We start from the raw sequence: 72,089 nt of genomic DNA on the forward strand, positions 1-72,089 counted from the left end.
GAAGAGTTCAACAGGAAACACCATCCTGGGGAGGGTGTGGTTTCCTTCTAAGTCAAGTCCAAATCCAGTGACTGAACAGTGTGAGAAACAAAGTGTAGTGGTGGATGGGAAGAAGATTGATGTCATCGACACTTCTGCGATCGGTGACATATCACTTACAGAAACAAATTTGATTGGCAAAATATGGAAACAGTTTCAGAGAACAGATAAAGTAGAAATAGAGAGATGCATCAAGATGTCAGTCCCAGGACCCCATGTGTTCCTTCTGGTGATCAGACTGGATAAATACACAGAGGAGCAAAGAAAAGCTGTGGAGTACATCCAGGACAACTTTGGAAAAGGGGCCTCAGACTTCACTATGGTATTATTCACTGGTGCAGATCAGCTGGATAACACAACAGTAGAGGAGTTTCTGAAGGAGAGTAAGAGTCTTCAGACACTGGTCAATAGCTGTGGAAGGAGATATCATGTCTTTAACAACAGAGAGCGGAGAGACCGTACCCAGGTCAGAGAGCTGCTGAGGAAGATAGAGGAGATGGTGAAGTTCAACGGACACTACACCAATGAGATGTATTTGAAGGCTCAGAAAGAGATCAGGAACAGACAGTTGTTGGAGTTGGGTGAACAAGCAGCAAAAGAAGCTATAGTAGTTGGCTGCACAACCACAGTAGTAGGACTAGGTCTTATCTTAGCCCCAATAAAAGCTGTAGTTGGAGGGATAGTGATTGTAGGAGGAGCAGCAACAGCTATAGCAGGAGGGATAACTAAAAATGTAACCAAGAAGAAAACCAATAATTAACTGCAGGGTTCGTGTCTGTAAATAAGGCCTGAAGGACCAAAATGATTATTGCTTTTCCTTTGATTTATTATTTATTTGATATGGTTTAACCTTTACCCTCATGTGGTTATGTCATTGCATTCTGCATTTAACCAAATGACTAAATCATTCATTAAAGTTATTAAGTTAATTATTGTTTTACTTCACATAAATGAAGAAGTGTGACACAGTACATTTGTACAACATGGCTTCCATACCTGATGTGTTGAAGCTGTAATCATGGTTGTAATCTAGTTTAATGTGCTGCTTGCTAATCACATTTATTTATAGTCTTTTGTTAAGTACCTTTAACATGCTGTTAGGTAGTGATGGGCACTGATATGGAACATCAATATCGACGTCAGTTGTATTGTTTCTAACCTACCCAACCAGTTGTATTGTTTCTAACCTACCCAACCAGTTGTATTACAATATGAAGCTTGTTGATGGCCATCAGCAGGCAGTTTAGTAAGCTAATTTGAGAGCCTGTGTAAGGGTGTTGTGCCTGTAGGAACAGTCATGTATGATATGTTGAGAGCCTGTTTAAGGGTGTTGTGCCTGTAGGAACAGTCATGTAAGCTAAGTTGAGAGCCTGTGAGAAGGTATTGTGCCTGGTAGGAACAGTATGATATGTTGAGAGCCTGTGAGAAGGTATTGTGCCTGTAGGAACAGTCATGTATGATATGTTGAGAGCCCGTGAGAAGGTATTGTGCCTGTAGGAACAGTCATGTATGATATGTTGAGAGCCTGTGAGAAGGTATTGTGCCTGTAGGAACAGTCATGTAAGCTAAGTTGAGAGCCTGTGAGACGGTATTGTGCCTGTAGGAACAGTCATATATGATATGTTGAGAGCCTGTGAGAAGGTGTTGTGCCTGTAGGAACAGTCATGTATGCTCTTTAACATACAGGAAGGTTAACAGCAAGGATAAGGCCATATCAAGATATGCCTTGCTCATATTGATATCATATTGAATTATCGATATTGATGCCCATCTTTACTGTCTTTCATTACATAATAATATATTTAAAAATGTTGTAATACTTTTAGATTATTTACAAAATAGAGAAATGTAAGATTTTGTTGATTGATTGAAACCTTGATGTTGACTTGTATTTAATGATAAAACATGCCCAGGTTAAAGGGGAAGTGTGTTGATCTGTATTTAATGATAAAACATGCCCAGGTTAAAGTGGAAGTGTGTTGACCTGTATTTAGTGATAAAACATTCCCAGGTTAAAGGGGAAGTGTCTTGACCTGTATTTAATGATAAAACATGCCCAGGTTAAAGGGGAAGAGTGTTGACCTGTATTTAATGATAAAACATGCCCAGGTTAAAGGGGAGGTGTGTTGACCTGTATTTAATGATAAAACATGCCCAGGTTAAAGGGGAAGTGTGTTGGCCTGTATTTAATGATAAAACATGCCCAGGTTAAAGGGGAAGTGTGTTGACCTGTATTTAATGATAAAACATGCCCAGGTTAAAGGGGAAGTGTGTTGGCCTGTGCTTAATGATAAAACATGCCCAGGTTAAAGGGGAAGTGTGTTGACCTGTATTTAATGATAAAACATGCCCAGGTTAAAGGGGAAGTGTGTTGACCTGTACTTAATGATAAAACATGCCCAGGTTAAAGGGGAAGTGTGTTGACCTGTATTTAATGATACAACATGCCCAGGTTAAAACTTCTTATGGCTGCAAGCCCGAGGCCGCCCACAATATGACAACAGCCAGCTCAAGTGCAGGGTGCGAAATTCAAAATATATATTTTTTAAATATTTAACTTTCACACATTAACAAGTCCAATACAGCAAATGAAAGGTACACATCTTGTGAATCCAGCCAACATGTCCCATTTTTAAAATGTTTTACAGCGAAAACAGCACGTATATTTATGTTAGCTCACCACCAAATACAAAAAAAGGACAGACATTTTTCACAGCACAGGTAGCATGCACAAAGCCAACCTAACTAACCAAGAACCAACCAAACTAACCAACAAACAACTTCATCAGATGACAGTCTTATAACATGTTATACAATAAATCTATGTTTTGTTCGAAAAATGGGCATATTTCAGGTATAAATCATAGTTTACATTGCAGCTACAATCAGAAATTGCACCGAAAGCAGCCATAATAATTACAGACACCAACGTCAAATACCTAATTACTCATCATAAAACATTTCTGAAAAATACATAGTGTACAGCAAATGAAAGACAGGCATCTTGTGATTCCAGCCAATATTTCAGATTTATTAAGTGTTTTACAGCGAAAACACAATATAGCGTTATATTAGCTTACCACAATAGCCAGAAAGACAAGCCATTTCCCAGCAGTAAAAGTTAGCGATCGTAACAAACCAGTAAAATATATATAATTTTTGACTAACCTTGATATTCTTCATCAGATGACAGTCCTATAACATCAGGTTATACATACACTTATGTTTTGTTATTGTTGCATATTGTTGCATATTTAGAGCTGAAATCAGTGGTTATACATGTTGCTATCGTAGCTACTTTTTCCACAACGTCTAAACAGCAACGATATTTTTCGGACACTTTTTCTGACACACATATTCTGACCAAATAGCTATTCATAAACATAACTAAAAAATACATGTTGTATAGGAAATGATAGATCCATTAGTTCTTGAATGAAATCGCAGTGTTAGAATTCTAAAAAATAACTTCATTACGATATGCAGCTTCGGTATAGCTAGAGTACCCAAACGTTGGGCGTCGGCGACTAGTTCACATGTACGACAGATATATGAAATAGCATCATAAAATGTTTCTTACTTTTGCTGATCTTCCATCAGAATGTTGGACAAGGGGTCCTTTGTCGGGAACAATCGTTGTTTGGATTTAGAACGTCCATTTTCCCTCTTGAATTAGCAAGCACACTAGCCAAGTGGCGCGAATCTCTCCATGTCAACAAACGGAAGAGAACGGAACACGGCAAAACTCCCGAAAAAATTTCAATAATCTGATGAAACTATATTGAAAAAACATACTTTACGATGATATGGTCACATGTATCAAATAAAATCAAAGCCGGAGATATTAGTCGCCTATAACGGCAGCTAAACAGAAGGCAAATCCAGGTACCTCCTCGCGCTCTCCAGAAAACAAGAAATGGGGGACACGTCATACAAAGAGCTTGTATTCCACTTCAGACCAAGATAAACACTAAATTTCTTCTCTCACCGCCTCTTGACATCCAGGGGAAGGTCTATGAAGTGCACGTATACTAATACGTATCATGCCCATTTATAGGCAGGAAGTAGAACAGAGCCTCGATTTCAGACTTTCCACTTCCTGGTCAGGAAGTTTGTGCCAAATGAGTTCTGTTTGACTCACAGATATAATTCAAACGGTTTTAGAAACTAGAGAGTGTTTTCTATCCAATAGTAATAATAATATGCATATTGTACGAGCAAGAATTGAGTACGAGGCCGTTTGAAATGGGCACCTTTTATCTGGCTACTCAATACTGCCCCTTCAGCCCAAACAGGTTAAAGGGGAAATGTGCAGCTGCCTCATCCATTTTAAGACTTAGAAATTAATTAAACGTACCCATTTGTTCTTGAAGAATTTAACTTACAAATGTCTCAGGAGCTTAGTTCAACTGTCATACCCCATCAAATAACCAAAAATATAATCTTGTTTTAATCTAATGTTTGTGATCAAAGTAAATGTAAACACACACTAGCCCTTAAAACATCAACACTATAATGTTGACATCATGGATGGTCAGTCCTTTTTCATCCATAGCTCTGTCTATGAATGGGATAGTGGTTACATTTCTCCAGCTCCATCCCTCAGGTTTTTAATGAAACAGAGGCGGGGAGCCAACTTTATTGTTTTAACTGCTGATTGCCGCTTTAAGATACATCGATTATTATATATTTGTTTGTTTCATGCTTGTGCTGCATATGATGTTTCATGATTTGCCAACTTTTTGGATGTTTAAAGGAGATTTAATCATTGCAAGTGTGTGCTTAGATGCCAACCTTGGATGCTTAAAGGATATTTAGTCATTGTTAGAGTATAATTTACCCAGATTTCAACAATATATCATAAAGTGAAATCAAGAAAATGATCATTTCATATTTTGTTCAAAAAACATTATGCATACAACAGCCCAGGTGGTTTACTTAATTTTTCTAAGTATCTTCTCCCGCTCTCGCTCTCTCTCACACATTGGGGTTGTCGTGGTAATGTATTTCCTATGCACACCTTTCCTATGCACGACTTTCCTACGCACTTCTCAGTAGTTGGTATTCAGACATTCCTTAATAACGTGCATAACGAGTTTCAGGACTCACTGAATAGATTTAATTAAACTGCTGAAAACTTTCCCACTTGCTGGCCAACATATTTTGTCATGGAGTTTCATTTAATAGGGTTTTTAGTACATTTATCTTAAGCCATCCCTTTAAATACAGTGTACCTTTAATAATAATATTGTCAACATACTCAATAGAATACATAGAGAGAACGTGTTCAGAATACAGGGATCAATGAAAGAAATATATGCATATTGTCTCAGTTTCAGCACCAATTGGCTGAAAAAAACACTCTAATCCCAAGATTATTAGGCACATTTTTGGATAAGAAAGTATATACACTACCGGTCAAAAGTTTTAGAACGCCTACTCATTCAAGGGTTTTTCTATATTTTTACTATTTTCTACATTGTAGAATAATAGTCAAAACATCAAAACTATGAAATAACACATATGGAATTATGTAGCAACCTAAAAAAGTGTTTAACAAATCAAAATATATTTTACAGATTAGATTCTTCAAATAGCCAACCTTTACACACTCTTGGCATTCTCTCAACCAGTTTCACCTGGAATGCTTTTCCAACAGTCTTGAAGCAGTGCCCACATATGCTGAGCACTTGTTGTCTGCTTTTCCTTCACACTGCAGTCCAAATCATCCCAAACCATCTCAATTTGGTTGAGGTCGGTGATTGTGGAGGCCAGATCATCTGATGCAGCACTCCATCATTCTCCTTCTTGGTCAAATAGCCCTGGAGGTGTGTTGGGTCATTGTCCTGTTGAAAAACAAATGATAGTCCCACTAAACATAAACCTGATGGGAAGGCGTATCGCTGTAGAATGCTGTTGAAGCCATGCTGGTTAAGTGTGCCTTGAATTCTAAATAAATCACTGACAGTGTCACCAGCAAAGCACCCCCACACTATCACACCTCCTCCTCCATGCTTCACGGTGGGAACCACACATGCAGAAATCCACCATTCACCTAATCTACATCTCAAAAAGACACAGCGGTTGGAACCAAAAAACTCAAATTTTGACTCATCAGACCAAAGGACTGATTTCCACCGGTCTAATGTCCATTGCTCGTGTTTCTTGACCCAAGCAAGTCTCTTCTTGTTATTGGTGTCCTTTAGTAGGGGTTTCTTTGCAGCAATTCGACCATGAAGGCCTGATCCACGCAGTCTCCTCTGAACAGTTGATGTGTCTGTTACTTGAACTGTGTGAAACATTTATTTGGGCAGCAATTTCTGAGGCTGGTAACTCTACTGAACTTATCCTCTGCAGCAGTGGTAACTCTGGGTCTTCCATTCCTGTGGTGGTCCTCATGAGAGACAGTTTCATCACAGCACTTGATGGTTTTTGTGACTGCACTTGAAGAAACTTTCAATGTTCTTGAAATGTTCCGTGTTGACTGACCTTCATGTCTTAAAGTAATGATGGATTGTCATTTCTCTTTGCTTATTTGAGCTGTTCATTCCATAATATGGACTTTTACCAAATAGGGCTATATTCTGTGTACCACCCCTACCATGTCACAACACAACTGATTGGTTCAAACGCATTAAGAAGCAAATAAATTCCACTAATTAACGTTTAACAAGGCACACCTGTTAATTGAAATGCATTCCAGGCAAGTACCTCATGAAGCTGGTTGAGAGAATGTCAAGAATGTGCAAAGCTGTCATCAAGGCAAAGGGTGGCTACTTTGTTTAACACTTTTCTGGTTACTACATGATTGTCCTTTCATAGTTTTGATGTCTTCACTATTATTCTACAATGTAGAAAATAGTAAAGAATTACTAGGTGTGTTCAAACTTTTGACTGGTACTGTAAATTATGTAAGACTTTTGACTTGAGGATTTCCAAAAGCCTGTTATCAGAAGAGATGAAGCTTGTTCAGTCATAAGAGTTGAATGGTGCCCCCTGCTGTATGTTGATGATATTACATAATCTTTGAACCAGTCCCCAACCTTCCTTTAATTCAACTATTTTGCTTTCAAACGCTTTATCACCAGTGTTATTTCAGGATTATTTCCACCATATTGTTGATTTATTTGAACTATAATCATCTTCAAATCAAATTCAAGTCTTCAAAAGCCAAATGTGTTTTACCCGATCACGTAGTTCTTGTCCTCAAACCTATTGTGTTTATATTAATGTATATGAAATGTTATTTACTATCTACATGATTTTAAGGCAAATAAAACTTTGATTGAAATCATTATGAGTTATTAACTCATGATATTAAAGGCATTCGCAAGGTGTAATCTTGGATTCAAATGAAAAAAAAAGCTCTTACTCTGCCACGTTTTTGTTGAACAGCTGAGGAATGGGTCTGGAGATATCTGTCACACATTCATAAACAGGGTTATGGGTGTAAGGACTGACCATAACTTAACAACTATAGTTTTATCCATGTTTTGTTATTTTTAAACAAACAAGCTATAGTGTTTGTTTACAATTATTATTTTAACTAAGCTCATGAGGGAAAATTTAGACCAGAGTTGTGCGTGTGTAAATTGAACTTAATTTCCTTGTTATGCACGTTTCTCTCTATGCACATTCTGTCACGATCGTTGCTTAAATAACTGGACCAAGGTGCAGCGTGAGTAGAGTTCCACATTTTATTTCTCGTGAAACTTAAAAACAACAACAAAGATATAACGATCATGCAAAACGTAGCACACAAAGGCACTCACACAAAACAATATCCCACATCGCAGCTGGGAAATAGAACACACTAAGTATGATCCCCAATTAGAGGTAACGATTATCAGCTGCCTCTAATTGGGAACCACACACATACACCAACATAGAAATAAACTACCATGAAATCCCCCTTGTCACGCCCTGACCTCTTGCACCATAGAGAACCCTGAGTGCTCTCTATGGTCAGGACGTGACACATTCTGACCTTAAACTTGAGTATGGGTTAGGGTTAGTGTGTATATAAATTGATAAGAACTATTGATAAGACCTAGCAAGAAGTAAGAGAATGTATGCACTCACTACTGTAAATCATTCTGGATAAGAGTGTCTGCTAAATGACTAAAAATGTAAAAAAAAATATATATATATGTAAAATGTCAGCTAGGTAAATGAGTAGGTTCTAATCTGTTTGGATAAGGGGATTGTAAATACACACAGATTGTTTTAGATGGATTTTTTGTTCCGTTTGCTGGAGACAAATGTGAAACCAGTCATGGAACAAAACTGAAAACTCAAGGCTACCAACAAGTGCCCCTTTTCCACTGTAAAGTATGGAATGCTGTGACCTTATAGAATGCTGTGACCTTATGGAATGCTGTGACCTTATGGAATGCTGTGACCTTATGGAATGTTGTGACCTTATGGAATGCTGTGACCTTATGGAATGTTGTGACCTTAATGTCCAATGGGACATTAAAAACTGTAATATATTACATTTCACCGAGTTGTGGCTTAACGATGACATTAAGAACATACAGCTGGCGTGTTATATACTCTATCGGCAGGACAGAACAGCATCCTCTGGTAAGACATGGCGTGTGCCTATGTATTTATTGTGGAAGGACCACCAGAGGGCAGGCTGGGATCATGGATAGTAGTCCAACCAGGCATGTGAGTCAACGCCCACGGGGCGTGGGCCTATCTATTTATTGTGGAAGGACCACCAGAGGGCAGGCTGGGATCATGGATAGTAGTCCAACCAGGCATGTGAGTCAACGCCCACGGTGCGTGGGCCTATCTATTTATTGTGGAAGGACCACCAGAGGGCAGGCTGGGATCATGGATAGTAGTCCAACCAGGCATGTGAGTCAACGTGACCAGAGGCAATTAAGCACAGCTGACGGTACTAATGACTTACTCTCTTTTCCCTACAAGAGGGAGGAGGGAACCAGCGAAAAGGAGAGAAGAAGAAGATAAACTATATCTGGAGGATGGCCACCAAGAGACGGGAGCTATCCACGAAATCCCTCAGTAGAGAACTGTGTTCAATCAAAAAAACCTACTTCTGACTTGTTTATTCCACATTTCCGCTTTAGAGTGACACCAAATTACTTGGTCCGCTCACATTATGTAAAAAACAGCTATGGCACGATATCTAAGGAAGTCTCAAGTTTTTGCCCGCCTGAGGTAGAGTATCTCATGATAAGCTGTAGACCACACTATCTACTTAGAGAGTTTTCGTCTGTACTTTTCGTAGCTGTTTATATACCACCACAGACCGATGCTGGCACTAAAAAAGCACTCAGTGAAATGTATACCGCCATAAGCAAACAGGAAAATTCTCATCCAGAGGCGGTGCTCCTAGTGGTCGGGGGCTTTAATGCAGGGAAACTTAAATCAGTTTTACCTAATTTCTATCAGCATGTTAAATGTGCAACCAGAGGGGAAGAAACTCTGGACCACCTTTACTCCACACACAGAGACACGTACAAGGCTCTCCCTCGCCCTCCATTTGTCAAATCTCACCATAATTATATTCTCCTAATTCCTGCATACAAGCAAAAATTTAAGCAGGAAGCACCAGTGACTCAGTCTATAAAAAAAGTGGTCAGATGAAGCAGATGCTAAACTACAGGACTGTTTTGCTAGCACAGACTGGAATATGTTCCGGGATTCTTCTGATGGCATTGAGGAGTACACCACATCAGTCACTGGCTTTATCAATAAGTGCATCGAGAACGTTGTCCCCACAGTGACAGAGTGATCATGCTCTCCGCAGCCGATGTGAGTAAGACCTTTAATCAACAGGTCTACATTCACAAGGCCGCAGGGCCAGACGGATTACCAAGACGTATACTGCCAGCATGCGCTGACCAACTGGCAAGTGTCTTCACTGACATATTCAACCTCTCCCTGTCTGAGTCTGTAACACCAAGATGTTTCAAGCAGACCACCATAGTCCCTGTGCCCAAGAACACTAAGGTAACCTGCCTAAATGACTACCAACCTGTAGCACTCATGTCTGTAGCCATGAAGTGCTTTGAAAGGCTGATCATGGCTCACATCAACACCATTATCCCAGAAACCCTAGACCCACTCCAATTTGCATACCGCACCAACAGAGAGATCTCTATTGCACTCCACACTGCCCTTTCACACCTGGACAAAAGGAACACCTATGTGAGAATGCTATTCATTGACTACAACTCAGCTTTCACACCATTGTGCCCTCAAAGCTCATCACTAAGCTAAGGACCCTGGGCCTAAACACCTCCCTCTGGAACTGAATCCTGGACTTCCTGACGGCCTGCCGCCAGGTGGTAAGGGTAGGCAACAATACATCGCCACGCTGGTCCTCAAAACAGGGGCCCTCAGTCCCCTCCTGTACTCCCTGTTCACTCATGACTGCACGACCAGGCATGGCACCAACACCATCATTGAGTTTGCTGATGACACAACAGCGGTAGGCCTGATCACCGACAACGAGGAGACAGCCCATAGGGAGGAGTTCAGAGACCTGACCATGTGGTGCAAGGATAACAACCTCTCCCTCAACGTGATCAAGACAAAGGAGATGATTGTGGACTACAGGAAAAGGAGGACCGAGCACGCCCCCATTCTCATCGACAGGCTGTAGTGGAGCAGGTTGAGAGCTTCAAGTTCCTTGACATTCACATCACCAGCAAGCTAACATGGTCCAAGCACACCAAGACAGTCATGAAGAGGGCACGACAGAACCAATTCCCCCTCAGGAGACTGAAGAGATTTGGCATGGGCCCTCAGATCCTCAAAGGGTTTTACAGCAGCACCATCGAGAGCATCCTGACGGGTTGCATCACTGCCTGGTATGGCAACTGCTCAGCCTCCGACCGCAAGGCACTACAGAGGGTAGTGCGTATGGCCCAGTACATCACAAGGGCCAAGCTTCCTGCCATCCAGGACCTCTATACCAGGCGGTGTCAAATGAAGGCCCTAAAAATGATGTGACCTTATGGAATGCTTTGATCTTATGGAATGTTGTGACCTTATGGAATGCTGTGACCTTATGGAATGCTGTGACCTTATGGAATGTTGTGACCTTATGGAATGCTGTGACCTTATGGAATGCTGTGACCTTATGGAATGCTGTGACCTTATGGAATGTTATGACCTTATGGAATGCTGTGACCTTATGGAATGCTGTGACCTTATGGAATGCTGTGACCTTATGCATCATTTTAACTGTATGTCCTTTTAACTCGCAGTGATGAAAATTGATGATTCAAGCCAAATAGGTAGTCTACTGCAGCCTGGAGCATGTGGCCACTGGTTGAATATACGTTTCCACGTCATTTCAAGTAAAAAAATATATGTGATGACATTTAATCAACGTGGATAACCAAAAAGTCATCAACGTGATGGCATTCTTCACCCAACTTTTAACTTAAATTCAATGACATGGTGACATTTGTTGTTGATTTTATGTTGAATTCATGGTTAGTTGACAACTCGATCCAACGTAAATCAAAACTAGACGTTGAACTGAGGTACGTCTGTGCCCAGTGGGTGATGACGATGCAAAGCACTGCCAAATGACAGCTGTACCAAATGTAACCTTTGGAAACTCACAAAATGTTTCAATTACATAACTTTCTCTACTATTTCCACCATACACTAATCTTCCAACATCAGTATGGGTTGAAGAACTGAATGTGTCACTTGTTTTGATGACTACATTCTAATATTGTGTTGTTTTGATGGCTACATTCTAATATTGTGTTGTTTTGATGGCTACATTATAATATTGTGTTGTTTTGATGGCTACATTCTAATATTGTGTTGTTTTGATGACTACATTCTAATATTGTGTTGTTTTGATGGCTACATTCTAATACCGTGTTGTTTTGATGGCTACATTCTAATATTGTGTTGTTTTGATGGCTACATTCTAACATTGTGTTGTTTTGATGGCTACATTCTAATATTGTGTTGTTTTGATGGTTACATTCTAATATTGTGTTGATTTGATGGCTACATTCTAATAGTATGTTGTTTTGATGGCTACATTCTAACATTGTGTTGATTTGATGGCAACATTCTAATATTGTGTTGTTTTGATGGCTACATTCTAATATTGTGTTGTTTTGATGGCTACATTCTAATATTGTGATGTTTTGATGGCTAAATTCTAATATTGTGTTGATTTGATGGCTACATTCTAATAGTGTGTTGTTTTGATGGCTACATTCTAACATTGTGTTGATTTGATGGCTACATTCTAATATTGTGTTGATTTGATGGCTACATTCTAATAGTGTGTTGTGTTGATGGCTACATTCTAATATTGTGTTGTTTTGATGGCTACGTTCTAATATTGTGTTGTTTTGATGGCTACGTTCTAATATTGTGTTGTTTTGATGGCTACGTTCTAATATTGTGTTGTTTTGATGGCTACGTTCTAATATTGTGTTGTTTTGATGGCTACGTTCTAATATTGTGTTGTTTTGATGGCTACGTTCTAATATTGTGTTGTTTTGATGGCTACGTTCTAATATTGTGTTGTTTTGATGGCTACGTTCTAATATTGTGTTGTTTTGATGGCTACGTTCTAATATTGTGTTGTTTTGATGGCTACGTTCTAATATTGTGTTGTTTTGATGGCTACGTTCTAATATTGTGTTGTTTTGATGGCTACGTTCTAATATTGTGTTGTTTTGATGGCTACGTTCTAATATTGTGTTGTTTTGATGGCTACGTTCTAATATTGTGTTGTTTTGATGGCTACGTTCTAATATTGTGTTGTTTTGATGGCTACGTTCTAATATTGTGTTGTTTTGATGGCTACGTTCTAATATTGTGTTGTTTTGATGGCTACGTTCTAATATTGTGTTGTTTTGATGGCTACGTTCTAATATTGTGTTGTTTTGATGGCTACGTTCTAATATTGTGTTGTTTTGATGGCTACGTTCTAATATTGTGTTGTTTTGATGGCTACGTTCTAATATTGTGGTGTTTTGATGGCTACGTTCTAATATTGTGGTGTTTTGATGGCTACGTTCTAATATTGTGGTGTTTTGATGGCTACGTTCTAATATTGTGGTGTTTTGATGGCTACGTTCTAATATTGTGGTGTTTTGATGGCTACGTTCTAATATTGTGGTGTTTTGATGGCTACGTTCTAATATTGTGGTGTTTTGATGGCTACATTCTAATATTGTGGTGTTTTGATGGCTACATTCTAATATTGTGGTGTTTTGATGGCTACATTCTAATATTGTGGTGTTTTGATGGCTACATTCTAATATTGTGGTGTTTTGATGGCTACATTCTAATATTGTGGTGTTTTGATGGCTACATTCTAATATTGTGGTGTTTTGATGGCTACATTCTAATATTGTGGTGTTTTGATGGCTACATTCTAATATTGTGGTGTTTTGATGGCTACATTCTAATATTGTGGTGTTTTGATGGCTACATTCTAATATTGTGGTGTTTTGATGGCTACATTCTAATATTGTGGTGTTTTGATGGCTACATTCTAATATTGTGGTGTTTTGATGGCTACATTCTAATATTGTGGTGTTTTGATGGCTACATTCTAATATTGTGGTGTTTTGATGGCTACATTCTAATATTGTGTTGTTTTGATGGCTACATTCTAATATTGTGTTGTTTTGATGGCTACATTCTAATATTGTGTTGTTTTGATGGCTACATTCTAATATTGTGTTGTTTTGATGGCTACATTCTAATATTGTGTTGTTTTGATGGCTACATTCTAATATTGTGTTGTTTTGATGGCTACATTCTAATATTGTGTTGTTTTGATGGCTACATTCTAATATTGTGTTGTTTTGATGGCTACATTCTAATATTGTGTTGTTTTGATGGCTACATTCTAATATTGTGTTGTTTTGATGGCTACATTCTAATATTGTGTTGTGCTGATGGCTACGTTCTAATATTGTGTTGTGCTGATGGCTACGTTCTAATATTTTGTTGTGCTGATGGCTACATTCTAATAAAAATGCCCTAATCAAGTTGGTAGGCCACCCAGTGGGTGTGTTTTCTGGGAATTAATTAAATGTATTTAGAGTGCGCATGGGAGCCACACCTGTAAACCTTGTTATGCACATGCAGTAGATTAGTCTGAACACCAAATACTGAGAAGTGCTGAATTAAAACGCGTACATAAGTCTGAATCGGCCTCATGATGCAGTTATGAGTTTGAATCTTCAATAACGAATGGCTGTATCACTAATAAAATAAAATACATGTACCAACCCTAGATTGCGCCTTTAACCCTTGTTTAACACTAGTCAAAACTTCAGATTTAAACCTAACCATAACCCTATACACATTGCTAACCCTAATGCCTAACCCTTAAATTAAGACCAAAAAGCAAGTTTTCTATTTCAATAATTTTTTATGATAGAGCCAATTTAGACTTTGCAGCTGACCCATCTAGCGGAAATCTCTCAGTTCTGCCTCCAGGTCAAGATGAATGAAAATAAATGTTCATATTCAATGCAATAGTACTTGCAGGGGAAACCTGACACAAAGGATGGCATCTTCCTCAGGGAAGTCAGTAACCTACTAGAGTCCTGGTGTTGTCCCTATGACAACTACTACCTTAACACATATCCTAACATAACTGAGTTTTGGTGTTGTCCCTATGACAACTATTACCTTAAAACTTCTTGCAACTATAGGGGGTGCTGTTTCAAATTAGCATAATTGTCTCTACAGATTAAACTGCCTAGTACTCAATTCTTGCTCGTACAATATGCATATTATTGTTATTATTGGATAGAAAACACTCTAGTTTCTGAAGTCGTTTGAATTATGTCTCTGAGTGAAACAGAACTCATTCTACAGCACTTTTCCTCCCAGTGTGTGAGATTTAGACATCTTGGCCTCTGGTTCCAGATCAGTTTTAAAAATCTCTGTTAATCCTATGAGATACAAACACTGCCCACGCCTTCCTCTAGATGTCAGTAAGTGGTGACAATTTGAATGGAGTCGATTGCGCAATCATTGGCTCTATAAATTACAAAATACCGGAAGTAAGCCTTCCTTTGGACACTGCGCTCAACGCAAGAAGGATATCTGACTGGCCTTTTTCCAAGCATTGGTTTAGCCAGTAATATAGCGTCGGTCATCTTTTTACTTGTTATAGGTGTTAGAAACATCATAATGTAGTTAATTTAAACCGTTTTATAGCAATTTATATCGTTTAGTGCGATTTTTGAGGCATTGCTTTGTAATAGACTTTGAAGCTCCGGGCATGTTTCGGGGTCCCGGTCGTACGTTAGTGGGCATTTCGACGGACAAGTGGACATCTTTCGACCAAAAGAAGATTAGACCCAAGAAAGGATTCATTGTCCAAGATTCTGATGGGAGAACAGCTCATAGTAAGAACAATTTATGATGATAAATCGTGTTTCTGTCGATAAATGTTAAACGTTTATGCCGCCATCTTGTTTGCTATAGCTTCACTTGGCGCAACCTGTATTGAAAAGTAAGGATAATTTAAAAAATGTAATTCCGCGATTGTATTAAGAATTAAATTGTCTATCAATCGCTGTCCACCCTGTATTTTTTAGTCAAGTTTATGAGTATTTATGTATAAGACTAGATCACTGTCTAATATGGTGCACGACATTTTCTGACCAGCTGAGCTACTTTTGTCATTGTCTAACCATGATTTTGGTGGCTAAATATGCACATTTTCGAACAAACTGTATATATATGTTGTAATATGATGTTACAGGAGTGTCATCTGAAGAATTCTGAGAAGGTTAGTGAAAAAATTAATATATTTTGGCGATGATACGATATCGCTCTCTTTGGCTAGAATCAGTGCTCGGGTAACGTTTGCGTATGTGGTATGCTAATATAACGATTTATTGTGTTTTCGCCGTAAAACACTTAAATCTGAAATGTTGTCTGAATTCACAAGATCTGTGTCTGTCCATTGCTATGTGCTGTGTATTTTTAAGAAATGTTTTATGATGAGTAAATTGGTAATACAAGTTGCTCTCTGTAGTAATTCTAGGAGCTTTGGTGAGATTTGTGATGCTGGCTGCAATGGCAAACTATGATTTATACCTGAAATATGCACATTTTTCTAACAAAACCTATCCTATACCATAAATATGTTATCAGACTGTCATCTGATGAGGTTTTTTCTTGGTTAGTGGCTATCAATATCTTAGTTTAGCCGAATTGGTGATAGCTACTGGTGTTGAGAAAAAATGGTGGACAAAGAAAAATGGTGGTTTTTGCTAACGTGTTTAGCTAATAGATTTACATATTGTGTCTTCCCTGTAAAACATTTAAAAAATCTGAAATGGTGGCTTTATTCACAAGATCTGTATCTTTCATTAGGTGTCTTGGACTTGTGATTTAATGATATTTAGATGCTACTATTTAATTGTGACGCTATGCTAGCGATGCTAATCAGTGTGGGGGGGTGGGGGTGCTCCCGGATCCGGGGTAGAGGCTCGTTAGAGGTTTTAACACATATCCTAACATAACTGAGCTTTGGTGTTGTCCCTATGACAACTACTACCTTAACACATATCCTAACATAACTGAGCTTTGGTGTTGTCCCTATGACAACTACTACCTTAACACCTATCCTAACATAACTGAGCTTTGGTGTTGTCCCTATGACAACTACTACCTTAACACATATCCTAACATAACTGAGCTTTGGTATTGTCCCTATGACAACTACTACCTTAAAACATATCCTAACATAACTGAGTTTTGGTGTTGTCCCTATGACAACTATTACCTTAACACATATGATATATTTGTATAGCTGGTTATGCTGTTGTTGACATTGGTATTGTTATTGGCTTTTTTGTTGGTATTGTTGTTGGTATTGCTGTTGGTATTGCTATTGGTATAGGTGTCGGCATTGCTGTCGGCATTGCTGTCGGCATTGCTGTCGGCATTGCTTTGTATTGTATACCTGCTGAAAGGGATTTAGAGGGATTTTTTATTGTATACCTACTGAAAGGGATTTAGAGGGATTTCTATATTGTTTACCTGCTGAAAGGGATTTAGAGGGATTTTGTATTGTATACCTGCTGAAAGGGATTTAGAGGGATTTCTATATTGTATACCTGCTGAAAGGGATTTAGAGGGATTTCTACATTGTTTACTTACTTTTATGTATGTCTATTACAGTGCGCTCATGGCTATTTGAAAATTTGTCTGAGCTGTTTGTAAATTGACAGATAATCAATTAATAATATTTGTTGTTTCATGGTTGTGCTTTATGATGTTTCATGATTTGTCAACATTTAATGAACATTTGAAGGACAACCTTTGAGGACATTTAGTCATTGGTAGTGTTTGCTTAGTGTTGCATGTATGAATTCCCTAGAATTCAACAATAAATTGTCACGTTCCTGACCTGTTTTATGTTATTTTTGTATGTGTTTAGTTGGTCAGGGCGTGAGTTGGGGTGGGCATTCTATGTTTGGTGTTTCTATGTTTAGGTCGTTTGTAACTAGCCTTATATGGTTCTCAATCAGGGACAGGTGTTTTACGTTTTCCTCTGAGAACCATATATAGGTTGGCTGTTCACACTGTTTGTTTGTGGGTGATTGTCTTCCGTGTCTGTGTCTGCGCACCACACGGGACTGTTTAGTTTGTTCGTTCGTTTGATGTAGTCTGTTCCTGTTCGTGAGTTCTTCGTACATTTATGTAAGTTCCATGTTCAGGTCTGTCTACATCGGTTTTGTTGTTTTTGTAATTTTCCAAGTGTTTTTTGTGTTCGTCTTCGTCTTTAAATAAATTCAATATGTCATCATACCTCGCTGCATTTTGGTCTTCCGATCCTTCTCTCCTCTCCTCGTCCGAGGAGGAGGAAGAGCTAGACAGCCGTTACATAAATAATCAAATGAAATCCACAAAATCCTCTCCTCATGTTCTGTTCAAACACCACTATGATTACAACAGGATTTTGGTTTGTTTTTGCCAAAACATTTATTGAAAACAGGCAGTGATCTATTACACTCAGTTAACTATCATTGGAAACTGACAGATCTACACTCAGTGGTGACCCGCCATTCAGGGCAGGTGGGACAGAACATTTTTAGCACCAAAATAAAATGAATATATTTTTTTTTGGGGGGGGGGCTTGTTTGTTTTGCGTGCTCTTTTGGCATTAATACGTGTCACAAACCTGTTTGCACAAAAAAAAATATATATATAAATAATTGAGTAAATTAAGCCACATACTGACATGGTCTCTTTTTTGCTCTCTTGAGTGAGGCAGCTCCAAAATGCAGGTGTTTCAGTGCTTTCTGTGGTGGTGGGGCGAGACAGCAGAAAATAGGAGAATTGTGCCGTGATTGGCTCAGTGTTCTGTCACTCATGGGGACACTACGTCATCGCCAAGTTGAAGTACAAAATTTCAGCCCTTTGGGTCCTGCCATAGAGTTATATTACAAGTGACCTTCCAAGAAGACTCAAGGTCATTGGCCACAGATAAAATGATGTCAAATAACGTTGTACAGTAGCTTTGATTGGACTGATCATGTGAACATCTTACTTTCAAAGTCTTAGCTAGCAGTCATCATAATTGTCACGTTTACGTTTCCTCTGATTGAGAACCATATTTAGGTAGGCTGTTCACACTGTTTGTTTGTGGGTGATTTTTGCTATGTCTGTTTGTTACACCACACGGTACTGTCTCGTCTCGTTCATTCATTCATTCATTCATTAATTTCATTCATTCATTCATTTGTTCTTTCCTGTTCGTGCGTTCTTTGTTTTATGTAGTTCTCATGTTCAGGTCTGTTTAACGTTGTTTGTTGTTTTATAGTTTATTCAAGTGTATTTCGTGTCAGTGTTCGTCTGTTTAAATAAATCAACATGTATTCATCACCCGCTGCGCCTTGGTCCACTCTCTCACCAAAAGACAAACGTTACAATAATGAATCAAGTCAACAATCTACTGGCAAATCCTTTTAAATCCTTGCCAAATGAAGAAAAATAATGAAGAGAAATTATAGATAAAACGTATCGGTGCTCATCGGCCATTGGACATAAACATTACACAACAAGTGGGAAATCGCAAATTCAACAATGATTGGTTTGGAAGGAATCGTGACATTGACTTACCACAAGCATTGCAACTTGAAAGTCGGGGATACATTAGATCAGACTGGTAAAGCACGATTTGAACGGTCATGCAACTCGGATTTGTAATCTTTCTCTTTCTTTGATGACAAAATTTGCCCACGAAGGACCTCCGCGCCACCTTCCTGTTCAAGTGACAACATCACAACAAGGTGAGTCCAAAAATGTCTTATATGCTGCTGCATAAATTATCTAATTAATTATTGGATAAGTATACTGTAGCTAAGAAAGTAACACTACATTTAAGTCATTTACATTTAAGTCATTTAGCAGACGCTCTTATCCAGAGCGACTTACAAATTGGTGCATTCACCTTATGATATCCAGTGGAACAACCACTTTACAATAGTGCATCTAACTCTTTTAAGGGGGGGGGGGGGTTAGAAGGATTACTTTAACCTATCCTAGGTATTCCTTAAAGAGGTGGGGTTTCAGGTGTCTCCGGAAGGTGGTGATTGATTCCGCTGACCTGGCGTCATGAGGGAGTTTGTTCCACCATTGGGGTGCCAGAGCAGCGAACAGTTTTGACTGGGCTGAGCGGGAACTGTACTTCCTCAGAGGTAGGGAGGCGAGCAGGGCAGAGGTGGATGAACGCAGTGCCCTTGTTTGGGTGTAGGGCCTGATCAGAGCCTGAAGGTACGGAGGTGCCGTTCCCCTCACAGCTCCGTAGGCAAGCACCATGGTCTTGTAGCGGATGCGAGCTTCAACTGGAAGCCAGTGGAGAGAGCGGAGGAGCGGGGTGACGTGAGAGAACTTGGGAAGGTTGAACACCAGACGGGCCGCGGCGTTCTGGATGAGTTGTAGGGGTTTAATGGCACAGGCAGGGAGCCCAGCCAACAGCGAGTTGCAGTAATCCAGACGGGAGATGACATGTGCCTGGATTAGGACCTGCGCCGCTTCCTGTGTGAGGCAGGGTCGTACTCTGTGAATGTTGTAGAGCATGAACCTACAGGAACGGGTCACCGCCTTGATGTTAGTTGAGAACGACAGGGTGTTGTCCAGGATCACGCCAAGGTTCTTGGCGCTCTGGGAGGAGGACACAATGGAGTTGTCAACCGTGATGGCGAGATCATGGAATGGGCAGTCCTTCCCCGGGAGGAAGAGCAGCTCCGTCTTGCCGAGGTTCAGCTTGAGGTGGTGATCCGTCATCCACACTGATATGTCTGCCAGACATGCAGAGATGCGATTCGCCACCTTGTTATCAGAAGGGGGAAAGGAGAAGATTAATTGTGTGTCGTGGCAAAGAGCTTCCTAGGGTTAGAGGCAGATGCTTGGAATTTAGAGTGGTAGAAAGTGGCTTTAGCAGCAGAGACAGAAGAGGAAAATGTAGAGAGGAGGGAGTGAAAGGATGCCAGGTCCGCAGGGAGGCGAGTTTTCCTCCATTTCCGCTCGGCTGCCCGGAGCCCTGTTCTGTGAGCTCGCAATGAGTCGTCGAGCCACGGAGCAGGAGGGGAGGACCGAGCCGGCCTGGAGGATAGGGGACATAGAGAGTCAAAGGATGCAGAAAGGGAGGAGAGGAGGGTTGAGGAGGCAGAATCAGGAGATAGGTTGGAGAAGGTTTGAGCAGAGGGAAGAGATGATAGGATGGAAGAGGAGAGAGTAGCGGGGGAGAGAGAGTGAAGGTTGGGACGGCGCGATACCATCCGAGTAGGGGCAGTGTGGGAAGTGTTGGATGAGAGCGAGAGGGAAAAGGATACAAGGTAGTGGTCGGAGACTTGGAGGGGAGTTGCAATGAGATTAGTGGAAGAACAGCATCTAGTAAAGATGAGGTCAAGCGTATTGCCTGCCTTGTGAGTAGGGGGGAATGTGAGAGGGTGAGGTCAAAAGAGGAGAGGAGTGGAAAGAAGGAGGCAGAGAGGGATTGAGTCAAAGGTAGACGTGGGGAGGTTAAAGTCACCCAGAACTGTGAGAGGTGAGCCATCCTCAGGAAAGGAACTTATCAAGGCGTCAAGCTCATTGATGAACTCTCCAAGGGAACCTGGAGGGCGATAAATGATAAGGATGTTAAGCTTGAAAGGGCTGGTAACTGTGACAGCATGGAATTCAAAGGAGGCGATAGACAGATGGGTCAGGGGAGAAAGAGAGAATGACCACTTGGGAGAGATGAGGATCCCAGTGCCACCACCCCGCTGACCAGAAGCTCTCGGGGTGTGCGAGAACACGTGGGCAGACGAGGAAAGAGCAGTAGGAGTAGCAGTGTTATCTGTGGTAATCCATGTTTCCGTCAGTGCCAAGAAGTCGAGGGACTGGAGGGAAGCATAGGCTGAGATGAACTCTGCCTTGTTGGCCGCAGATCGGCAGTTCCAGAGGCTGCCGGAGACCTGGAACTCCACGTGGGTCGTGCGCGCTGGGACCACCAGGTTAGAGTGGCCGCGGCCACGCGGTGTGAAGCGTTTGTATGGTCTGTGCAGAGAGGAGAGAACAGGGATAGACAAACACATAGTTGACAGGCTACAGAGGAGGCTACGCTAATGCAAAGGATATTGGAATGACAAGTGGACTACACGTCTCGAATGTTCAGAAAGTTAAGCTGACGTTGCAAAAATCTTATTGACTAAAATGATTAAAATTATACAGTACTGCTGACTGGTGAAGTAGGCTAGCTAGCAGTGGCTGCGTTGTTGACTTTGTTTGAAATTGTAGCTGGCTAGGTAACCTCGATAACTGGCTAGGTAACCTTGATAACCTCGATAATTACTCTAAACTACACAATTATCTTAGATACAAAGACAGCAAAGACAACTATGTAGCTAGCTAACACTACACTAATCAAGTCGTTCCGTTGTAATGTAATAGTTTCTACAGTGCTGCTATTCGACAGAATAGCAACTTCGGTAGAAGTTGGCTAGCTGGCTTGCTAGCAGTGTTGACTACGTTAGAAGGACGAAAATAGCTGGCTAGCTAACCTCGATAAGTGTACCACTAAGTGCATGTTGTGTAGTAAACTGTTAGTAGCCCATTTACCTCACCCTAATAATTTGGTCTATTTCCACCTTTTAAAACTTCTTTGAGCGCATGAACCGCTAGCGGGACACCGACGACAACATCCGGTGAAATTGAAGAGTGCGAAGTTGAAAATACAAAAATAAAAATATTAAACATTCATGAAAATACAAGTGTCATACATAACTTAAAATCTTAACTTCTTGTTAGTCCAAACACGTTGTCAGATGTCAAAAAAAGCCTTTACGGCGAAAGCATACCATGCGATTATCTGAGGACAGCGCCCCACAACAAAATACGTTTTCAACCAGCACAGGCGTCACAAAATCACAAATAGCGATTAATTAAATAATTTACCTTTGAAGATCTTCCTCTGTTTGCAATTCCAAGGGTCCCAGCTACACAATGAATGGTTGTTTTGTTCGATAAAGTCCTTCTTTATATCCCAAAAATGTCAGTTTAGTTGGCGCGCTTGATTCAGTAATCCACTCCTTCAACATGCATACAAACAAATCCAAAAGGTTGCTGGTAAAGTTCATCCAAACAAGTCAACCGATGTTTCTAATTAATCCTACGGTATTCTAATATCTAAATAAACGATCATATTTAAATGTATTTGGCTAAGGTGTATGTAAACTTCCGACTTCAACTGTACATTAAACCACAGGTTTTGTTCTTGAGACTTTGGAATGGGGTGGGGTTTAGGGGTAGGTGGGGTGTATCTGAGGGAACAATGGGTGTAGGCCGGGGTCAGTGGTGTTGAGATAATGGGCATAATGCCAACCCAGAGATGCTGCTAGTGGGTCACCTATCTAGGAAAGATAAAGGGTAGGTGGAGTGGGTGTAGTGGTAGGTGGAGTGTATCTGAGGGAATAGTGTCATCCCATGTCTCTGACCCACCTGTCTCTGACCCACCTGTCTCTGACCCACCTGTCTCTGACCCTCCTGTCTCTGACCCTCCTGTCTCTGACCCACCTGTCTCTGACCCTCCTGTCTCTGACCCACCTGTCTCTGACCCTCCTGTCTCTGACCCACCTGTCTCTGACCCTCATGTCTCTGACCCTCATGTCTCTGACCCTCCTGTCTCTGACCCACCTGTCTCTGACCCTCCTGCCTCTGACCCACCTGTCTCTGACCCTCATGTCTCTGACCCTCATGCCTCATGTCTCTGAACCTCATGCCTCTGATCCTCATGTCTCATGTCTCTGATCCGCATGTCTCATGTCTCTGATCCTCATGTCTCATGTCTCTGATCCTCATGTCTCATGTCTCTGATCCTCATGTCTCATGTCTCATGTCTCTGATCCTCATGTCTCATGTCTCTGATCCTCATGTCTCTGATCCTCATGTCTCTGACCCTCATGTCTCTGATCCTCATGTCTCTGACCCTCATGTCTCTGATCCTCATGTCTCTGACCCTCATGTCTCTGACCCTCATGCCTCTGATCCTCATGTCTCTAATCCTCATGTCTCTAATCCTCATGTCTCTAATCCTCATGTCTCTGAACCTCATGTCTCTGAACCTCATGTCTCTGAACCTCATTTCCCATGTCTCTGATCCTCATGTCTCTGATCCTCATGTCTCATGTCTCTGATCCTCATGTCTCTGACCCTCATGTCTCTGATCCTCATGTCTCTGACCCTCATGTCTCTGATCCTCATGTCTCTGACCCTCATGTCTCTGACCCTCATGCCTCTGATCCTCATGTCTCTAATCCTCATGTCTCTAATCCTCATGTCTCTAATCCTCATGTCTCTGAACCTCATGTCTCTGAACCTCATGTCTCTGAACCTCATTTCCCATGTCTCTGATCCTCATGTCTCTGATCCTCATGTCGCATGTCTCTGATCCTCATGTTTCATGTCTCTGATCCTCATGTTTCATGTCTCTGATCCTCATGTTTCATGTCTCTGATCCTCATGTCTCATGTCTCTGATCCTCATGTCTCATGTCTCTGATCCTCATGTCTCTGATCCTCATGTCTCATGTCTCTGATCCTCATGTCTCATGTCTCTGATCCTCATGTCTCATGTCTCTGACCCTCATGCCTCTGACCCTCATGCCTCTGACCCTCATGCCTCTGACCCTCATGCCTCTGACCCTCATGTCTCTGACCCTCATGCCTCTGACCCTCATGCCTCTGACCCTCATGCCTCTGACCCTCATGCCTCTGACCCTCATGCCTCTGATCCTGACCACGTCGAGGGAACCTAACCCTGATCTGGGACATAGCCTTTCTTTGTCTGCGTGTGTGTGTGTGAGTCTGTCAGTATGTGTAAGTGTGTTTGTATGCATTTGAGTGTATGTTACTCAACATTCCAATCAGCCTTGTGGTTCACAGCGGCAGGGAAGAGAATAGAACTGAGATAAGGACAGGTATGCACACCTGCATAATTGCACGTACACACCCACATGTTTCTCTGAAACATCTCTGTTCTAGTAAAAGATCAGTTGAGAGTACCACATCCTGTTGTTTGAGACTCTGTGACTACGCTGAAAGCCATAACCAGCATACACACACACACCTGTTTCTCGGAAACGTCTCTGTTCAGGTAAAACAGCAGTAGAGGGTGTAGTCAATAGTTTGAAGCACCATTAAAAGACGACTGAATAGTTGGGATCTGAGATCATTGTTTTGTCTTCACCTCCAACTAACCAGAGTTTCATTGAGAACTGGAGTTGATGAACACCTGCATAATTGCACGTACACACACACCTGTTTCTCGGAAACTTCTCTGTTCAGGTAAAACAGGAGTAGAGGGTGTAGTCACTAGTTTGAAGCACCATTAAAAGACTGAAGAGTTGGATATGAGATCATTGTTTGTCTTCTTCTCCAACTAACCAGAGTTACATTGAGAAGTGGAGCTGATGAACTACAGAACAGCTTTTCTAAGAACATCCAGGAAGAAGAGAAGATGATGTCAGATGAGAACGGTAAGAACGTTTATTCACAAATTTATTCACAAATCTTTCTAAATTAAAATATGAACACATTTATAGCAGCAACACCATAAAGATGTAACAGCAATGTTTCTTTAGTTAACAGACAAGTCAGTTATGAACTAATTCTAATTTTCAGTGACAGCCTAGGAACAGTGGATTAACTGCCTTGTTCCGGGGCAGAACGACAGATTTTTATCTTGTCAGCTCAGAGATTCGATCTAGCAACCTTTCTGTTACTGGCCCAACGCTCTAACCACTAGGCTACCAATGGCACTGAAATAATAAGTGGTTCAAGGGAATTTGCAACAACACAACACTTTCACTGTTGAACGGCAAAAAAATAAAAGATTAGACAACCTGTTCTTACTAAATTGAAATGATAAGCCCACATTATGGCATAATTATAAACTGTGTGGTTCGAGCCCTGAACGCTGATTGGTTGAAAACCGTGTTCCACGGGTAGAACATTTCTTTTTACTGTTCTAACTGTGTTGATAACCATTTTATAATGGCAATAAGACACCTCAGGAATGTGTAGTATATGGCCAACATACCACGGCTAAGGGCTGTTCTTAGGCACGACGCAACACAGTTGTTTTCAATGTTAGTTTGAGTTTGCTGCAACCGTCTGCTGCTAAGACATTGTAGTCAGAGATTATTTTCATCACAGACATGCGTGTGCCCAAGCAACCATGGTAATGGCCTGTCCCACAGTAATGGCCGGCACCACTGCATCAATTTAAGTAACATAAAATAATCCCCATCAAAATCCGTAAGTTTTCTAGGGATACACTACATCACCAAAAGTATGTGGACACCCTTTCAAATTAGTGGATTTGTCTGTACCGGGTTGCAACACTCACTACCGAGTTCCAGACTGCCTCTTAAATAGCTCTAGCTCTGCTACCTTCTACTGCAGATGCAGAAGGCCAATATCGGGGGATGTGGTAAATTGAGACGCAGCCCACATGCAAAAAAAAACATATCTCTAGCTTAAACTGACGGATTTTGATGGGGATATTTTTTTTGTGTTACTTAGATTGACGCACGGGTGAATCAATAGACTCTTAAGGATTAATAGCCTACTGATTCTGTGAGCTCCAAGCCTCACACAACCACAGTATGTCGGATAAAGCAATTTCACAAAATAAATACTGTCATTTGTGTCTTAATAATTTCATAAAACAGTGCGCTTAAAGCATCAGCTCAGTGCAAATAGTTGATTTTATTAAAACACATAGGTTGTGTCTTTATATGGAAAAAATACAATCAAGAATTCAATTCCCACGAGTGTAGAGCGTTAAGGTCACCGGCATCATGAACTCTACCAAGTATCAGGTCATATTAGCCAGAAACCTGGTTGCCTCTGCCAAGAGGCTGAAATTAGTGTACGGGGTGAACAATAGTTATTATGTAATGTGATTCACAAAAAAACATTTGGAAAAGTTCCATTAAATAAGTAAAACTATACAGGATTTCAATCTGAGCCTGAATATATTACTTTATTTTATGTCTTCTTGCTCATTTACATTTAGAGGAAGAAGAGACATGGTTGGGTGAGTATGTCTTGATTACTTCATGGTCAGAAAGATTCTGAGAATTCACAGGGAAAGCCAACAAATGCACAGAAATCCAGATCATATTTCATTATTCTGTCATAATTAATAAACATGTCAAAGTATACTATGTAAGAAACAGATAATTGTTGGATAAGTTAGTCAAAGCAGACCCCAACTTGGTACATGGCGATGGAAACAGATCATGCTACAAAATGGGAATTAGAAAAATATGTATACGGAACAAAAATATAAAGAAGTGTTGATCCCGTGTTTCATGATCTGAACAAAAAGATCCAGACATTTTCCATGCGCACAATCTTTTTTATTTCTCTCATTTTGTGCATAAATTTGTTAACATTCTTGATAGTGAGCATTTCACCTTTGCCAAGACAATCCATCCACCTGACAGGTGTGGCATATCAAGAAGCTGATTAAACAGCATGATCATTACACAGGAGCACCTTCTGCTGGGGACAATAAAAGGCCACTCTATAATGTGCAGTTTTGTCAAACAACACAATGCCTCAGATGTCTCAAGTGGAGAAAGTGTGCAATTGGCATGCTGACTGCAGGAATGTCCACCAGAGCTGTTGCCAGAGAATTAAATGTTAATTTCTCTACAATAAGCCCCCTCTGTTGTTCTACATTTACATTTACATTTAAGTCATTTAGCAGACGCTCTTATCCAGAGCGACTTACAAGTTGGTGCATTCACCTTATGATATCCAGTGGAACAACCACTTTACAATAGTGCATCTAACTCTTTTAAGGGGGGGGGGGGTTAGAAGGATTACTTTATCCTATCCTAGGTATTCCTTAAAGAGGTGGTGTTTCAGGTGTTTCCGGAAGGTGGTGATTGACTCCGCTGACCTGGCGTCGTGGGGGAGTTTGTTCCACCATTGGGGTGCCAGAGCAGCGAACAGTTTTGACTGGGCTGAGCGGGAACTGTACTTCCTCAGAGGTAGGGAGGCGAGCAGGCCAGCGGTGGATGAACGCAGTGCCCTTGTTTGGGTGTAGGGCCTGATCAGAGCCTGAAGGTACGGAGGTGCCGTTCCCCTCACAGCTCCGTAGGCAAGCACCATGGTCTTGTAGCGGATGTGAGCTTCAACTGGAAGCCAGTGGAGAGAGCGGAGGAGCGGGGTGACGTGAGAGAACTTGGGAAGGTTGAACACCAGACGGGCTGCGGCGTTCTGGATGAGTTGTAGGGGTTTAATGGCACAGGCAGGGAGCCCAGCCAACAGCGAGTTGCAGTAGTCCAGACGGGAGATGACAAGTGCCTGGATTAGGACCTGCGCCGCTTCCTGTGTGAGGCAGGGTCGTACTCTGCGAATGTTGTAGAGCATGAACCTACAGGAACGGGTCACCGCCTTGATGTTAGTTGAGAACGACAGCGTGTTGTCCAGGATCACGCCAAGGTTCTTAGCACTCTGGGAGGAGGACACAATGGAGTTGTCAACCGTGATGGCGAGATCATGGAACGGGCAGTCCTTCCCCGGGAGGAGGAGCAGCTCCGTCTTGCCGAGGTTCAGCTTGAGGTGGTGATCCGTCATCCACACTGATATGTCTGCCAGACATGCAGAGATGAGATTCGCCACCTGGTTATCAGAAGGGGGAAAGGAGAAGATTAATTGTGTGTCGTCTGCATAGCAATGATAGGAGAGACCATGTGAGGATATGACAGAGCCAAGTGACTTGGTGTATAGCGAGAATAGGAGAGGACCTAGAACAGAACTGGGGGACACCAGTGGTGAGAGCACGTGGTGCGGAGACAGATTCTCGCCACGCCACCTGGTAGGAGCGACCTGTCAGGTAGGACGCAATCCAAGCGTGGGCCGCGCCGGAGATGCCCAACTCGGAGAGGGTGGAGAGGAGGATCTGATGGTTCACTGTATCAAAGGCAGCCGATAGGTCTAGAAGGATGAGAGCAGAGGAGAGAGAGTTAGCTTTAGCAGTGCGGAGCGCCTCCGTGACACAGAGAAGAGCAGTCTCAGTTGAATGACTTCTTGGATCAAGAAGGTCATTCTGAGAGAGATAGCAGGAGAGCTGGCCAAGAACGGCACGTTCAAGAGTTTTGGAGAGAAAAGAAAGAAGGGATACTGGTCTGTAGTTGTTGACATCGGAGGGATCGAGTGTAGGTTTTTTCAGCAGGGGTGCAACTCTCGCTCTCTTGAAGGCGGAAGGGACGTAGCCAGCGGTCAAGGATGAGTTGATGAGCGAGGTGAGGTAAGGGAGAAGGTCTCCGGACATGGCCTGGAGAAGAGAAGAGGGGATAGGGTCAAGCGGGTAGGTTGTTGGGCGGCCGGCCGTCACAAGACGCGAGATTTCATCTGGAGAGAGAGAGGAGAAAGAGGTCAAAGCACAGGGTAGGGCAGTGTGAGCAGAACCAGCGGTGTTGTTTGACTTAGCAAACGAGGATCGGATGTCGTCGACCTTCTTTTCAAAATGGTTGACGAAGTCATCCGCAGAGAGGGAGGAGGAGGGGGGAGGGGGGGGAGGATTCAGGAGGGAGGAGAAGGTGGCAAAGAGCTTCCTAGGGTTAGAGGCAGATGCTTGGAATTTAGAGTGGTAGAAAGTGGCTTTAGCAGCAGAGACAGAAGAGGAGAATGTAGAGAGGAGGGAGTGAAAGGATGCCAGGTCCGCAGGGAGGCGAGTTTTCCTCCATTTCCGCTCGGCTGCCCGGAGCCCTGTTCTGTGAGCTCGCAATGAGTCGTCGAGCCACGGAGCAGGAGGGGAGGACCGAGCCGGCCTGGAGGATAGGGGACATAGAGAGTTAAAGGATGCAGAAAGGGAGGAGAGGAGGGTTGAGGAGGCAGAATCAGGAGATAGGTTGGAGAAGGTTTGAGCAGAGGGAAGAGATGATAGGATGGAAGAGGAGAGAGTAGCGGGGGAGAGAGATCGAAGGTTGGGACGGCGCGATACCATCCGAGTAGGGGCAGTGTGGGAAGTGTTGGATGAGAGCGAGAGGGAAAAGGATACAAGGTAGTGGTCGGAGACTTGGAGGGGAGTTGCAATGAGATTAGTGGAAGAACAGCATCTAGTAAAGATGAGGTCAAGCGTATTGCCTGCCTTGTGAGTAGGGGGGAAGGTGAGAGGGTGAGGTCAAAAGAGGAGAGGAGTGGAAAGAAGGAGGCAGAGAGGAATGAGTCAAAGGTAGACGTGGGGAGGTTAAAGTCACCCAGAACTGTGAGAGGTGAGCCATCCTCAGGAAAGGAACTTATCAAGGCGTCAAGCTCATTGATGAACTCTCCAAGGGAACCTGGGGGGCGATAGATGATAAGGATGTTAAGCTTGAAAGGGCTGGTAACTGTGACAGCATGGAATTCAAAGGAGGCGATAGACAGATGGGTCAGGGGAGAAAGAGAGAATGTCCACTTGGGAGAGATGAGGATCCCAGTGCCACCACCCCGCTGTCCAGAAGCTCTCGGGGTGTGCGAGAACACGTGGGCAGACGAGGAGAGAGCAGTAGGAGTAGCAGTGTTATCTCTGGTAATCCATGTTTCCGTCAGTGCCAAGAAGTCGAGGGACTGGAGGGAAGCATAGGCTGAGATGAACTCTGCCTTGTTGGCCGCAGATCGGCAGTTCCAGAGGCTGCCGGAGACCTGGAACTCCACGTGGGTCGTGCGCGCTGGGACCACCAGGTTAGAGTGGCGGCGGCCACGCGGTGTGAAGCGTTCTAGAGAATTTGGCAGTACGTCCAATCGGCCTCTCAACCGCAGACCACGTGTATGGCCTTGTGTGGGAAAGTGGTTTGCTGATGTCCATTGTTGTGACATTCATCCGCCACCATCACCTCATATGACCTCATCACCTCACAACTGACAATTGTTGTTGTCTTTACCTTCCTGCCCTTTGTGCTTCCTTCCCTTTGTGCTTCCTTCCTGCCCTTTTATTTTTATTCACCAAATGATCCTGCAGCAATTCAATAAAACCCAACCTTTAAAAACTTCTTGATGCACCCATCCCGTTAGCGGGATCATTTTCGCCAACCACCGCTGAGTTGCAGAGTGCCAAATTCAAATTAAATCACAAAAAATATTCAATTTTCATGAAATCACAAGTGCAATATAGTAAAACACAGCTTAGCTTGTTGTTAATCCACCTGGCGTGTCAGATTTCAAAAAAGCTTTTCGGCGAAAGCTATCCAAGCATTTATGTAAGCACATCTCTCTCAGGATGCAAAATATTACAAACAGCTAGCAGCCAACTAGATTGGTCATACAATGACATACAATGACGCACCCAGCCATACAATGACGCAATGTGATCTTTCTCGCTCATTTTTCAAAATAAAAGCCTAAAACTATGTCTAAAGACTGTTCACACCATGGGGAAGCCGTAAGAAAAGGAATCTGGTTGATATCCCTTTAAATGGAGCGAAGGCAGGCTATGGAACATGGAGCTTTCAAAATAGAAGCACCTTCCTGGTTTGATTTTCCTCAGGTTTTCGCCTGCAATATCAGTTATGTTATACTCACAGACAATATTTGGACAGTTTTGGAAACATTAGAGTGTTTTCCATCCTAATCTGACAATTATTTGCATATTCTAGATTCTGGGCCTGAGAAATAGGCAGTTAAATTTGGGTACGTTTTTCATCCAAAAATCAAAATATTGCCCCATACACTCAAGAGCTTTTAGTTAAGGTGGGAGCTTGGAGTCCAGCAGCTACCTCTCTCTGATCTGTCTTGCGCCCAGAGAACACCATATGCTGTACTTTTAAAGGGAAGGGCAAAGAATGTGAACCCTTTTGTCTGTTGTTGTGACTTAGATGAAGATCAGATCTAATTTTATGACCAATTAATGCAGAAATCAAGGTAATTCCAAAGGGTTCACATACCTTTTCTTGCCACTGTATGTAGGAATGCTGTTCATTGACTATAGCTCATCCTTCAACACCATAGTACCCTCCAAGCTTATCATTAAACTCTGGCCTGGGTCTGAACCCCGCCCTGTGCAACTGGGTCCTGGACTTCCTGACGGGCCGCCCCCCAAGTGGTGAAGGTAGGAACCAACACCTCCAATACGCTGATCCTCAATATTGGGGTCCCACAAGGGTGCGTGCTCAGCCCCCTCCTGTACTGCCTGTTCAACCATAACTGCGTGGCCACGCACGCCTCCAACTCAATGATCAAGTTTGCAGACGGCACAACAGTAGTAGGCCTGAATACCAACAATGACGAGACAGCCTACAGGGAGGAGGTGTGGGCCCTGACGGAGTGGTGCCAGGAAAATAGCCTCTCCCTCAATGTAAAAACAATGAAGGAGCTGATCCTGGACCTCAGGAGACAGCAGAGGGAGCACCCCCCTATCCACATCGATGGGACCGCAGTGGAGAAAGTCAAAAGCTTCAAGTTCCTCTGCGTACACATCACTGACAATCTGAAATGGTCCACCCACACAGACAACAGCACCTCTTCAACTTCAGGAGGCTGAAGAAATTCGGCTTGGCCCCTAAGGACACCTATGGCAACTGTACCATCCACATCTACAGGGCTCTCCAGTAGGTAGTGCGGTCTGCCCAAAGCATCACCAGGGGCACACTGCCTGCCCTCCAGGACACCTACAGCACCCAATGTCAAAATTAAGGACATCAACCACATGAGCCACTGCCTGTTCACCCCGCTATCATCCAGAAGGTGAGGTCAGTACAGGTGCATCAAAGCAGGGACCGAGAGACTGAAAAACTGCTTCTATCTCAAAGCCATCAGACTGTTAAATGGCCATCCCTAGCCGGCTACCACTTGGTAACTCAACCATGCATCTTAGAGGCTGCTGCACTATATACATAGACATGGAAACACTGGCCACTTTAATAATAGAACACTAGTCACTTTAATCATGTTTAGTTAGAAGATTAAATACATGGTCCGTAGACACTTGTAACCGGAATACCCTCTGTTACCTAACATGTTTTTGTAAAATGATCCTATTTTTAGAAGGCAAAACTAACTTTAATTAAAAGAAAATATATATGTTCATCGATATATATCAAAAAATTCAAAGAAACATACAAAGAACACAAAGCATTAGGCAAAATAAAAATGCTAAATCCCCATTATCTAGGAGCACAGTCCTCATCCTTACAAATAAGACAATCTCCTCTTTGACACTTGGCACAGAAAAAAGGTTCTGGGTGATGGTTATGACCATCCTCATTAATTTTTGTACACTACTTGCAATTGTGACGCAAATGACACTTTTTGTGGACATGTATAAGTAAACATTCATCTGAACTGGGTAATTGAACATATACATGGAAACCATCCTTATGAAAATCGTGACACGCATGACCACCCCCCCCCCCCCCCCATCACTTCATAGAGACAGTTAGGGTTACCAAAGGGGCAGTCAAGAGGTCCTCCAACCGCATTGCAAGGCTTTCCATACTTATTGGTATAATTGCCTGGGCTTCCCGGTACAGGATCAATCACCACAGGAGGGTCATCTCTCCTTACAGACATCTGTTTAACTGTTGTCTGAACCACAATTGACTTTACCAGGGGTATAACACAACAACATGCAATACCCAGAGCCAATAACCCTCCTCCCAACATGATGGCCATCCTAGTAAACAAGGCTCCCCACTTTCCTAACGCTAGGTCCAACCAATCCCATACATGAGAGTCTAAACCAGCATTAGCCTTTACTTCTGCTCGTAATCCTTTGAGTTTGGCCATAGCAATATTGGGAATAAAGGTGCAACAGTCATCCCCAAACATGACACAAACTCCACCCTTCTCCGCTAAGAGCCAATTGAGAGCCTGTCTATTTTGCCAAGTCATTTTACTGGTAGCCTGTACCTGTTCCCCCAATGTCGTTAGAGCCGAGTCAGTATAGTTAATGAATCTCTGTTGGTTATAGTATATATAATTAATCCACTCTAAGTTCTTATTTGGTGTTATCCACAAGAATATAGATTCAAATCCTGATTTAACCTCATCTCTGGCCTTGAAATCCCGAGGTACACCTCTAAGCAGTCCAATTGCATTAAGGTATACCTCAAGATCCTTCTCATAAGCCCTTTTAACTCTAGATTTTACATAGTCATCATGGGGTGATTTAATAATAGTAACCTATTTAATTGCTCTCACTAAGGCACAAAGACCAATCCATCCATCAGACAATACATTCAACAGTTAGTTTCTGGATGTGTGGAAAGAACAATCAGCAATACCTCTGTCTTGATTTTTCAACATAGTAAGAGATGGCGCAACCTGAGTTATGTGACCACACAACCCTTTTCTATTCATAATCAACCCTTTATCATTACTTTTACGAACTCCCACATTCTCTAACACCCAAATAGTATCACATTCTACAGTGGTGTTTCCTACATCAATTCCTTCGGTGTGGTGTCTGTAAAAACATTCATATTTTCCTTTAACCACGGTACTTCTGTCTAATTGAGGTCCATTTGATTCAGTTCTCATGTTATAAGCAGCACAATCGTTGTCTCCCAGCATGGTCTCATTCAACATAGTTTTACCCCTAGTGCTTACCGAGAGCAATCCTACATTCTATGTCACACAAGGGAATAGAATACTTTCTATTGGTACAATGGTCATTTTTCCAACTTACACAGTTTTTAAATGATGCTGGTTCAGAGACTATTAAAAGATCAGACAAAGGTGATTTTCTACACAAAATACAATTGTCCATTCTGTGTTTGTTTGCCATATACTTAGCCCATTCGTATCACTCGTTCGTCACTCCTTCTCGTGTGGTGTCCTTGAGTGGTTCTGATTCTGATATATCTAATTCTGTTGCTTTTTCAATGTTCTTATCTTGAGGTAGATCATTAGAGTTTATCAGAAAGTTCCAAATGTCAGTAAAAAACTCTCCTGACTCTGATGTCTCAGGTTGCTTTGTGGGTACGGTGGTCTGCTTGGTAAGGGAGGTCGATGTCATCTTATTGGTAGCTACTGTGGTCGTCACAGCAGCCGCCACCCTTGTTGTTGTCACAGGTTCTTCCTGTTCAGGTGCAGGGGTGGGATCAATCTTAATGACCGTGGTGCTACTCCCTTCGGTCACTGTTGTTCTTGTTATTTCAACTATTAATTCTTCACCTTCAACTGGTTCAATCTGATTCATGATGAGCACCCTCTCGTCTTTTTCTTTGATTAATGTCAGGTCACATCCTTTCGGATCCCAAACGACTTGTCCCTTTGTTTGGTAATGGGTCCATCCACAGAGTGCCATCTCCGGTAAGGGTTTGATCCTTATGATTGAGATAGACTTCAGTTCTCCTGCTTCTGTTATAACTTGAGGTGGAACAGAGATTCTAACCATGCCAGTCTTTTTGGATTGTTCGGCTGATTCCTTTCTTCTTTTCCTGCTTCCACCATACGTCTTGATTGTGTTACCGGGTAATGGCGTCCCCCATTATCCAGTTTTTTCATATTCAATCCGAATTCGGTAGAACTAATGTGCGCTTCTTTCAGTGACTCCATGGCTTTTTTTTAAATCCCTCATCTCTCTATGCTATGGAGAAACAGTCCTTTTGTTTTCATGCCAATATTTATTTATTTATTTTTCCTAAATACTCCCATGTATTATACACCTTTTATTTACTATTTTTCCGAGGTAGAGCTAATCCCCTTTCCAATTAATAATTCATTTGTCACATCACTTAATTTCTCTTATCAAAGCCTACTCTATATTAGTACAGACATTATTTCTGAATACTACAGATGACTTAATGTCTTATTCTAGTACAGTACTTCAAATATCACTGTGTTTTTCCCTTTACAGATATCATTATTTATTCATTTTATTCGTTTGGTTTGTTCTGTTATTACAGTTCTAATCAATTTTTAAGATTACATTTACATTACATTTAAGTCATTTAGCAGACGCTCTTATCCAGAGCGACTTACAAATTGGAAAGTTCATACATATTCATCCTGGTCCCCCCGTGGGAATTGAACCCCCAACCCTGGCGTTGCAAGCGCCATGCTCTACCAACTGAACCACACAGGTCCACTGCCCGCTCCGTTAAGATCTCTATCTAACGTCTTACTTTTACCTTTATTTATTTATTTTGTCTATACTTTCTTACCTTTTCTCTATATTCTTATTGTTTGATCCTATGGTCAATTTACTAGTGAGTCAAGCCTCAGTATTTTTTACACCCCTCTCTGCCCTTCAGACTATTTTTAGATCGTAGTTTCTGTGACCACAGAGTGACTAGTGCCTGTTTTTTCCCCTTACTCCGTTTACACTGTTTATGAATTCTTAATGTGTCCTGGATTTTACCTATTTATCACTCTTTATCTTAGCTAACCTAGATTCGTTTTAACGTTATAGTACAATTTCAGTTTATTGGCGATTCTGTTTTCTCTTTTGTTACCCACTGCTCTATCCGTATTATACTATTCGGTTAACGCCTTTTTAAGTATTTTTATTTATTATTTGTTTTGACACCTTTTTGTTATTCTTACCGCGGTCTCTTACCACTTTATCACATCATTGTTTTTATCCTTGCTTATAACTTCTTTTACTTCGATGTTTCTTAACTTCGTTCCCTCTGCCTAATAGCAGTTAACGGCACCCTTCAACTCTATACTCTGTCACAGGAGGGCTGCGCGCTCCCTCTTCTGGACGTTCTGCCTACACACACACAACCTGTCCTTTCTTTCTTTTTAATGTTCTATTTCTACACAGATCTACTCATTTCTTACAACATTCTCATTTATCCTTTTATTTTTCATCTGTTCATTCAATCCCTTTGTTTTTACCTCAAAACAACTTCCTCAACCTCAACCTCAAAACAACAGTCTTTCTTTATTGACTTAATTCACTTCCTCCACATAAGCCTAGACTGCTAGGATTTCTACAATATGACGAGACTACTGTCTAATCGGATCAGCCTGTCTTCATATCATATTCACCCACACCGTACTGATCTCTATTTTATATTAGAGCAATATCGTGGCGTGACCTACTGAATTACAAACCCCTGTTTAGCTAGACGGAGCGTTTCTTATTCGTAGGATTTCGCTTGCAGTTGAACGCCGCACAATCGGGCCAACGTTCTTCCTGCCTTCTAAATATTCATCCGTTCAGTCCCCCTGTTTGGGGCGGTAGCCATGAAATATTTATTTACTAAATATTCATCCGTTCAGACCCCCTGTTTTGGGGCGGTAGCCATGAAATATTTATTTACTAAATATTCACCCACAGACCCTTCTGCCGTGAATATCCCACCCAAGCAGACCCCTTTAAAAATGTTCCTTTTTAAAGGGCGGTATCGTGGCTTCCTAACTACCTATTTATGCAGTTCTCTATTATTTTTAGAGCCGTTATTCATAAGTAACCTGTCCAAGCATTCCTTCTCCTAATTTTATTGAAGAGGTATCACAGGATTTTCTACCTACATTATCTGTTTTGACCGTATGGGCTGTCCCACATTATAGCCAGCCCTCTCAGCCAGATGGTGCAAACAACCGCATCATTTAAGCTACACATTCGAACGGTCCGATCAGAACGAGCGCATGCTCCGCTAAACACCCAACACAAGCAAAGTTTACAGCGCCTATTCACTCAGTCTCTATACATGCGCATACATTTATATTTAATACAATTCCCCAAATTACACATACATGCAAATTCATTGAATTCAAAAGTTCTTTAGTATTTACTGGTTTCTTTTTAGGAAATTTGAAAGAGAGACTTACATGGCGCCCCTCTCGCTGAGACAGGATCTCTGAAGCAATCGATACAAACATTTCAACTATGTAAGAACAAGCTTACCTTTTTATAGTTGTGGCCATATTGTTTGCAAGATTGTCCAAAGAAACTATCTCCAGCCCTGAACGCCATTCCGCAGTCCCTGTCCCTCCTGGCAAGCTCGCCAAATTATGTTGTGGACAATCGGTTCAAATATAACACTTACAAGAACTTGTGAAAATCAATTTAGGCTTTTAATACAGAGTATATAAAAGCCGGAATGGTCCGCGAAACACACACCACTTCCCAGCCCCGGCTCCAGCATTTATACACATACAACATATAGGTCCAACCCATATGTAAATAAGCATACTTCCCCTAATTCTTCCTGTCACCATTATCTTTTTAGTTCAGTGCCTCAGTATGTTCTCTGGTATGTATGCCCTTATTGGAATCGGCAGACTATGTGTCTCTTCTATCATTGGTGTGTCCAGTTGCCCTAGGCGCATATTTCTCTGGTATGTGTATCTCTTAATGGAATCAGCAGACTATATGTCTAGGGTGTCCAGTTGCCCTAGGCGCATATTTCTCTGGTATGTGTGCCTTTAGTGGAATCAGCAGACTATGTGTCTCTTCTCTTCATGTGGTCTGTTTTTTAATGTTCAGCTGTCCAATGCCTTTATATGTTATCCATGTGTCTCATTTACTCCTACACTCCTCACCATTACATACCAACTCCCCATCATTACACACCTGCTCCCCATCATTACACACCTTCTCCCCATCATTACACACCTTCTCCCCACCATTACACACCTGCTCCCCATCATTACACACCTTCTCCCCATCATTACACACCTGCTCCCCATCATTACACACCTTCTCCCCATCATTACACACCTTCTCCCCATCATTACACACCTGCTCCCCATCATTAAACACACCTGCACCCCATTTACACACCTGCCCCCCATCATTACACACCTGCACCCCATCATTACACACATCTGCTCCCCATCATTAGACACACCTACTCCCCATCATTACACACCTGCTCCCCATCATTACACACCTGCACCCCATCATTACACACCTGCACCCCATCATTATACACACCTTCTCCCCATCATTAAACACACCTACTCCCCATCATTACACACACCTGCACCCAATCATTACACACCTGCTCCCCATCATTACACACCTGCTCCCCATCATTACACACCTGCTCCCCATCATTACACACCTACTCCCCATCATTACACACCTGCTCCCCATCATTACACACCTGCCCCCTATCATTACACACCTTCTCCCCATCATTACACAACTCCTCCCCATCATTAAACACACCTGCCCCCCATCATTAAACACACCTGCCCCCCATCATTACACACCTGCTCCCCATCATTACACACCTTCTCCCCATCATTACACACACCTGCTCCCCATCATTACACACCTGCTCCCCATCATTAAACACACCTGCTCCCCATCATTAAACACACCTGCTCCCCATCATTACACACCTACTCCCCATCATTAAACAAAACCGCTCCCCATCATTAAACACACCTGCTCCCCATCAATACACACCTGCTCCCCATCATTAAATACACCTGATACCCACCATTACACAACTGCTCCCCATCATTACACACCTACTCCCCATCATTACACACCTGCTCCCCATCATTACACACCTGCTCCCCATCATTACACACCTGCTCCCTGTCAATACATACACCTACTCCCCATCATTACACACCTGCTCCCCATCATTAAAGCCACCTGCTCCACATCACTAAACCCACCTGCTCCACATCAGTAAACACACCTGCTCCCCATCATTAAACACACCTGCTCCCCATCATTAAACACACCTGCTTCCCATCATTAAACACACCTGCTCCCCGTCATTAAACACCTGCTCCCCATCATTAAACACACCTGCTCCCCATCATTAAACACACCTGCTTCCCATCATTAAACACACCTGCTCCCCAACATTAAACACACCTGCTCCCCATCATTAAACCCACCTGCTCCACATCACTAAACACCCCTGCTCCCCATCATTAAACACACCTGCTCCCCATCATTAAATACACCTGCTCCCCATTATTAAACCCACCTGCTCTCCATCATTAAACACACCTGCTCCACATCACTAAACACACCTGCTTCCCATCATTAAACCCACCTGCTCCCCATCATTAAACCCACCTGCTCCCATCATTAAACACACCTGCTCCCATCATTAAACACACCTGCTCCCATCATTAAACACACCTGCTCCCCATCATTAAACACACTTGCTCCCCATCATTAAACACACCTGCTCCCATCATTAAACACACCTACTCCCCATCATTACACACCTGCACCCCATCATTACACACATCTGCTCCCCATTATAACACACCTTCTCCCCATCATTAGACACACCTACTCCCCATCATTACACACCTGCTCCCCATCATTACACACCTGCACCCCATCATTACACACCTGCACCCCATCATTATACACACCTTCTCCCCATCATTAAACACACCTACTCCCCATCATTACACACACCTGCACCCAATCATTACACACCTGCTCCCCATCATTACACACCTGCTCCCCATCATTACACACCTGCTCCCCATCATTACACACCTACTCCCCATCATTACACACCTTCTCCCCATCATTACACACCTGCCCCCTATCATTACACACCTTCTCCCCATCATTACACACCTGCTCCCCATCATTACACACCTTCTCCCCATCATTACACACACCTGCTCCCCATCATTACACACCTGCTCCCCATCATTAAACACACCTGCTCCCCATCATTAAACACACCTGCTCCCCATCATTACACACCTACTCCCCATCATTAAACAAAACCGCTCCCCATCATTAAACACACCTGCTCCCCATCAATACACACCTGCTCCCCATCATTAAATACACCTGATACCCACCATTACACAACTGCTCCCCATCATTACACACCTACTCCCCATCATTACACACCTGCTCCCCATCATTACACACCTGCTCCCCATCATTACACACCTGCTCCCTGTCAATACATACACCTACTCCCCATCATTACACACCTGCTCCCCATCATTAAAGCCACCTGCTCCACATCACTAAACCCACCTGCTCCACATCAGTAAACACACCTGCTCCCCATCATTAAACACACCTGCTCCACATCACTAAACCCACCTGCTCCCCATCATTAAACACACCTGCTCCCCATCATTAAACACACCTGCTTCCCATCATTAAACACAACTGCTCCCCGTCATTAAACACCTGCTCCCCATCATTAAACACACCTGCTCCCCATCATTAAACACACCTGCTTCCCATCATTAAACACACCTGCTCCCCAACATTAAACACACCTGCTCCCCATCATTAAACCCACCTGCTCCACATCACTAAACACACCTGCTCCCCCATCATTAAACCCACCTGCTCCCCATCATTAAACCCACCTGCTCCACATCACTAAACACCCCTGCTCCCCATCATTAAACACACCTGCTCCCCATCATTAAATACACCTGCTCCCCATTATTAAACCCACCTGCTCTCCATCATTAAACACACCTGCTCCACATCACTAAACACACCTGCTTCCCATCATTAAACCCACCTGCTCCCCATCATTAAACCCACCTGCTCCCATCATTAAACACACCTGCTCCCATCATTAAACACACCTGCTCCCCATCATTAAACACACTTGCTCCCCATCATTAAACACACCTGCTCCCATCATTAAACACACCTGCTCCCCATCATTAAACACACCTGCTCCCATCATTAAATACACTTGCTCCCCATTATTAAACCCACCTGCTCCCCATCATTAAACACACCTGCTCCCCATCATTAAACACACCTGCTCCCATCATTAAACATACCTGCTCCCCATCATTAAACACACCTGCTCCCCATCATTAAACCCACCTGCTCCCCATCATTAAACACACCTGCTCCCCATCATTAAACCCACCTGCTCCACATCACTAAACACACCTGCTCCCCCATCATTAAACCCACCTGCTCCCCATCATTAAACCCACCTGCTCCACATCACTAAACACACCTGCTCCCCCATCATTAAACGCACCTGCTCCCCATCATTAAACACACCTGCCCCCTATCATTACACACCTTCTCCCCATCATTACACAACTCCTCCCCATCATTAAACACACCTGCCCCCCATCATTACACACCTGCTCCCCATCATTACACACCTTCTCCCCATCATTACACACACCTGCTCCCCATCATTACACACACCTGCTCCCCATCATTACACACCTGCTCCCCATCATTAAACACACCTGCTCCCCATCATTAAACACACCTGCTCCCCATCATTACACACCTACTCCCCATCATTAAACAAAACCGCTCCCCATCATTAAACACACCTGCTCCCCATCAATACACACCTGCTCCCCATCATTAAATACACCTGATACCCACCATTACACAACTGCTCCCCATCATTACACACCTACTCCCCATCATTACACACCTGCTCCCCATCATTACACACCTGCTCCCCATCATTACACACCTGCTCCCTGTCAATACATACACCTACTCCCCATCATTACACACCTGCTCCCCATCATTACACACCTACTCCCCATCATTAAACAAAACCGCTCCCCATCATTAAACACACCTGCTCCCCATCAATACACACCTGCTCCCCATCATTAAATACACCTGATACCCACCATTACACAACTGCTCCCCATCATTACACACCTACTCCCCATCATTACACACCTGCTCCCCATCATTACATACCTGCTCCCCATCATTACACACCTGCTCCCTGTCAATACATACACCTACTCTCCATCATTACACACCTGCTCCCCATCATTAAAGCCACCTGCTCCACATCACTAAACCCACCTGCTCCACATCAGTAAACACACCTGCTCCCCATCATTAAACACACCTGCTCCCCATCATTAAACACACCTGCTCCCCATCATTAAACACACCTGCTCCCCATCATTAAACACCTACTCCCCATCATTAAACACACCTGCTCCCCATCATTAAACACACCTGCTTCCCATCATTAAACACACCTGCTCCCCAACATTAAACACACCTGCTCCCCATCATTAAACCCACCTGCTCCACATCACTAAACACACCTGCTCCCCCATCATTAAACCCACCTGCTCCCCATCATTAAACCCACCTGCTCCACATCACTAAACACACCTGCTCCCCATCATTAAACACACCTGCTCCCCATCATTAAATACACCTGCTCCCCATTATTAAACCCACCTGCTCTCCATCATTAAACACACCTGCTCCACATCACTAAACACACCTGCTTCCCATCATTAAACCCACCTGCTCCCCATCATTAAACCCACCTGCTCCCATCATTAAACACACCTGCTCCCATCATTAAACACACCTGCTCCACATCATTAAACACACCTGCTCCCCATCATTAAACACACCTGCTCCCATCATTAAACACACCTGCTCCCCATCATTAAACACACCTGCTCCCATCATTAAATACACCTGCTCCCCATTATTAAACCCACCTGCTCCCCATCATTAAACACACCTGCTCCCCATCATTAAACACACCTGCTCCCCATCATTAAACATAACTGCTCCCCATCATTAAACACACCTGCTCCCCATCATTAAACACACCTGCTCCCCATCATTAAACCCACCTGCTCCCCATCATTAAACCCACCTGCTCCACATCACTAAACACACCTGCTCCCCCATCATTAAACCCACCTGCTCCCCATCATTAAACACACCTGCTCCCCATCATTAAACCCACCTGCTCCACATCACTAAATACACCTGCTCCCCATCATTAAACAAACCTGAATTTCATCATCACCTTGATTACCTTCCCTTTATTTATCCCTCAGTAGCCTCAGTCATCAGGCAATATTGGTTTGTTTTCATGTTCAGTACGCGACTCCTGTTTTGTTCATCTGCCTTGTATGATTTGTGGCATACAGCAGGTCAGCCACCTGGGGGAGACTCGTCGAGGCCTGGTAACAGATGGAGTATACATCACGAGATGATGGCTCCATCTGCTGGACGTGCCAGGTCTCGATGGGCTCTCCGCCCAGGACTAATTGAGGCTGATTGGGAGCTGGTGAGTAATCAAGGGCGGATTTCTCACCAGCTGTGCGAGGCCCATAAATCTGCCAGAAGGGCAGCACACAGGGAGAGGACTAGGGGAAGTGAGGTGACTTCCATGTGGTTGGATACGGTTACCCGAGGGAGTTGAGTTTGTGTGCAGGAAGACCCGGAGCCCAGGAGAAGGTATCCCGGAGAGGGTCTCATGGGGGAGACCTGTTCTTTTCTTTTTTATTTATTTTTTAATAAACACCCTTGAAACTGAGCTAATCATACTCTGTCCGTGTCTGATCTATGTTAACGTCTTGACCAAACCACCTGGTCTGCTACAGATTATTAAACTCTCTTTCTGCACCTGCTTCCTGACTCACTGCATATACGTCACAGTCCTAATATTCATACATTTCTTACTTCCATTATTTTGTTAGATACAACAGAATTGTTAGATACTACTGCACTGTTGGAGCTAAGAACAAAAGCATTTCACTACAACCGCAATAACATCTGCTAAATATGTGCATGTGACCGATAACGTTTGATTTGATTTGACATTATTAGTAAATGATAATGATGTGAATTTGAGTGTAATTTTATGAATTTAGTAACTGATAATGATGAAACTGCTTTACATTTTGTTTTTCCACAGGTTTAGTGCAGCCAGCTGATCTGAGGATAGTTCTGGTGGGGAAGACTGGAGCAGGGAAGAGTGCAACAGGAAACACCATCCTGGGGAGAAAGGTGTTTCATTCTAAGTTAAGTCCAAATCCAGTGACTGAAAAGTGTGAGAAACAAAGTGTAGTGGTGGATGGGAGGAAGATTGATGTCATCGACACTCCTGGGATCAGTGACACATCATTGACAGACACATATTTCATTAAGAAAATATGGAAACAATTTTGGAGAACAGATGAAGTAGAAATAGAGAAATGCATTGAGATGTCAGTCCCAGGACCCCATGTGTTCCTGCTGGTGATCAGACTGGATAGATACACAGAGGAGCAAAGAAAAGCAGTGAAGTACATCCAGGACAACTATGGAAAAAGGGCCTCAGACTTCACTATAGTATTATTCACTGGTGCAGATCAGCTGGATAACACAACAGTAGAGGAGCTTCTGAAGGAGAGTCAGGAGCTTCAGAAACTGGTCAACAGCTGTGGAGGCAGATATCATGTCTTTAACAACAGAGAGCGGAGAGACCGTACCCAGGTCAGAGAGCTGCTGAGGAAGATAGAGGAGATGGTGATGTTCAACGGACACTACACCAATGAGATGTATGAGAAGGCTCAGGAAGAGATCAGGAACAGACAGTTGTTGAAGTTGGGTAAACAAGCAGCTATAGGAGCTATAGGAATTGGCTGCACAACTACAGCAGTAGGACTAGGTCTTATTGCAGCCCCAATAAAAGCTGTAGTTGTAGGGATAGTGCTAGCAGGAGGAGCAGCAACAGCTATAGCAGGAGGGATAACTAAACTTGTAACCAAGAAGAAAAGCAATAAATAACTGCAGAGTTAGTGTCTGTAAATAAGGCCTGAAGGACCAAAATTATTATTGCTTTTCCTTTGATTTATTATTTCTTTGATGTGGTTTAACCTTGACCCTCATGTGGTTATGTCACTGCATTCTGCATTTAACCAAATTACTAAATCATTCATTAAAGTTATTAAGTTAATTGTAAGAGTTTTACTTTGCACAAAGGAAGAGAAAGTACATTTGTACAACATGGCTTCCATACCTGATGTGTTGAAGCTGTAATCATGGTTGTAATCTAGTTTAATGTGCTGCTCACTAATCACATTTATTTATAGTCTTTTGTTATGTACTTTTAACATGCTGTTAGGTAGTGATGGGCACTGATATGGAACATCTATGTCGACGTCAGTTGTATTGTTTCTAACCTACCCAACCAGTTGTATCACAATATGAAGCTTGTTGATGGCCATCAGCAGGCAGCAGTAAGCTAAGTTGAGAGCCTGTGAGAAGGTATTGTGCCTGTAGGAACAGTCATGTATGATATGTTGAGAGCCTGTGAGAAGGTATTGTGCCTGTAGGAACAGTCATGTATGATATGTTGAGAGCCTGTGAGAAGGTATTGTGCCTGTAGGAACAGTCATGTATGATATGTTGAGAGCCTGTGAGAAGGTATTGTGCCTGTAGGAACAGTCATGTATGATATGTTGAGAGCCTGTGAGAAGGTATTGTGCCTGTAGGAACAGTCATGTATGATATGTTGAGAGCCTGTGAGAAGGTATTGTGCCTGTAGGAACAGTCATGTATGATATGTTGAGAGCCTGTGAGAAGGTATTGTGCCTGTAGGAACAGTCATGTATGATATGTTGAGAGCCTGTGAGAAGGTATTGTGCCTGTAGGAACAGTCATGTATGATATGTTGAGAGCCTGTGAGAAGGTATTGTGCCTGTAGGAACAGTCATGTATGATATGTTGAGAGCCTGTGAGAAGGTATTGTGCCTGTAGGAACAGTCATGTATGATATGTTGAGAGCCTGTGAGAAGGTATTGTGCCTGTAGGAACAGTCATGTATGATATGATGAGAGCCTGTGAGAAGGTGTTGTGCCTGTAGGAACAGTCATGTATGATATGTTGAGAGCCTGTGAGAAGGTATTGTGCCTGTAGGAACAGTCATGTATGATATGTTGAGAGCCTGTGAGAAGGTATTGTGCCTGTAGGAACAGTCATGTATGATATGATGAGAGCCTGTGAGAAGGTGTTGTGCCTGTAGGAACAGTCATGTATGCTCTTTTCCATACAGTAAGGTTAACAGCAAGGATAAGGCCATATCAAGATATGCCTTGCTCATATTGATATTAAATGATATCATATTGAATTATCGATATTGATGCCCATCTTTACTGTCTTTCATTACATAATAATATATTTATTTAAAAACTTTGTAATACTTTTTGATTATTTACAAAATAGAGAAATGTTGTTGATCAATTGAAACTGCCCTTGATGAGTACCTGATGATAAAACATGCCCAGGTTAAAGGGGAAATGTGTTGACCTGTATTTAATTATAAAACATGCCCAGGTTAAAGGGGAAGTGTGTTGACCTGTATTTCATGATAAAACATGCCCAGGTTAAAGGGGAAGTGTGTTGATCTGTATTTAATGATAAAACATGCCCAGGTTAAAGGGGAAATGTGTTGACCTGTATTTAATGATAAAACATGCCCAGGTTAAAGGGGAAGTGTGTTGACCTGTATTTAATGATAAAACATGCCCAGGTTAAAGGGGAAATGTGTTGACCTGTATTTAATGATAAAACATGCCCAGGTTAAAGGGGAAGTGTGTTGACCTGTATTTAATGATAAAACATGCCCAGGTTAAAGGGGAAATGTGCAGTTGCTACATCCATTTTAAGACTTATAAATTAATTAAACGTACCCATTTGTTCTTGAAGAATTTAACTTACAAATGTCTCAGGAGCTTAGTTCAACTGTCATACCCCATCAAATAACCAAAAGCTTGTTTTAATCTAATGTTTGTGATCAAAGTAAATGTAAACACACACTAGCCCTTAAAACATCAACACTATAATGTTGATATCATGGATGGTCAGTCCTTGTATCCAGAGCTCTGTCTATGAATGGGATAGTGGTTACATTTCTCCAGCTCCATCCCTCAGGTTTTTACCGAAACAGAGGCGGGGAGTCAACTTTATTGTTTTAACTGCTGATTGCCGCTTTAAGTTGCATTGATTATTATATTTTTGATTGTTTCATGCTTCTGCTTCATATGATGTTTCATGATTTGCCAACTTTTTGGATGTTTAAAGGAGATTTAATCATTGTTAGAGTATAATTTACCCAGATTTCAACAATATATAATAAAGTGAAATCAAGAAAATTATAATTTCATATTTTGTTCAAAAAACACTATGCATACAACAGGCCAGGTGGTTTACTTAATTTTTCTAAGTATCTACTTTCTCTCACTCTCTCTCTCACTCTCTCTCTCTCTCCCTCTCTCTCATTGGGGTTGTCGTGGTAATGTATTTCCTATGTACACGTTTCCTACGCACTTCTCAGTAGTTGGTATTCAGACATTCCTTAATAACGTGCATAACGAGTTTCAGGTGTGGTTCACTTGGACTCACTGAATAGATTTAATTAAACTGCTGAAAACCCCCCCACTTGCTGGCCAACAGATGTTGTCAAGGAGTTTCATTTAATAGGGTTTTCAATAAATTTATCTTAAGCCATCCCTTTAAATACAGTGTACCTTTAATAAAAAAAATTGTCAACAGACTCAATAGAATACATAAAGAGAACGTGTTCAGAATACAGGGATCAATGAAAGAAATATATGCATATTGTCTCAGTTTCAGCACCAATTGGCTGAAAAAAATACTCTAATCCTGTAGATTATTTAGGCACATTTTTGGATAAGAAAGTATATACACTACCGGTCTAAAGTTTTAGAACGCCTACTCATTCAAGGGTTTTTCTTTCTTTTTACTATTTTCTACATTGTAGAATAATAGCCAAAACATCAAAACTATGAAATAACACATATGGAATTATGTAGCAACCAAAAAAAGTGTTTAACAAATCAAAATATATTTTACAGATTAGATTCTTCAAATAGCCAACCTTTGCCTAGATGACAGCTTTACACACTCTTGGCATTCTCTCAACCAGCTTCACCTGGAATGCTTTTCCAACAGTCTTGAAGCAGTGCCCACATATGCTGAGCACTTGTTGTCTGCTTTTCCTTCACACTGCAGTCCAAATCATCCCAAACCATCTCAATTTGGTTGAGGTCGGTGATTGTGGAGTCCAGGTCATCTGATGCAGCACTCCATCATTCTCCTTCTTGGTCAAATAGCCCTGGAGGTGTGTTGGGTCATTGTCCTGTTGAAAAACAAATGATAGTCCCACTAAGCATAAACCAGATGGGATGGCGTATCGCTGTAGAATGCTGTTGAAGCCATGCTGGTTAAGTGTGCCTTGAATTCTAAATAAATCACTCACAGTGTCACCAGCAAAGCACCCCCACACCATTGCACCTCCTCCTCCGTGCTTCACGGTGGGAACCACACATGCAGAAATCCACCATTCACCTACTCTGCGTCTCACAAAGATACAGCGGTTGGAACCAAAAATCTCAAATTTTGACTCATCAGACCAAAGGACTGATTTCCACCGGTCTAATGTCCATTGCTCGTGTTTCTTGACCCAAGCAAGTCTCTTCTTATTATTGGTGTCCTTTAGTAAGGGTTTCTTTGCAGCAATTGAACCACGAAGGCCTGATCCACGCAGTCTCCTTTGAACAGTTGATGTGTCTGTTACTTGAACTGTGTGAAGCATTTATTTGGGCAGCAATTTCTGAGGCTGGTAATTCTCCTGAATTTATCCTCTGCAGCAGAGGTAACTCTGGGTCTTCCATTCCTGTGGTGGTCCTCATGAGAGCCAGTTTCATCACAGCGCTTGATGGTTTTTGCGACTGCACTTAAAGAAACTTTCAAAGTTCTTGAAATGTTCCGTGTTGACTGACCTTCATGTCTTAAAGTAATGATGGATTGTCATTTCTCGTTGCTTATTTGAGCTGTTCTTTCCATAATATGGACTTTTACCAAATAGGGCTATCTTCTATGTACCACCCCATACTGTGTCACAACACAACTGATTGGTTAAAATGCATTAAAAAGCAAATAAATGCCACTAATTAACTTTTAACAAGGCATACCTGTTAATTGAAATGCATTCCATGCAAGTGCATCCTCATGAAGCTGGTTGAGAGAATGCCAAGAATGTGCAAAGCTGTCATCAAGGCAAAGGGTGGCTACTTTGTTTAACACTTTTCTGGTTACTACATGATTGTCGTTTCATAGTTTTGATGTCTTCACTAGTATTCTACAATGTAGAAAATAGTAAAGAATTACTAGGTGTGTTAAATTTTTTGACTGGTACTGTAAATGATGTATGACTTTTGACTTTAGGATTTCCAAAAGCCTGTTATCAGTAGTGATGAAGCTTGTTGAGTTATAAGAGTTGACTGGTGCCCCCTGCTGTATGTTGATGGGATTACATGAACTTTGAACCAGTCCCCAACCTTCCTTTAATTCAACTATTTTGCTTTATCACCAGTGTTATTTCAGGATTATTTCCACCACTATAATCATCCACTATAATCATCTTCAAATCAAATTCAAGTCTTCAAAAGCCAAATGTGTTTTACCCGATCACGTAGTTCTTGTCCTCAAACCTATTGTGTTTATATTAATGTATATGAAATGTCATTTACTATCTACATGATTTTAAGGCAAATAAAACTTGATTGAAATCATTATTTTGAGTTATTTTCTCATGATATTAAAGGCATTCTCAAGGTGTAATCTTGGATTTGAATGATAAAAAAAAGCTCTTACTCTGCCACGTTTTTGTTGAACAGCTGAGGAATGGGTCTGGAGATATCTGTCACATAAACATAAACAGGGCTATGGGTTTAAGGACTGACCATGACATGACAATTATAGTTTTAACCATGTTATGCTATTTTTAAACAAACAAGCTATAGTGTTTGTTCACAATTATTATTTTAACTAAGCTCATGAGGGAAAATTTAGACCAGAGTTGTGCGTGTGTAAATTGAACTTCATTCCCTTGTTATGCACGTTTCTCTCTATGCACAATCTGTCACAATCGTTGCTTAAATAACTGGACCAAGGTGCAGCGTGAGTAGAGTTCCACATTTTATTTCTCGTGAAACTTCAAAAAAAAAACAAAGATATAACAATCATGCAAAACGTAGCACACAAAGGCACTCACACAAAACAATATCCCACATCGCAGCTGGGAAATAGAACACACTAAGTATGATCCCCAATTAGAGGTAACGATTATCACCTGCCTCTAACTGGGAACCACACACATACACCAACATAGAAATAAACTAACCTGAAATCCCCCTAGTCACGCCCTGACCTCTTACACCATAGAAAACCCTGAGTGCTCTCTATGGTCAGGACGTGACACATTCTGACCTTAAACTTGAGTATGGGTTAGGGTTAGTGTGTATATAAATTGATAAGAACTATTGATAAGACCTAGCAAGAAGTAAGAGAATGTATGCACTCACTGCTGTAAATCATTCTGGATAAGAGTGTCTGCTAAATGACTAAAATGTTAAAAAAGATATAAATATATGTAAAATGTCAGCTAGGTAAATGAGTAGGTTCTAATCTGTTTGGAGAAGGGGATTGTAAATACAAACAGATTGTTTAGAATTTTTTTTGTTCCGTTTGCTGCAGACAAATGTGAAACCAGTGGAAGAAAACTGAAAACTCAAGGCTACCAACAAGTGCCCCTTTTCCACTGTAAAGTATGGAATGCTGTGACCTTATGAAATGTTGTGACCTTATGGAATGCTGTGACCTTATGAAATGTTGTGACCTTAATGTCCAATGGGACATTAAAAACTGTAATATATTACGTTTCACAGAGTCGTGGCTTAATGATGACATTAAGAACATACAGCTGGCGTGTTATATACTCTATCGGCAGGACAGAACAGCATCCTCTGGTAAGACACGGGGCGTGGGCCTATCTCTTTATTGTGGAAGGACCACCAGAGGGCAGGCTTGGATCATGGATAGTAGTCCAACCAGGCATGTGAGTCAACGTGACCAGAGGCAATTAAGCACAGCTGACGGTACTAATGACTTACTCTCTTTTCCCTACAAGAGGAAGGAGGGATCCAGCGAAAAGGAGAGAAGAAGAAGATAAACTATATCTGGAGGATGGCCACCAAGAGACGGGAGCTGTCCACGAAATCCCTCAGTAGAGAACTGTGTTCAATCAAAAAAAACTACGCCTGACTCGTTTATTCCACATTTCCGCTTTAGAGTGACACCAAATTACTTGGTCCGCTCACATTATGTAAAAAACAGCTATGGCACGATATCTAAGGAAGTGTCAAGTTTTTGCCCGCCTGAGGTAGAGTATCTCATGATAAGCTGTAGACCACACTATCTACTTAGACACTTTTCATCTGTACTTTTCGTAGCTGTCTATAAACCACCACAGACCGATGCTGGCACTAAAAAAGCACTCAGTGAAATGTATACCGCCATAAGCAAACAGGAAAATGCTCATCCAGAGGCGGTGCTCCTAGTGGTCGGGGGACTTTAATGCAGGGAAACTTAAATCAGTTTTACCTAATTTCTATCAGCATGTTAAATGTGCAACCAGAGGGGAAGAAACTCTGGACCACCTTCCCTCCACACACAGAGACGCATACAAAGCTCTCCCTCGCCCTCCATTTGTCAAAGCTCACCATAATTCTATCCTCCTGATTCCTGCATACAAGCCAAAATTTAAGCAGGAAGCACCAGTGACTCGGTCTATAAAAAAGTGGTCAGATGAAGCAGATGCTAAACTACAGGACTGTTTTGCTAGCACAGACTGGAATATGTTCCGGGATTCTTCTGATGGCATTGAGGAGTATACCACATCAGTCACAAGTGCATCGAGAACGTTGTCCCCACAGTGACAGAGTGATCATGCTCTCCGCAGCCGATGTGAGTAAGACCTTTAATAAACAGGTCTACATTCACAAGGCTGCAGGGCCACACGGATTACCAAGACGTATACTGCCAGCATGCGCTGACCAACTGGCAAGTGTCTTCACTGACATGTTCAACCTCTCCCTGTCTGAGTCTGTAACACCAACATGTTTCAAGCAGACCACCATAGTCCCTGTGCCCAAGAACACTAAGGTAACCTGCCTAAATGACTACCGACCTGGAGCACTCATGTCTGTAGCCATGAAGTGCTTTGAAAGGCTGATCATGGCTCACATCAACACCATTATCCCAGAAACCCTAGACCCACTCCAATCCACAGATCTCTATTGCACTCCACACTGCCCTTTCCCACCTGGACAAAAGGAACACCTATGTGAGAATGCTATTCATTGACTACAACTCAGCTTTCACACCATAGTGCCCTCTAAGCTCATCACTAAGCTAAGGAACCTGGGCCTAAACACCTCCCTCTGCAACTGGATCCTGGACTTCCTGACGGCCTGCCGCCAGGTGGTAAGGGTAGGCAACAACACATCCGCCACGCTGGTCCTCAAAACGGGGGCCCTCAGTCCCCTCCTGTACTCCCTGTTCACTCATGACTGCACGACCAGGCATGACACCAACACCATCATTGAGTTTGCTGATGACACAACAGCGGTAGGCCTGATCACCGACAACGAGGAGACAGCCCATAGGGAGGAGTTCAGAGACCTGACCGTGTGGTGCAAGGACAACAACCTCTCCCTCAACGTGATCAAGACAAAGGAGATGATTGTGGACTACAGGAAAAGGAGGACCGAGCACGCCCCCATTCTCATCGACAGGCTGTAGTGGAGCAGGTTGAGAGCTTCAAGTTCCTTGGCATCCACATCACCAGCAAGCTAACATGGTCCAAGCACACCAAGACAGTCATGAAGAGGGCACGACAGAACCTATTCCCCCTCAAGAGACTGAAGAGATTTGGCATGGGCCCTCAGATCCTCAAAGGGTTTTACAGCCGCACCATCGAGAGCATCCTGACGGGTTGCATCACTGCCTGGTATGGCAACTGCTCAGCCTCCGACCGCAAGGCACTACAGAGGGTAGTGCGTATGGCCCAGTACATCACAAGGGCCAAGCTTCCTGCCATCCAGGACCTCTATACCAGGCAGTGTCAAATGAAGGCCCTAAAAATGATGTGACCTTATGGAATGCTTTGACCTTATGGAATGTTGTGACCTTATGGAATGCTGTGACTTTATGGAATGCTGTGACCTTATGGAATGTTGTGACCTTATATGGAATGCTGTGACCTTATGGAATGCTGTGACCTTATGGAATGCTGTGACCTTATGGAATGTTATTGTTTTGATGGCTACATTCTAATATTGTGTTGTTTTGATGGCTACATTCTAATATTGTGTTGTTTTGATGGTTACATTCTAATATTGTATTGTTTTGATGGCTACATTCTAATATTGTGTTGTTTTGATGGCTACATTCTAATATTGTGTTGTTTTAATGGCTACATTCTAATATTGTGTTGTTTTGATGGCTACATTCTAATATTGTGTTGTTTTGATGGCTACATTCTAATATTGTGTTGTTTTGATGGCTACATTCTAATATTGTGTTGTTTTGATGGCTACATTCTAATATTGTGTTGTTTTGATGGCTACATTCTAACATTGTGTTGTTTTGATGGCTACATTCTAACATTGTGTTGTTTTGATGGCTACATTCTAACATTGTGTTGTTTTGATGGCTACATTCTAACATTGTGTTGTTTTGATGGCTACATTCTAATATTGTGTTGTTTTGATGGCTACATTCTAATATTGTGTTGTTTTGATGGCTACATTCTAACATTGTGTTGTTTTGATGGCTACATTCTAACATTGTGTTGTTTTGATGACTACATTCTAACATTGTGTTGTTTTGATGGCTACATTCTAACATTGTGTTGTTTTGATGGCTACATTCTAACATTGTGTTGTTTTGAAGGCTACATTCTAATATTGTGTTGTTTTGATGGCTACATTCTAACATTTGTGCCAATCAAACTTTAATTAAATGCACACAGTATCTAAAGGGATTGCTTTAGATAAATACACAGAACAATTACATTTAAGAAAAATTCCCTAATCAAGTTGGTAGGCCATCCAGTGGGTGTGTTTTCTGGGAATGAATTAAATGTATTTAGGGTGTGCATGGGAGCCACACCTGCAAACCTTGTTATGCACCTGCAATAGATAGTCTGAATACCAAATACTGAGAAGTGCTGAATCAAAATGCGTAAAAATGTCTGAATCGGCCTCATGATGCGGTTCAATAACGAATGACGAATCTTCAATAACGAATGGCAGTATCACTAATAAAATAAAATACATGTACCAACCCTAGATTGCGCCTTTAACCCTAGTTTAACACTAAAGTCAAAACATCAGATTTTAAACCTAACCATAACCCTATACACATTGCTAACCCTAATGCCTAACCCTTAAATTTAGACCAAAAAGCAAGTTTTTTATTTCAATAATTTTTTACGATAGAGCCAATTTAGACTTTGCAGCTGACCCATCTAGCGGAAATCTCTCAGTTCTGCCTCCAGGTCAAGATGAATGAAAATAAATGTCAACCTGCATTTCATTGATACCCTAAAATGTTCTGAGACAACTTTTGATTGCTTCTTGGAAGATCACCTGACACAGGTGGGTGGGCAATCTTTAAACATTTCAATATGATTGTTTAACTGATTTTGAGTTTATATTCAATGCAATAGTACTTACAGGGGAAACCTGACACAAAAAAGGATGGCATCTTCCTCAGGGAAGTCAGTCACCCACTAGAGTCCTGGTGTTGTCCCTATGACAACTATTACCTTAACTGAGTTTTGGTGTTGTCCCTATGACAACTATTACCTTAACTGAGTTTTGGTGTTGTCCCTATGACAACTACTACCTTAACACATATCCTAACATAACTGAGTCCTGGTGTTGTCCCTATGACAACTACTACCTTAACTGAGTTTTGGTGTTGTCCCTATGACAAACTACTACCTTAACTGAGTTTTGGTGTTGTCCCTATGACAACTACTACCTTAACACATATCCTAACATAACTGAGTTTTGGTGTTGTCCCTCTGACAACTACTACCTTAACACATATCCTAACATAACTGAGTTTTGGTGTTGTCCCTATGACAACTACTACCTTAACACATATCCTAACATAACTGAGTTTTGGTGTTGTTCCTATGACAACTACTACCTTAACACATATCCTAACATAACTGAGTTTTGGTGTTGTCCCTCTGACAACTATTACCTTAACACATATCCTAACATAACTGAGTTTTGGTGTTGTCCCTATGACAACTACTACCTTAACACATATCCTAACATAACTGAGTTTTGGTGTTGTCCCTATGACAACTACTACCTTAACACATATCCTAACATAACTGAGTTTTGGTGTTGTCCCTATGACAACTACTACCTTAACACATATCCTAACATAACTGAGTTTTGGTGTTGTCCCTATGACAACTACTACCTTAACACATATCCTAACATAACTGAGTTTTGGTGTTGTCCCTATGACAACTACTACCTTAACACATATCCTAACATAACTGAGGTTTGGTGTTGTCCCTATGACAACTACTACCTTAACACATATCCTAACATAACTGAGTTTTGGTGTTGTCCCTATGATAACTACTACCTTAACTGAGTTTTGGTGTTGTCCCTATGACAACTACTACCTTAACACATATCCTAACATAACTGAGTTTTGGTGTTGTCCCTATGACAACTACTACCTTAACACATATGATATATTTGTATAGCTGGTTATGCTGTTGTTGACATTGGTATTGTTATTGGTATTGTTGTTGGTATTGTTGTTGGTATTGTTATTGGTATTGTTATTGGTATTGTTGTTGGTATTGTTGTTGGTATTGTTGTTGGTATTATTATTGGTATTGTTATTGGTATTGTTGTTGGTATTGTTGTTGGTATTGTTGTTGGTATTGTTGTTGGTATTGTTGTTGGTATTATTGTTGGTATTGTTGTTGGTATTGTTGTTGGTATTGTTGTTGGTATTGTTGTTGGTATTATTATTGTTGGTATTGTTGTTGGTATTGTTGTTGGTATTATTATTGTTGGTTTTGTTGTTGGTATTGTTGTTGGTATTGTTGTTGTTGTTGGTATTGTTGTTGGTATTGTTGTTGGTTTTGTTATTGGTATTGTTATTGGTATTATTGTTGGTATTGTTGTTGGTATTATTGTTGGTATTGGTATTGTTGTTGGTATTGTTGTTGGTATTGTTGTTGGTATTGTTATTGGTATTGTTATTGGTATCGTTGTTGGTATTGTTGTTGTTATTGTTATTGGTATTGTTGTTGGTACTATTCTTGTTGGTATTGTTGTTGGTAATGTTGTTGGTATTATTGTTGGTATTGGTATTGTTGTTGGTATTGTTATTGTTATTGTTGTTGGTATTGTTGTTGGTATTGTTATTGGTATTGTTGTTGGTATTATTATTGTTGGCATTGTTGTTGGTATTGTTGTTGGTATTGTTGTTGGTATTATTATTGTTGGTATTGTTGTTGGTATTGTTGTTGGTATTATTATTGTTGGTTTTGTTGTTGGTATTGTTGTTGGTATTGTTGTTGTTGTTGGTATTGTTGTTGGTATTGTTGTTGGTTTTGTTATTGGTATTGTTATTGGTATTATTGTTGGTATTGTTGTTGGTATTGTTGTTGGTTTTGTTGTTGGTATTGTTATTGGTATTGTTGTTGGTATTGTTGTTGGTATTGTTGGTATTGGTATTGTTGTTGGTATTGGTATTGTTGTTGGTATTGTTGTTGGTATTGTTATTGGTATTGTTGTTGGTATTGTTGTTGGTATTATTGTTGGTATTGTTGTTGGTATTGTTGTTGGTATTGTTGTTGGTATTGTTGTTGGTATTGGTATTGTTGGTATTGGTATTGTTGGTATTGGTATTGTTGGTATTGGTATTATTGTTGGTATTATTGTTGGTATTATTGTTGGTATTGTTATTGGTATTGTTGTTGGTATTGTTGTTGGTATTGCTGTTGGTGGTATTGGTATTGTTGTTGGTATTATTGTTGGTATTGGTATTGTTGTTGGTATTGTTGTTGGTATTGTTGTTGGTATTGTTGTTGGTATTGTTATTGGTATTGTTATTGGTATTGTTATTGGTATCGTTGTTGGTATTGTTGTTGGTATTGGTATTGTTGTTGGTATTGGTATTGTTGTTGGTATTGTTGTTGGTATTGTTGTTGGTATTGTTGTTGGTATTGTTATTGGTATTGTTATTGGTATCGTTGTTGGTATTGTTGTTGGTATTGTTATTGGTATTGTTGTTGGTATTGGTATTGTTGTTGGTATTGTTGTTGGTATTGTTATTGGTATTGTTGTTGGTATTGTTGTTGGTATTGTTGTTAGTATTGCATTTTGTACTGGTGCTCTTATTTGGTGCTTTAGATAGTTGTCGGCGACATTCATTCACATAGTCACATTTGTTTTGTATACAAATTCCTCCTTTGTCACATTTATTTTATGATAATCGAAGGATCTGACTTAAGAGCCATTCTCTTGTCTCTACTCAGGTTATCAGAGGATTTGTGTTTCTGTTGGTCTTTCAGTAGATCACCTACATAATATTCAACAACCCTACACAAGGTTTCTATGGACGCATTGCATTTTGGGGGGGGGGGGGTACAAACAAACTTTCTGCTCTAAATGTTGTTCTCTCAGAGTTCTCAGGTACATCAGCTGGGTTAAAGGCTCCATCTCCTCCTTGACTCACGGTAGGACAGGTACGTCTATTGAATAGCGTGGTAGACCTGTGTATACATCTCACTGAGGATGACATTTCACCTGGAGTCATGTAGTTTCACTCTTATCAAAGAACTCACGCAATCTCAGACTAAGGAAAAACTTGAATAGATCTATCTGGACATTAATGTATTCAGTGGGTACAAATGATAACCCCTTATTGAGAACACTGAGGTGAGCTGATGTCAGGGTCATAACCCCTTATTGAGAACACTGAGGTGAGCTGATGTCAGGGTCATAACCCCTTATTGAGAAGACTGAGGTGAGCTGATGTCAGGGTCATAACCCCTTATTGAGAACACTGAGGTGAGCTGATGTCAGGGTCATAACCCCTTATTGAGAAGACTGAGGTGAGCTGATGTCAGGGTCATAACCCCTTATTGAGAACACTGAGGTGAGCTGATGTCAGGGTCTTACTTGATAAGTTGAAGACATTTAGCTCCTGTTGGACTGGGGCCCGTCCTGGGTCTAAATTGGGGGGGTAGTGGATTTCTTCTTCCCCCGACGTATGTGCTGGGGGTGTTACGTGCTGGGGGTGTTACGTGCTGGGGGTGTTGGCCTCAATGTTGTCCCCTGTGTTTTTCTAGTTTAAATGTTTTTAGTCACTGGGTCAAAGTTCTAAGGTCAACATGTAAAATAATAGACCACGTTAGTTAAAATTTGATTTACTATTTGGTTTAATCAGCCCAGAAGATACTGACATGTTGATGAGCACATCCAACTGGTTACAAAAACATATGACTAAGTCAATGTTCACCTGATCAATAACGGCTCTTACAATGACAATTCACACACATTGACAAAGTACGAGTACACAGAGATGGCCAGAGATGGCAAGGGATCTTGGTCACATTAAAATAGGATGACAAATGCAATCTTAGACAAATACATCTAGCCTACTATAAATCACTTTTTCCAAATGTTGTTTACAGTTCAGTAATTTAGCAGACACTCTTAATCCAGAGCGATTTACAGGAGCAATTAGGGCCTTGCTTAAGGGCACATCGGCAGATTTTTCACCAAGGCTGCTTGGTGAAACAAGCGACCTTTCAGTTACTGGCCCAACAATCTCAACAGCTAGGATATCTGCAGACCCATTTTCATCAACAATGGACACATGCATTTTGGAAAATGCATTTTATTGCTATGTATAACAAATGTACATAATGTACAAATCAGTCATTCATTCAATAGTTGTGTGTGACTGACTGAGAAGTGTTTGCTAATTGTATGAGTCATTCTTTAATATCCCTCTATACTTCCTGTTTCTTCAAGATCAGAACCACCATGATAGAAACAACAATAAAAACAGTGACAAAGGCAATGAGCTTCCATTTATGTTGCTGAATGAACTGGTCTGTGGCCTCCTTCAGTTTCACTCCAACGGCGATTCCAATGACCAACGTCAACAATCCAACAGTAATCACCATCGGCCCACAATCTGGCTTATCAGGAGCTGTGACACACATACACACCGAGTATTAATCATTTAGAATCTGCTGCATTTTACAGTATTCAGCAGATCTGTCATTTAATGATTCTTGAAAGAATAAAAACAAAACAAGTGGTTATCTTTTCTTTTGGCATCTCTGTCAGTTCTATGTTCCCCATTCTGTTACACTGCAATAGTACAGCATCACTACTGAACTGTCCTCTCCTATAGGATAGGGAAGCTGTTACACTACAATAGTACAGCATCACTACTGAACTGTCCTCTCCTATAGGATAGGGAAGATGTTACACTGCAATAGTACAGCATCACTACTGAACTGTCCTCTCCTATAGGATAGGGAAGCTGTTACACTACAATAGTACAGCATCACTACTGAACTGTCCTCTCCTATAGGATAGGGAAGATGTTACACTGCAATAGTACAGCATCACTACTGAACTGTCCTCTCCTATATGATAGGGAAGCTGTTACACTGCAATAGTACAGCATCACTACTGAACTGTCCTCTCCTATATGACAGGGAAGCTGTTACACTGCAATAGTACAGCATCACTACTGAACTGTCCTCTCCTATATGATAGGGAAGCTGTTACACTGCAATAGTACAGCATCACTACTGAACTGTCCTCTCCTATATGACAGGGAAGCTGTTACACTACAATAGTACAGCATCACTACTGAACTGTCCTCTCCTATATGACAGGGAAGCTGTTACACTGCAATAGTACAGCATCACTACTGAACTGTCCTCTCCTATATGACAGGGAAGCTGTTACACTGCAATAGTACAGCATCACTACTGAACTGTCCTCTCCTATATGATAGGGAAGCTGTTACACTGCAATAGTACAGCATCACTACTGAACTGTCCTCTCCTATATGACAGGGAAGCTGTTACACTACAATAGTACAGCATCACTACTGAACTGTCCTCTCCTATAGGATAGGGAAGCTGTTACACTACAATAGTACAGCATCACTACTGAACTGTCCTCTCCTATAGGATAGGGAAGCTGTTACACTGCACTAGTACAGCATCACTACTGAACTGTCCTCTCCTATAGGATAGGGAAGCTGTTACACTACAATAGTACAGCATCCCTACTGAACTGTCCTCTCCTATATAATAGGGAAGCTGTTACACTACAATAGTACAGCATCACTACTGAACTGTCCTCTCCTATAGGATAGGGTTTCTGTTACACTACAATAGTACAGCATCCCTACTGAACTGTCCTCTCCTATAGGATAGGGAAGCTGTTACACTACAATAGTACAGCATCACTACTGAACTGTCCTCTCCTATAGGATAGGGAAGCTGTTACACTACAATAGTACAGCATCACTACTGAAATGTCCTCTCCTATATGATAGGGACGTTTGGGTAAAGCACTCACCTGAAGTCGTCATGTTGTTGTACTTTTCCTCTGTTGTTGATCCTGAACTCAATTCAACTCAATGAAGAGGGTGTCTACAATAAAGCACAGAAATTAGACAACGAAGTGAGGTTGTTTACTAGTTAAACAATGAACATAGAACAGAGTAAACATAGAAAATAGAACAGAATAAACATAAAACATAGAACAAAATAAACATAGATCAGAGAAGAATACACATAGAACATAGAACATAATAAACACAGAAAATAGAACAGAATAAACATAGATCATAGAGAAGAATAAACATAGAACATAATAAACACAGAACATAATTAACATAGAACAGAATAAACACAGGACAGAAGATAATAAATATAGAACAGAATAAACATAGAACACAATAACAGATTTAAACAGAACAGACTGTTTCACAATAAACAACGAGTCTATTGATTCATCCTTGCTTCAATCAAAGTAAAAATAATTAAAAAATCCCCATTAAAATCCTTCAGTTTAAGTTAAAGATACTGTGTGTGTTGTTTTGTATGGGCTGCTTCTCAAACTCGAAACGGAAGAACATACGCACGTCCAAGTACTTTCCGCAGGCGCTGGAGTTGTAGGCAAACTCATGGAAAAGTGTGCAGCGTTTTCCTTTCTGTTTTCCACTGCTTCTCAATCTACCAAATCCGCCTATATCGGATATCTGCATCTGCGGAGGAAGAAGGTGGCCGAGATATAGCGGTGTCTGTTACTTTGTTCCGTCTGTCTCTGCTGCCTTAGTTGATGATATTGTCATGGTGAGGATTTAAGTTTCATTTTCCCTGAACTGAAACCAAGATGAGAGGCACCACCCCCATTCATAGTTCACTACTGCTAAGTGACAGATACAAACCATTATTAACACAGGATAATAACACCTATTCTGATGTGTATAGATGGAAGGGCTTTGGTGATGGATCATGTTTCTTGATGCGATTATCAAACTTTAATTATGAATCATTTGGAAGTGAATAAAATCCCAATAAAGAGAGAAAAGAAACAGAGAATATATTGATTATTTTAAAGAGAGATGAAACTCTCATATTCATCACCAGTGCTAACCTACTTCTGTGAAGTCAGTCCTGATATGGGTCTGAACCTGTTAGTCATGAAGGGATTAAAACAGAGATTCATCCAGAAATATCGTTCCCTGATTTTCATCTGACCAAGTATTCAGATATTGTGTGACGAGAGTTACAGGCCAGGCCACTAAATTAAAGGCCTTTATCCTACCCTGTAAAATCCTTAAAAATAACATTAACCAGAATTTATGACTAGTTCACCAAAAACACATGATCAGATAATCCTGATTCAACCCACTGGTTGCATCAACGTTGTTTCTACGTCATTTCAAGCAAACAACGATTGGTTTTGTAAAAAGTGGATGACGTGAAAGGCATTTCGTTGTGTTTTCACCCGACCTTTAACTTAAATTCAATTATTTAAAGTATTCAGATATTGTGTGACAGGAGTTATGGCCAGGCCAATGATAAGCCTCTATCCTACCCTGTAAAACCATCACAGTGTACAATAACAACAACAATAACAACAACATGACCAGTGTTTAAGTTGTACATCGGGTGGTGCCAGAACAGAACATGACCAGTGTTTAAGTTGTACATCGGGTGGTGCCAGAACAGAACATGACCCGTGTTTAAGTTGTACATCGGGTGGTGCCAGAACAGAACATGACCAGTGTTTAAGTTGTACATCGGGTGGTGCCAGAACAGAACATGACCAGTGTTTAAGTTGTACATCGGGTGGTGCCAGAACAGAACATGACCAGTGTTTAAGTTGTACATCGGGTGGTGCCAGAACAGAACATGACCAGTGTTTAAGTTGTACATCGGGTGGTACCAGAACAGAACATGACCAGTGTTTAAGTTGTACATCGGGTGGTACCAGAACAGAACATGACCAGTGTTTAAGTTGTACATCGGGTGGTGCCAGAACAGAACAGGACCTGAGGGGCTCTGAGGTAACGGAACAGATGAAAAACAATATTTCCTTCATAATAAAGCATTGCACATCATAGAATTTGCATCGTAAAGTAGAGATACACTTACAGAAGTTGCACTCATGGCGTTTTTAAGTTTTTACTTGGGTCCGGGAAGAAATGCCTTTTATGAACACATTTCATGCAATTCTAACTCATTTTATATGGCTGGTGTTGATAAAACGTTTACAGGAGACAGGAGATCAAGTAGAGACAATAGGACGAGGTGGATAATTTTATAATAAGGCAGTTTTATTCAAGTGTAAAGATATCAGGCAAAAACGTGCACGCCCCCTTTCTGTCAGATTCTTATGAAATCGTCGGAGAAGAGACCGCTCTACACAGTACATGGACAGATTATATATGACAACTGAGCAAAGTAGGTTGATCTTGGTGTTCTGGCCTTTCGATTGGTCGATCTGGGTCGTGGGTAATCCTGTTCGGCCTGATGTCGACGTTTCCATTGGCCCTTCCCACAGTTCATTGTCTTATAGTCTCATCCTTGAGCATAATGTATATGCCTCTGTTTTAACAGAGTCCTATTCATGGGGGAGGGTTGAGTATGTGGGTCTGTGGTTACTTAACAAGGTACAAAAGTGGGGGTATAGTGGGGGATGGGTGGATGTTGTGTCAAGTTATAGCTTATGTTGAGAAGTGGTTAAAACAAGTTACCAGTATCTTATACAATTTCTTACAAATCCCCCTCTTCACGTCTCACAAGAGACGTGACATAAAAGTAAAAAACAAAAACTATGGGATGAAATTTGTCAGAGGACAAATTTTGTAATTCCCCCTCTACACATCACACAAGAGACATGACATAAAAGTAAAAAAGACAAAGCTATGGGATAAAATTTGTCAGAGGACAAATTTTGTAATTCCCCCTCTTCACGTCTCACAAGAGACGTGACATAAAAGTTTCTTAGTCCTCAAATAGATAGACAGGTCCAGTTTCCCCATCATCAAGCAATGGGAACATTTGGGCCCTTTCCAGATTAGGGTCTATGGCGGCAGTAATAACACGGCTAGCAAGCGTGCGCGCACATGGAATGCAACAGCACCCACAGAGTACAAGAATGCCCGCAAAGACGGAAATAGATACTAGGATAGAGGAAACCAGCGTCTTATATTTACCAAAAGCATCCATCCATGAGTCCCACATAGAAGTGTCCACTCCAGAATGCTGTTTCATCTTACCATTAAGGGTACGAAGTCCATTCAATGCTACAGTCAGACTCCCATCTGTAGCTGTGTTATTGGGAATGAAAGTACAACACTGTTCACCAAACATGGTACAGACCCCCCCCCGTTCTGCCAATAACATATCCACCGCGATTCTATTTTGAAATGCCATCAGGGATGTAGCTGCCAATTGTCCATGGACCGCCTCAAAGCCTTGTTGAGTCCAATTTCCCAGTTTCTGGATATTAAAATGAATGTAGTTAATTCTGTCCACATTTTTATTAACCGTACACCACCAGCAAAATGATGATTCAAAACCCGCGGCTACTTGGTCAACCAGTTTATACTCATCTGGTACCCCCCTGGGGACTCCAATTGCATCAATGTACGTTGGGTCCCCAGCAGCAGGGCCCACCGTGCGCTTGGTCCTGATAGGCCAATATTCAGGACCCAGAGCTTGTATACGGGTGAGCAGATCTCGGACGCCTATGGGGTACACAGAGATGGGCAACAAAAGAGTTACAAGTGCACAGGTACCCGTGGCATTGTGGGGAAGTCTGTCCAACAGACTAGTTCCCCCACACCACCACCACACATCAGCTCTAGACACTGGTTTAAAAATTGCCGTTAGCATGTGAGTGTACCAGCACCAACTATCAGGGAGCTTACCCAACCATGTCCCTCCACCTGTCATGTTTATGCATGTAAAGTTAGCTCTTGCCACACTGGAGGAGAATATCGGTTTCTTGACCACCGTGGTGACTACCGGATAAACAGTGTCCCACTGTGAACATTTCTCAGGTGGGTTGTCTTTGTCCATAAGGGGCAATAGACAGTCTCCGCTAATAGCGGCTGGGACTATGCGGAGCAATGGCCTAGCTCCCATGCAAACTACACAGCTTTGCAGGGTCATGTTAGCTGCTTGTTCGGTCAATAGTAGCCAATTGTTATAGAAACCTGAGATTCCGGTGGCAGTAAGAATGGTATCATCAGGGGTGGTAGGAGTGGTGACCATATTAATAGGACCCCAATCGCCCTTTCCCTTAGATGTTAAAACAGTAAACCGGTCAGTAATAGCAGAGGGCTGAGCCTGCTGTGTAATGCAGATTTTTACTGGCCAGTAGAGTAGATCCTCGCTAGATTCTACATGTGGTGCTAGTATAAAATCCTGACAACCCGTCCCAGTACCTGGTCGGATAATTAGTGATAAACCCCAATTACGCAATTTAGTCCTAATCAGTGACAATCTTTTCCGCCAGATAAGAACTGCTTGCCCTGATGAATAACTGGACCAGTCAGGACCAGTCTCAGCGACCAGGCTCTTCCATGACCACTCCTGAAACCCCCCTTTTGTCATATACCAGTTAAATCTGGTGTACTCCAGAGCATGCCCTCCCAGGCCATTCCTAGCTTTTCCCAATATCCCCCAAGACAGTGTAATGGTGGTGGTTACATTAGCGGGTACACATAAGGTGGTGCTTCTAACCTCTGTTGGAGTGCAGGGTTGGTCTGTGGTTGTAGTGCTACGTTTGTGTATGGCAGGACTGGTGAGATCGAGGGTAATGTTGGACGTTACATTAGTAGTTGTAAGATGTGCGTGGGGTGGATGTGTGAGCTGTTGTATAAGCCATGTGAGAGTTCCTAGGGACACTCCAGTAATGATTATGAAAATAACAAACAAGGGACCTGAAATTCCCAGTTTCTCCCAGGGATTGAGATATCCCTGTCCTAGGCAAGTAGCCTTAGTTCGCGGAAACTGGGGCTGGCGTCCCATTTTCACCAACTAAGGTTTGTTTGGTTGGAGTCGAATTGAGATTGGCCAAATCGGCCCTGACTTCAGTCAGTGTTCTGGAAGGAGTTGGGGCTGGTGTACAATGTGTAAGGTGATGCCAAGGTGCGCCCGATTTACCTTTGACCTGGACTGAGTGTGAAGTAACTTCCTTCACTTCGAACGGTCCAGTCCACCTGGGTTCTAGCCACTTTCTCTTGTGGACTTTCACCCTTACCCAGTCGCCAACTTTTACCTTCTGTGGTGCAGGATCTCCCGTCAGCTCCCCCTGCTGGACCTTGTGAATCTGCTTGGAGAGAGCTGCAGAAAGTTCCGTCAGTTTTCTCACATATTCAGACATTACAATTTGTTGTACATCAAGGGCGGGCATATGACCTCCCTCCCTCGGTGGACCCGGCATGACTCTACCCGTCATTATCTCATGAGGAGACAGATGGGTGCCTGCACCTGGCGAGGCTCTCATGGCCATCAATGCCAGGGGCAGGGCTTCAACCCACGTCAACTTCGAACCTGCACATACCTTAGCTATCTTAGCCTTAAGGGTCTGATTTGAGCGTTCCACGAGGCCCTGCGATTGGGGCCTGTACACTGACCCAAACTTGTGCACAATTCCAAATCTTTCCTCCACCTGTCTGAGGTGTTGGTTACTGAAGTGGGACCCATTGTCAGATCGGATTTGCCTGGGGACCCCGTACCTTGGTATGAGTTCGGTTTGCAGCCACTTAATGACCGATTTTGCATCCTCCCTTGCTGTTGGTATTGCCTCGACCCATTTGGAAAACCTGTCTACCATTACCAAAAGGTACCTTTTCCCATTTGTCACATTGTCTTGCCCCATATCTGTGTAATCTATGCTGATGTCCTGAAAACAAGCGTTAGGGACTGGGTATGAACCCATGGGCGTTTGATATGGTTTCTTTGGATTATGGCTACCACAAATGCTACACTCATCACAAAACAAATCTGTCATGTCTTTCATGTGGGGGTGCCACCAGATGTAGGACACCTTCTGTAAAGTCTTTAGTTTGCCTTCGTGTGTGGGCCCATGAGCTTCCCGTATTAGTTCTGGACAGAGGTTTGCAGGGGCCACTAGTCTGCCATCATGGCATCTCCACAGTTCGTCAGGTCCTTTGGTGGCCCCTTTCTGTCCCCATACTGAGTGTTCATAGGGTCCTGCTGTGAACTGGAGTTCTTCTATGTGTTGCTTTGTGAGCTCAGTCCGAGCTGGTTGGATCTGTAGTACCATTTGTCTCGGGGTGTATCCGCCAGCTTTCTTGGCTGCTTTATCAGCTGCATCATTTCCCTCGCTGACTCTGTTTTTCAGTTGTTGGTGTCCTTTACACTTCATGATGGACACCCTCTCAGGTAGTGAGACCGATTTAATCAGTTTTTCCATCTGTGCCTTGTGTTTGATTGGAAGGTTTCCTGTGGTGGTGAAGTTGCGTCTAACCCATTGTGGTCCATCAGTATGGACTGCTCCATGAGCGTACGCTGAATCGGTGTAGATGTTTACAGTCTTTCCTTCAGCCTTTTCCAAAGCTTGTGTTAAACCTATGATTTCTGCCAGTTGGGCCGATGCAGGTTGTGTGATGATGGCAGATTCCAAGGTCACGTGTGACCTGTCTGGAAGCTGTTGTACCACTGCGTATGCTGCTATGTTCCCTTCCTCTCCTCTATAGCAGCACCCATCTGTGTACAACCATAGGTCAGGGTTGGTGAGTGGTTCGTTCCCCAGGTCAGGTCTCAGTTTCAGTTCTTGTGCAGCTCTTTCTGTGCAGGAGTGGGGTAGACCTTCTTCAGCATTGAGTGCGTCTGCCATGTTTTTGTCAGTGTTGACAAAAGTGATGTGTGATTGTGTGCATTTATTCTGGATTCTTGTTTTTCTTTCAGCGCTGAACGTGAATTCTTTGCTCATCAGATATGCTGCAACCCCATGGTGGGTGTGGATTTCCAATGGATGGCACATTACCAGGTGGGCTGTTTTTTCAATAGCTTTTGCCACTGCAGCTACATACCTGGAACATGTAGTTTGTCCTACTTCGATGTGGTCTAATTTGGAGGAGTGATACATCAACACTCTTCTCTCCCCCTGTTGTTTCTGAAAAAGGATGGAAGATGTGAATCCCTCCTTTTCAGAAACATCCAGATGGAATTTGTTCTTGTAGTCAGGTGCTGTCAGAGCTGCTGCCACTGAGAGATCTGTTTTCAAGAGTGCAAAAGCCTTTGATGCTTCAGTGGTCCATGTCAATGACGAGTGTAGGTTCCTTGGTCCCGCCTCTCGCACTATCTCTCTTAGTGGCTCCGTTCTGGCAGTGTAGTCTGGGATGTGAGTTCGGCTGTACCCTGTCAAGCCAAGGAAGGACAACATTCCCGACACCGTGATGGGGCGTGTATGATGAAGTATAGAGTCTCTGTGGGTTTTGGAGAGTCCTGCTCCTTCTCCCGAGATCTCTCTGCCAAGGAAAAGGACAGTTCTGCGACAGGTCTGGACTTTGCTCATTTTGACCTTGTATCCTTTGACAGCAAGGAAGTCCAGTAACGTTTTTGTCATCTGTAGACAGAGATCAGAAGTGGGAGCCCCCAACAAAAGGTCGTCTACATATTGGATCAGTATCACACCTTCTGGGATTTTCAGCTCTGCCAGGTGTGTCTTAAGGATATGATTGAATATTCCTGGTGAGCACCTATAACCCTGTGGTAAAACAAAATAAGTGTACTGTTGATGTTCATACGTGAAAGCAAAGAGTGGCTGAGAGGCTTCATCAAGTGGGATGCTAAAGAAAGCATTAGCCAGATCCACCACCGTGAAGTATTGGTGTTTTGGTGACAGATTGCTCAGAGTAATGTGAGGGTCAGGGACAGGTAGATCTATCGGTGCAGTAACGTCATTTACTGCTCGGAAGTCTTGAACCATCCGGTATGTTACTCCTCCAGCTTTCAGCACTGGTAGGATCGGCGTGTTCCATGGAGATACAGTTCGATAGATAACCTGTGCTCTCAGTAACCCATCAATGGTCGGTTTTATCCCCATGATCTGTTCGGGTTTCAAACGATATTGTGATCGGTAGATAGGTATTTGACCTGGATATAGCAGGGTGATGGTGACTGGTTCCACCTGTAGTTGGCCCACATCAAAAGGGGTGTGTGTCCATATTCTTTCATCTATGGTGGAGATCAATGCTTTGGTAGATGGGTGGTCAGTGTATGGCTTGCCATGGTGTCTTGGCAGGGTAAATCGTTCTGGAAGACAGTGTTCTTCAGTGTCAACAGTCATGAACCTCCACATGTTCTCAGTAGTGGCCTTTTGAATCCCCGGTGTTTGGGTGGGTTCCCACTGAAGTTTGGATGCTCTTCTGATCATAGGGCCCAGGCTTCTTGCTTCGAAACCGTTTCCCACCGCTAGTGTAACATGGGGAGCCGACTCCTCCCCTAGTAGGTACCAGGATTTCAGATGAGGTGGTAAGATGACTGGTGCTGCTACTCCTTCTTGTCCACACACAATGGTGCAACACCTAATGGATGGCGTTAGGTGCATCATGTTCTCATCCCAGTCATCAGTGTATGTGTTCTCGTCATTTTCTGTCACATTCAGTGTACAGTGAATTTCAGCTTGTGGGGTCTTGTATGGGTGTAATGCATAGATCTGTGATTTCAGTTGATTGAACTTAAACTGGACCTCTGGAGTCCCAGTTCCTGTCTCCCTGCATTTTAGCCAGTAGATTTCTTGTGTTGCTGACAACTCAGGGGTTGGGATGATGGGTAACATCAGCACCCTAACAGGGTGCTCCGGTGTTGAAGGAATGGGATCAATGGAGACCTCCACGCCCCTTTCTGTAAGGTAAATTGAACATTTCAGTTTACACAACAGGTCTCTCCCAAGGAGGTTGATTGGACAATTGGGACAGTATAGGAACTGATGCTTTAGCTTGGATGGGCCCCAGGAGAAGAGCAACGGAACGGTTTTTTGTTGTGCTTCGGGTGTTCCTGATACCCCCACCACCTGTATTGTTTCCGAAGAGAGTGGTTGACGAGATCTTATAGCAGAGTATGTACACCCTGTATCTACAAGGAATTGGTGAGTCACTCCTTCCACCTCACACAGGATTGTTGGTTCTGTGTGTAAGGGGAAGTGCTGGCCCCCCTTCCCGTCCGGTGGTGGTGGGCAGCTTCAGGGCCATGGGGCATATTCGTCTGACATGCCCTGGAAGGGAGGAGGTGGCTGCTGATTTGGGTCTGGATTCGGGTGGTTGTATGCGGGTTGAAGGGCTGCACGTGGTTGATACATCATTGGTCGGACTCCTCCCCTCGGTCTCGGGGCGGATCCTCGTCCCCTAATCGCCATCCACTGGTTTTGGGCCGCTGTCACTGGGTATGGACACTGACGAGCCATATGTCCTGTCTGCTTACAATTGTAACAGTTCCCCCAGGGTCCAGTGTTCCTTGGTTGTTGTCCCCATGTAGACGAATAGCCTGGTTGTGGTGGGTAATAGTATGGTTGTGCGGCCATCGGAACAGGTTGTTCCATCCCTGGTGCTGGCATGGGAGGTCCCTGTGGTACCATGGGTGGTTGTTGTTGCTGAAACATTTGTGAAACAGTTTTTTCAATAATTTGTGAGATATCTTGTTGGTCTTCAGCCACCATCTGTTTCTTGGGCTTTTCCCCTTTTTGGGCCTCTTTCAATTGCAGTTTCAAAAGTTGTACCTGTAGGGACTGGACTTGTGTTTCAGCTCCTCCCTTGTCTTTGTTGAATTGGGTGATATGATGATGTACATGTGAGTTGAACTGAGCCTGGGGAAGTGCCATTAACCCCACCGTGGCCCTAAGTTTAGTTCGGACCTCATTTGGTGCACCGCTCACCACCATCTCCTTCCACATGCTGACCGTGGTGCCAGTATAGTCATATGGTTCTTCATGAACAGTTCTCCATGTGGTCTTCGCTCTGTCGAGATAGGCTGCCGGTTGTTCCCCTGGATTGATGGTGAATGATGAAAGGGTTGCATGGTTTCGTTCTGTGGGATATGCCCTTCTCAACACTGCCCACAATTCCGCTCGGAAGTCTTCCTGGGCTAGTGCAGCCGGGGCTGTGGCAAGATCTGCCTCTCTTATCAGAGCACTCATGGTGGTATGGTCTGTTGCTCTAGCCAGAAGGGCCCTCATGTCACCTAGACAGAGCCGTAGGCCTGACGTCAGTGTTTGCAGTTGAAGGAGCCATGCAGAGGCCCCCCCATGCAGACTGGGTAATTGTTCCATCAAAGTGGTAAGGTCTGTCATTTTCCAGGGTTGGTTTCTTCATGCCCTCCGTCCGGAGTGGGCCTCAACGGCATCTGCATCTCCTTTCCACCATATTGGAGATCCCAGTCTGCCCTGGACGAGACACCCCTGCTGTTCTGTTCCCTGAGACGTACGGACTGTCTGATAGGTTCGACCAAATCTGTCACCTTCCCCAACATTACCCCTTTTATATGGTACGAGCCTTCTCCCCGTTCAGCATCTTCTATCATAGATTTGGCCTGTGCCACTGAATTCCTGATGTCTCTCTCCACCTCTTCTTCATCTTGTCCTAATCTGTTCTCACCTTCATCGTCCTTGCTGTGATTTCCTCTTAATGAGGCCCCAGAGGAGCATTGTCCTGGTGGCGACCATGACCCTTCAGAGACTATTTGACTATCCCCCTGTGTTCTGTTTCTGAACCAGTCTGGGTTTGGAGTGGAAGAAAACTGAATCAGCTCTCTGTCTTCTCTCTTCAAAGGGCCTGGTTGAGACCCACCATGTCCCTGTAGTGAGGCGGGGTTCGAACCACCCCCACGTCCCTGTGTGTGCGCTCTGTCCCTCTCCTTCCTTTCTCGATGATCAGGCCTCTCTTCACACACGAGTTGCCCTTCTTGGATCCCTAAAGTCATGCTTCCTTTTAGGTGTCCTTCATGCACCACAAACACTGGTGCCTGTACCACAGCAGGGGTCAAAAAAGGGTTTTGAGGGAGGTGGCTGAATGGATTTTGAGAATAGGGAGGTGGTGTTATTTTCTCTCCCTGTGGCAGTTCCGGGTATAGTTGGGTGGGGGCCGATGGGGTTGCTATGGTGGTAGGTGGGGCATCATTATTGTTGGGCCTGCCTTCTTTGGTGTCAGTTGGGGCTTCAGTGGCCACCCCCATCATATCAGGTTTCCTGTACGGGAGTGCTCTTCTAATTTCTTCAATTGCCCAAATTCCTATTTTCAGCTCAGCCTCTGCTCTTTCCCTATGCTTTGTTCCTTCCTTTTTGAATAAGTGGTTCTTATTCCTTTCAACTTCACGTTCTATCCCTTCCTTTACTACTTCCTCTAATTCCTTCTCCATAGTGAGGAGTTGCCCTTTTGATGGGGCCACTCCACTGAGG

At 42.4% G+C, this 72,089-nt stretch overlaps 1 protein-coding gene and 1 long non-coding RNA gene across 3 annotated transcripts; one reads left to right on the forward strand and one right to left on the reverse strand.

Moving 5' to 3' along the window:
• Positions 1-26,594: 26,594 nt before the first annotated feature.
• Positions 26,595-45,578, forward strand: LOC139568258 (GTPase IMAP family member 4-like; the record flags this gene model as incomplete). The annotated part of the gene is made up of 2 exons (XM_071390009.1): positions 26,595-26,625; positions 44,129-45,578. Coding segments are annotated over 2 exons (885 nt in total), but the record flags the coding sequence as incomplete, so codon positions are not given.
• Positions 45,579-58,997: 13,419 nt separating this feature from the next.
• LOC139568259 (uncharacterized) lies at positions 58,998-61,534 on the reverse strand. 2 transcript variants are annotated; one of them, XR_011673557.1, is made up of 3 exons: positions 61,290-61,534; positions 60,726-60,799; positions 58,998-59,331 (listed from the first exon to the last, which is right to left on the reverse strand). It is a non-coding gene; the product is annotated as an uncharacterized lncRNA (long non-coding RNA). The 2 variants fall into 2 exon arrangements; XR_011673556.1 differs by having other exon boundaries at positions 61,294-61,532.
• Positions 61,535-72,089: the final 10,555 nt, after the last annotated feature.

This window comes from Salvelinus alpinus, chromosome 2, assembly GCF_045679555.1.
Source record: "Salvelinus alpinus chromosome 2, SLU_Salpinus.1, whole genome shotgun sequence".
Classification (NCBI taxonomy): Eukaryota; Metazoa; Chordata; class Actinopteri; order Salmoniformes; family Salmonidae; genus Salvelinus; species Salvelinus alpinus.